This window comes from Ixodes scapularis, unplaced genomic scaffold (genome assembly GCF_016920785.2).
Source record: "Ixodes scapularis isolate PalLabHiFi unplaced genomic scaffold, ASM1692078v2 PGA_scaffold5__190_contigs__length_132052651, whole genome shotgun sequence".
Classification (NCBI taxonomy): domain Eukaryota; kingdom Metazoa; phylum Arthropoda; class Arachnida; order Ixodida; family Ixodidae; genus Ixodes; species Ixodes scapularis.
This window is the reverse complement of record NW_024609880.1, coordinates 67,342,918-67,415,006: the sequence shown is the minus strand read 5'-3', so window position 1 is coordinate 67,415,006 and position 72,089 is coordinate 67,342,918. Positions and strand designations below refer to the sequence as shown.

The window sequence follows — 72,089 nt, the reverse complement described above, 5'->3', positions numbered from 1 at the left end:
CACAAGTGGAGGAAGCTTCGAAACTCCGTGTGGGGTTTTGCGGTACGATTTCACGACTTAACTAAGACTATAATTGTGCGTTAGATATTTATTTGTTTTTCTACGACGTACGTGGGAACATTTATTGTGTCTTTATACAAATATATTTTCATTTCGGCCACAATTTTCTAGCAACACGTTTCATGAATTCGTATTAGTTTAAGTTTCATCGTACTACCAGTATGTTGAAGCAATATTGCGGGTACTGGTTTTTAATGAAAACTGCCCGTACAAAATGCAAACGTATCATCATCTGGCGTTCCTCAAGGTTCTATTTGAGGACCCCTGCTCATTAACAATTTGGCCAATGATGTCTCTCTTTGTGTAAACATTCAGAATTGCTTCCGTTCAGCGATGATATTAACAACCTCAAACAGGTCAAATTGCATGATGATTGCGAGCTCCTGCTGGAGGACGTACTCATCGTGGTGTGATCAACAAAAATTGCGTCTAAATTGTAAAAAAAAAAAAAAGAAAAACTTGCGATTTTATTATTACGCAAGGAACCTGAGCTTATTTTTTTTTTTTCTGTATAAACTAAACACTCAATCAGTGCGACGCGAATGATTCGTCCGTGACTTAGGAGTTTATATTGATTCATCTGTTAGTTTGATTAATCATGTGTCATATTTGGTTAGTCCTTGTTTGCGACTTTTAGGTTTGTTTTCACGTAGAATCCGTCATTTCAAAGAACCGCCATGATGTTTCGTTAGGCTTTACACCTCTGTTCTGTGTTCGAAACTGGAGTTCGGCTCCGTAGTCTGGGACTGTCTGGAACTAACCAGCTCTGAGAGCTCAAAACGTGTCCAGAGAAAGTTGGCTCGCATTATGTACGACCGTCATTACTGCCACCGGTTCTCCTTTAGCTACAAGTTAATGTTGCTTAGGTTGAGCGTGCAAACACTCGTAGCTCGCCGGAGTTTTCCAGATTATGTATTTCTGTATAAGACTCTACATGGCAGAATACGTTGCTCTAGACTGGTTTCCCTGCTTTCTCTGCATGTCCCTCGCGTGAACTGTCGTCACCGTAACAGATTCTACAAGCAAGACATGCCTACATGTTTCCCCATTTTACAAATTCAGAGACATTTTAATGCACCGAGTGCTGTGCTTGACATTGTCGGGAGTAAGCGGTATTTTGAAAGTACCCTAGCCATACGCATTTACTAACACCAGTGTTCTCTTTTCTTTTAAGTATGTGCTCGGTTATTTTGCATGTGTGTCATTTCTTATGAAAATGCATGCGTGTTCATGTGTGTCATACATTGGTAAATTACTCTAAAAACATAATTTAATTACAATTACAATTACCTTCCTTTAAAGGTAGTTTAACTAGAAGACTTTGACGAGCGTGTTGGGACAGATGTAACAGTAAGAAAGCAAAAAACAAACAGGGGGACAAAAACATGTACATGTCTGTTTTTGTCCCTTTGTTTGTTTTTTGCTTTCTTACTGTTACAGTTTAACTACAATTACAATTACTACTACGTGAAAAATAATTAATTACAATTACAAATTACTTTTCAAAAGTAATGAAATTACTTTACAATCACTTGATTCTGAAAGCGACCCGACTTGGGCCATATAACTTCAAACGAGTTGTATCGAATGCAACGTATTTGTTCATTCCTTGCCCCAATGTTCGAGGAGGCTTAAGCATCGCTGCATAATTGTCACGTATACTACTTTCCTTTGATGAATTTTGTTAAATTCATGATAGAAATTTACAGTTTGGGGCAATGAAGTACTACGTTCTTATATTTTTAACAAATAATAATAAATTAGTTCCTATGCTGGAAGACGCCAGACGGCTAACACAAGAAATTGAGTTTACAGATTTTTGTTAGCTCGGCAAATAAAAATGCGACAATTAGTCATATATGAATATTTTACAAGTATTCATCCACACGCGTTAATACAACTGCATTCAGATACAAACATCATGGTATTGTAAATTATTTACATTGAGTTGAAATTATAATGGCTCAGAAATCTATAATAACCGAATCCAGGCTTTCGAATCATTGGTGACATATTCACAGGTGCGAGGTCAGTCTCCGAAATGCTTATGCAAATAATATCCGAAGTAAAACCAACAGGAAATAAACTTGAAAATAATACAAAGATACAAATATGCGACAGTACTGGGAAAACGTATAAAACTCGGAGAAAAAAACATAAAAAAGCATAGACAATCAAAATTTCTAAGCTCGGCTAAAAGCCGAAGCTCAATATTTTTTTCTTTCAATATTTTAGCATGTTTACGCTATCGTTTTCCGCTCGCTACGCAGACGGCGCCACATGGCGCCGTTGAGGTAGACTAGGATTGTCTCTCAGCCCGCAGTATAAGCAACAAAACAACAAACAACGCAATGGTACCGTAGTTACTCGAGTAATAGCCGCACTATTTATGAACCGTCTACTTTCCCACAGAACACATATACAGCCAATCATTGCGTTGCGCATAAATAACAGCGAATATCCAGATCTAGAGCACGATTATCCATACTAATGCAATCTTAACTGATCGTATCTTCGCATGAAAACACTACCTCTGTCTTGTAAACAGCTAGGATCATATTCTCGATCACAGTGGTTGGCAATCTGCATGCCCCGCTGAAAAGCGAACCCTCAGGTTTTCGTCATAAACAGTGCGGCTATTACTTGAGTAAATACGGTATTTTTGTTGTGCGTGCATGTGCATGCGTGTCTATGTGTGCGAGTGTGTCACTCAGCACTCGCACAAGGCCGCTTGTGCGAGTGCTGAGGCTTTCAGAGAGGTTCCGTCGGCTCAACAGTCTTGTAAAATGTAATTGTAATGGTGCCTGAAATTTTGCACTTACTGACACTAGAAAGTAATTAAATTAAAATTACAATTCCTTTTAGCCCCAAAGTAATTACAATTACAAATTACCAAGAAAAGTAATTAAATTACAGTAATCCAATTACTGTAATTGAATTAATACCGAAGTATGAATATGTGTGTACCAATACTAAGATCTCGGCTGTTTCTGGACACAAGATAAATAAAAAAAACGCGTCTTTTGTAAGGCGCTTATGATTACATCCCCTATTTCTGCACATGAAGCGCGTGTAGCCTGTATTGTCCTCTCTTTCTTTTTTTTTTTTAATTATTACAGTCATTAAGAGTTTAAGAAATACAGGGCGTGACTTGTGCTCAGGCTTCTAGCTTTCTACTTCTTTCTTCGTCGTTCTTATTCGCTAATGCAACAATCTCATAGGCTGCGGAGCGATGAGAATGATGATGATGATGGCGATGGGGATATGCTGATAACTCTCCATACCCTGCTTTTCTTAAGTTGTCACTCCCCAGAGTCACCAACTAACACGCCCAACTATCTAAAAATCGTGTTTAAAAAGTTTACGATATATGCGTTTCTGTAAGTGAACCAAACAATAAATCAAACTATATATGCTCGTTTTTCCCCCCTTTCGTTTTTAGCATCGAGAAATGAAATTGTGTTTGTTATAGATATATCTCGCATAATACCGGCGATCTGAAATTGCACGAGATGGAAATTCTACTGTTCAGCAGAGAAGCTATAACCATCTTTTCCGCGTACCACCCAGTAAAATATTCTGAAACACTATTGGATCGACGCACTCGTTGCCGGGTTTTGTGTCCTGCAAACAAGCCCAGTTCAGTTTCCCAGCCCGGCTTCAATCCCCAAACAAAGGAGTTGAGCCTCTAGCTTACCTCTTTTTTTCTTCCCCAACTATCACACCGAGATGGGATCTGTCCACGATCCGTCCGCATAGTGTGTACGCACGGAATGAGACACAGGGGAGGGGGGGGGGGGCTTTGCGTTGCTTCGTGCTCTTTGCGTGTTATTTGTTAAATTGAATTTAGAACCAAGACAGCTCGAAATTCAATATCTGCCGGATAAATCTCTTGCCTAACCACAATCGAAGGTTTTAAAAAATCAAAGATGTTAATATCGAAATATATATATATATGATTGAGGTAGCTACCTTCCCGAGACCTGGGAGTTGTTTAAAAAATAAAACATTGGGATAAAAAAAGAGTGAGTTTCACAAAAGATGGTTAACGGAATCACAAGTTCACAACACGGATAGTTTTGAAGTCACTGGTACCCGGATTTTGACTTAGAAATATAGAAAAAAGACGCTGACCGTAATTCGAATACTAGAGAGTTTTAATATATCGTGTTTTTTTTTTCAGGCCATGCTCCTTGTAGCGGGAGCTTGCGCTGCCGCTTCGATGCATGCTCTGAAGCGCGCCCGTAGCGCTATAGCCGGCCCTTGAGCACGGTCTACTAAAACTCCCTACTATTTTCACATACACATTTTATTTGTTAATTTATTTGTATTTATAATTTGTTCGATTGTTTGTTCCTTTTAATTACTCGCTTACTGGTGCTATAAATTATTTCTTGGGACTCCATATATATTTACAATGTGGCACAATATGGGTACATACTGGTATTAAACATTGTTAAAATACGCTGAACACACCACTTAATATTTTATCCAGAAGAGAAGAACAACGAACATGACATGTATCAATGAGGCACGTGCTCATGGCACAAGAACCAAACCCAAACCTCGTATAATAAACGCATCGTAAAATTCCCTGGAGAGTTTCATTTTTTTTCTTATATCGAACGACGATAGTGATACTAGCCAGAGATGGATTGCAAATAAACTGGGGTGTGTGTATGTTTATACATCCTAGAACTTCGTCTGCCTCAACTGGCGACTTGTCTGCCAGATGTAGATGATAAATTCAGCCAGTGAGTACAAACCGCTAGCCTGGGGATTTTTAAAGGGGCGGTGCAACGATATTCAATTGAAATGTTTTTCACTTTACACGAGCTTATTGGCACTAGTGGGACTCAAGGATACTCGCCCGCAACGCCACCGGCCAAGAAACTCCTTTGTTCCGGTGTAATTTCAAGGACTAAAGCGATCATTTTCATTCAATCTCTCCTTTGCAAAATTTGATGACGTAATGTGAGGATCGCAGTACACCCCAATGACGATATTTGAATGCGGTTCATACATTGAACCCGAGAATTGCGTGGGCACTCCATTTGGGCCCGTGATAATTACTAGCGCGAGAAGCATTCGGGTAGTGGCCCGTGTCCAATCGTTGCAACGACGACAATAGACCCTTTCCGAAATTCAGTGCCATCTGGTGGTTTGGAAAGCAGTTTAGGTTTTGCCATATCAATGGCGGAAATGAACTTGTATCGGCACCGTCACTTTCGCAAGTCAACAGCACGCGAGGAATTGTTCAGTGAGTTCTTTCTCGATCACATTCAGTTCGACGGTGACCAAGAACCTGCATTCAGAACAAAGCTCCAGCCATCTCAGATGCCTCGAGAAAATTCTATACACCAACGTGCCTTAAAGCAGATTGCGCGCCGCACACAGATTGACTGAATCTGAGTTATTAGAAATAAACGCTTACGTAGCTCTTGGGTTCCATTCCTACGTCGCACAGTACTGACCCCCCGAATGTACAGGCCTCGCAATATCCGCTTAGAAGCATCTTCAACGTCTTCTTCCATCAGTCACTAGAAGGCCGCCATTAGTATGGCAGATGCTGTTCCACTGATGATGATAGTGATCAAAGTAGCCAGACTGAATTTTGGAAAGGGTCTATAGCCGAGCCATAACAACGTATGGAAGTCCGCGCGTGTCCTGTGCTTTGCCAACCCCAGCGCGTGGCTATGATCAACATTCGCGGCATATAATCGGCCCAAATCCCGTGGCCGCTTTTTCTGGCTGCGAGTTGAGGGGGTGAACGCTGCCCGTGTTTCTTTAATTTTTTTTCTGGGACTTCCCATGCGTGGGGTGAAAAACGAACGCGTGTTTCATAGGTCATTAACGTCAGGGATCCGTTCTAAGCGGTATTTGCGCAAAGTACAAAAAATGTTGCATCGCCCTTTTAACGTGAATCCCACAGTAGGGGTACACGACCGCACGCTGGAACGATGCTCATCCTGATTGAAACGGGCAAGGGGGGGGGGGGGGGGGGGGGGGGGGGGGATTGAACTTAGGATGTCTGGGCTCTGCAGCGCGAGCTTTCGCTCCACGTGCTCCAAACTGGTGTGCGCTAGCCCATTCGGCCAACGATTATTTTATTTTAAGCAAATGTTAATTTACAGGTTAAAAAAATAAGTAGAAATAGCGAAAAAAATGAGGTATATACATATGTTAGAGAAAAAAAAGAACGTTTTATAATGTACACATTGCATTCAGTGACCCAAACGCAAAGTAAATAAGTTAAAAGTTACAACAATGTTAAAGAGACCAATAACCTCAGCTCTAGATGTATATTACGCTCGAAGATCTTACAAATATATTAGAGTGAGGCACGTGTGACGGCGACGGATAGTCTTCCAGAAACATTAAAATTTAGTGCTACCTTCTGACCTTTCACCAGAGTGTCTCTCAGATATTTTTTCTATTTCGACTGGTTCAAACTTTTCATAGTCCAGACTAATTTGTTAGCAAAGTGTTGCTACGCAGGTTTAGGGTTCAGTGTGCACTCTGTCATGTCTACTCTTGACCGCCATAGCGCATGCAAGCCTAAAACAACGAGTATCTCCATCGGGTCAGTCAGCGTCCTTTTGTCGTGCAGCTGTAGGAATTTCAAAGTACACCAACTAATCTGCAAATCCAGATCCATGGAAGACTGTAGTTTGGCCCAAAATATTTCGGCATTGGAATAAAAAATGAACACATGCTCGGGCGTTCCTTCTTTGCCACATAAATCACAATTGTGTGAACACGGTGAGAAGAACCCCTCGGCCTGGCTGCCACACATTGACGGGAAGCACTTCCGTGTAGAACTTACAAAAGAAGTCTTGCAATCCATCCCCCCAGATGGATTGCAAGAACAAGCATGACAGTGTAGTGGTAGATGACCCCCCCCCCCCTCTTTGCGTTGATCTAAGAGACAGGTTATGCTCTCGTAGTTTATTATTAATACAGCCATCCATACTGTCCTACATACATTCTACCACATGCTATTGGGATGCTGTACACTCCGCACGAGGAACAGAGCACAAAAGGGGTAGTGTGCTTTCTTTTTTTTTTTTTTTTTTACATTGCTCTCCGGATATTTTGTGCAAATTTAAGTGCACCTTGGAACAAATGTGTGCCATTTTTAAGGGGCTGAAGGAACAACTGGAACTTCATATCATTGGGCCACTTCTTTTAAGTTACGTTATACCTTGTGCAAGTGAAAAACCAGTGCCACCCGTTATTTTTGTTTTCTTAACAATGCGCTTACTATTTACTCCTCCTTTCTACTTTTTTAAGCAAGGATCGCACGACCTCATTTAAGAATTGTTGTTAACCCAGGTCATACGATCCTTAATCACCCCCATTCTACAGGGTGTCACAAAAGAAAATTTACAGTCTTTTTTACCGCAAAAATAAACTAGGCATCGCCGAACGCTCATTCTCCACCCAAAGGTAGAGCTAGAGGTCACAACCAGATGCCAAAGTTTCAGCCCGATCCAATAACTTAATCAAAAGTTATAAGTGATTTTCTGAAAATTTCAATGAGAAATCGGCGGCCGACGGAGGTTTCGAACACATGGGGCTCTATGGCACCAGAAACCGAAAATGGGCAAAAATGGGCTCCATTTTCCCATTGAAATTTTCAGAAAATCACTTATAACTTTTGATTAAGTTATGGATTAGGGCTGAAACTTTGGCATCTGGTTGTGACCTCCAGCTCTACCTTTGGACGGAAAATGAGCGTTCTGCGATGCCTAGTTTATTTTTGCGGTAAAAAAGACCTTGTAAATTTTCTTTTGTGACACCTTGTACAGTACGTACCTCTCTTGTACCCGGATTAACTGAGTGGACGAAATAGAAAGGCATTTGATAAGCGCTAGCCGAGAAAGGATGTGTTTCTTTCTCCTTCTTTTTTTTTTTAATTGTGCATTTTTAAACAAAAACTACGAGCATAAAATTCGAGCACCGAAAATACGAGACTGCATACTACACTCAGACAGTATTGGAGGCGAAGGGAACAAATCATTACAAAAACAAAATATCGTTTTCCAATCCGCTCTTTTATTTATTCGAACACCCTCCCGATATGTTTCATTTTGTTTTCCGCAGGCCAGGCTCCTTTAACCTACGTCTTGCTTCGCGCCACGAGCACGTCAATTCTCCAAATTCGACTTGGCCACAAATGTGCTCCCGGGAAAGCGGCGCGTTTGAACGCGACGCCCCGAATCGCCCTTTTCCCCGGTTCCCGAAACGGACCTCGTTCCTGTACTCGACCCGAATCCTCAATATTTTACAAGCTTCTCCGCTCCGACACGGGCACTTCACGATGTTCCCATTTCGATGCACGTCCTGCCCCTAAGTGTGCTGCAGTACTATAGACGCTATTTGGAGCAGCTGGGCATGGGCGCCGCCATAACCAACCTTCCGTTTTTGTTTCCTCTTATTCCCTTCACTTCCCTTCATGGTTGCCACAGCAGGACAGGCTGTTTCGATTTTAGATTCCACCGTGTCCTTCTCTCTAGCATTGGCCTTTGTAGTGGCTCGTCAACACTATAAAGGCATCTCGGTAAAACAGTGAATGGTCCGCAATGACGGCTGTTATCTACCGCGTATGCAAAGCGTCTTACCGAACGTTTATATAACAACCCGTTTATCCGCCAAGCCAGTTATAGAATCCCGATGGATAACTTTAAAAAACCAAAAAAAAGAAACACAATAATAAACGTCCACGCCAACGTACTGTGATAGTTGTTTCGCTACTATCCGGCGAAGAAAATGCTTTCCGGTCGAATGGAGAATTTCGTAAGGGACTGATCAATATTTACGCGATGTTGCCGCTTCGTTTCGAACGAGCTCTTTCCCGGTCACGTTCACGAACGAACCGAGGGAAACTTTGGACACAGCGTGTGCTTACACTATATACACCAAAAAGACTGCTTCTTACAAACAGGCCCGCGTTTGCGCACATCGGGTGTGGGCATTGCGTCCAGATTCGACTGAGGCGAAGCCTCCGCGCATGCGCAGTCCGACAGCAGCGGCACTGCGGTGGCGCTGCTGTCAAACAAAGAAGCTTTTTTTTTTTTTTTTTTGTCGATAGTTACTGACGGGTTAAAGAGATACAGGGTGTGGCGAGCCCAGTTCACCTTATCGTCGATTCACGGTCAATAAGATGACGGCATCAACTTATATCCGAAACCCGATCACGAAGCGAGGAACTCGATCATAAATAATAGATGGGCCACGCCCCTTGAGCTGTCAGTCACCATACGCTCTGAGATGTGTGCGGTGCGTCTACTTTTACAAGCAAAAGCATTTGGGAGATCCCCACGCTCAATGTCACGGCGCAGATTTTTTTTTTTTTTTGGTCTAAATTTACTTTTAATTTCGGACATTCGCCGAGTTTCCCTTTCCGAAGATTGCAGCGATTAGCTCTTCCGGGTGACTTGCGAGAAAGTAGATCCACCAGATTTTTCGGAGTGTACAGCGCGTTGCGTATATGCAACACGTTGGAGAAAACTAGAAAGGTTGAGAAGCGTTGAGAGAGAAGTATTGAGTAAAATAAAGATACACTTTCCGGGAACAAACGAGCCAATGCGGACGTCAGGAAGTGCCAAGAACATGCTATTTAGCTAAAAACTGGAGCGTATTTGTACTTGACGAAAAACACGTAAATTGTCTCTATTGGGCCTCCAGATCAAGAATATCGAAATTATTTTTCAATTTGGCACACGGAGGCTGCAGAACATCACTTTCCAAGTACCGCTGAACTCCCTCCTTCCCGGAGCGTGATGTCATATTCGGAGTTTTCGGAATCTCCGCTCTCGCACATCTTTAGAGCCAATCAAAGCTACGCACGCGCACTCTTGCTCCTTTCAAAAAGGTCAAAAAAAGACGTCACGACTGGTGTCAGTTCGGGGGAATATACACATATGAAAAAACAGTGAGTGCGCAGGAAAGCTGGTGGATGTTGATCATGATGTAGAAAACCCGAGACTGTGCTAAAAGCAGGAAGACGGTGTCGAAGAAGAAACACAGGAGAAAGAACGTCTCAAGCTCAGCTACTGCGTTTATTTCCTTAATGCCTTATATACCCACAACCTAGCCACCGACCACCGACGTCACAAGGTGAACCTTTGTTATCTATACAATCCTACCCACACTGGTCTTCACGTGAACCGTAAACGGTGACCTCAATCCCAAACTGAAAGCTTAGGACCTTGAACAAAACAAAAACACACGGACCCACTTCCTTTCCAGCCGGAGTCTGGAGGCTTGTCGCAGTTTTCGTGAATATGTATTTTTGTATAAAACTGTGCCTAGTAGATTACGTTGCCCTAGGCTTGTTTCGCTGCTTTCTATACATATCACTCGAGCAAACTGTCGACACCACAACACGTTTTACGTGCGAGGCATATGTTCATTTTCCCTAATTTTACGAATTCAGAGCAATTTTAATGTACTGAGCGCGGTGCTTGACGTTTTCGGGAGTGAGTGGGATTTTAAGAGCGCAGTAACCATTCACATTTACTAACATCAGTATTTGGGTTTTATATGTGTTCTGCCATTGTGTGTACGTGTTTTGTTTTGTTTTTCTTTTAAAAGTGTATGTTGTGCGTGAGTGTACCAGTACTAGGGCCTCGGCTGTTTCTGGACATAAGACAAATAAATAAAATAAACACTAGCGTCGTTTGAACCTCTAGAGTACATTATAATAACTCCATGATTTTGCCAAGCTTGCAATAAACCTTTCGCTAAATTACCCAAGCATGAAAGAGAATGTTGGGAACGTAGGAACACATGCTGCACGTGCTCGCCTTCCCTATAGAAAAGATTCGAAGTAAATAACCAAAATAAAGCGTCCGTGGAAAGCGCGTGCGAAGTGCCATTTGTTAAAGATTTTGTGCTTTCGAACAATTATTATAGCTGAAGACGCCAGCACGCGCAGCGCGTGTATCCACGTTCCCGGCAATATTTTTGGTGCTTGAGTAATTAGGCAAAAAGGTCAATTGCACGGGCTTGCCCGCACAAGCAGAGACATGGCGGCGGCCAGTCGCCCCGCTTGCAAAAGGGAGTATGCACTAGCGGCCATAGCTGTGTGCGCGACTGCTCAGTGCTGAGCACGTGCTGACGGCGAGCTTCCACTGTTCTTTTGCAACGTGCATTCCACACCATCAACATTGCCGGTCTCAGAAACCTACTAATGTGAGCTCGTTCTGAGCATGCTCTCTAAACAAAGAACACCTCTTCCACAAAGGCGCAGCCATCTTGAATGTCGTCACTTCTGGTATGCGGTAAAACATCGTTGTGATCTCTCCACGCCGCTGAAAGGTGTTCACGAAAAATGCGTGATTGTCACACAATCTTGTTCTGCCTCACCTATATTTTCTCGCATATTCCAGGTTGGAATATTTTAATCTCTTTCGTCCCGCAAACCAGCTACGGAAACTACGTGTCCGAGAACGAAAGGAAACGAAAAACGTCTTTCAAGCTTGAAACTGCACGCGCTGCCCACACAAAGGACACGTGCTTGGCGGCGGAAAGATCTGGGTGTGACGTAACGACTGGTCGGAGGTTTTTCGCGCTTTCTCGCGAAAAGCCTCGAGAACCTCTTCCGTTCCCCTTTAAATGAAATTTACTAATTAACTTTTCTAATTAGTGAGAAAAAAAAAACATATGGTTTCGATGAGGACCTCGGTAAGAATTGTTGAAAAACACTAAATCAAATCATTTTAGAAAGATATAAGGCAAGGGAGGCATTTTACGGTGTTGCAACTCATTTCAATGTGGGGGCAGCCAAAACCGGAAAGGCCGGGGGCCAACGTAAAGCTGGGAAAGGGGGGAGGGGGGGGGGGCTAAAAGATTTAAAAGAGAAGAGACCTTGGTGCTTTATGCTTTTTGTAAACTCACAGTTTTGCCAGTGACATCTTTAAATTTGATTTGTTTAGATGACTACTTTGGGCCCTGACCTGATGGGATAATAAGAATTAAAATGACACCGCGCCCCGCCAGCGTGCTGGCATTTTTTAATGTCACAAGAGAGCAAGTACACTGTCGTTCCCGTTGCTCAATTTTCTCAGGAAGTAACGAACCTCAACATGTCTCTAAAAAAACAATCAGTTAATTTGACAGTTCTTGTTTTCCCGACGATTTTGATTCCAATACCCTGGACCAATACTTCTCTCGTTTTAATCGTGATACCCGAGCTTGTATCCTTATTTCTGGCAGTTGCTCCGGCTGATCGAGAGTTCGCGCAGCCGAGATGCATCCTCCAACGAAGAGGTCACGCTTGCAGCCTTGTAGCGGAATTGTTGTACATATCAAAAAGCGGGGAAACAAAAAAATAAATAACGAAGAAAAGGGCAAGTGAGCACAGATAACTATAAACTATATGAATACATTAAAACAGCAGAGCTACTTTTTGACCGAAAAATAATAGACGAGATGAGATCACTAAGGCGCTCGCGTGCCATTTCCATACGCTCGAGACATGGGAAACGGGACTCGTTGCCGGTTGCATGTGGGCCATATCCCAGCGAGTCGCGGGCCGAATGCGGCCCGCGAGCCCCGTGTTTGAGACCCCTGGTCTCTAGGTTTCGGTTTCCAATCGGAGCACATCTTCGCGCCGGCGGTCCCCCTCCTGTGGCCGATACACGCAACACTGCGCCATACTTCTCTCCATTGTACGAGGGAGGCGAGGCAATTACTTCGCGCCTCGGCTACCAGGGAGCGGGACCGCTGGCGCAAAAGTGCGCTCCGATAAGAAATGGAAACCTAAAAACATATCCAAATTGCGCGTTCTTTTTTTTTTTTTTTTTTTTGGAACGTTATAAAATGCTGCTTTTTTCTTATATATTTTCTTAAAATTAGTTGATTTAGTGGTTTTCAATGATGCTTAGAAAGTTTCACGTTTGAACTATATGTTTACTTTCACTAATTAAAAAGTTAATTAGTGTTCGTTACTTAGCTAATTAGTATGCTTGTTTGTTTTTGCAATCCTTGACGTCCACCGTGGCTGGCATTTGCTCCCGGAAACAGTTTCTCTTTCCTCAACCACCACCACACTTAGTGGTGGTGGTTGAGGTTAAAATATACTGGTTATTTTAGCCTTAGCTAAAATAACCAGTATATTAAAAAAAAAATTTAAAAAAATACGCAAGAGCACGGATGGCTTATAATTCCCGCGCTGTAAGAAATATGTTGGTTTGTTTATTGTAAAAACAAAAATAACGTTAAACAAAACGTAACTACGAATCCTTCCCTGAATATCGTCATTTCTCGGTATAAAAACTTCCTTTTTAAACGTTTTTCTTTTTTCTTCTCTTTTTTAAAGGTTTGAAGTTGCGTTTTGTGGACCGCCGTGGCCAGCGCGATAATTCTGTTGGCGTGCACATTCTATTTCACGGCTCAGGAGACGGGGCATTCAAAGCGTTTCGCTTTCAGCGAGCAGCATCTAGCAACAACGCGTGTGCAAGTAAATCTCGGACGGCACGCTACAAGAGAGTAAAAACAAATGAAAACGCCCAATGTCGTCGTCGTGGCGCAAACTCTTTTGTTGGGAAAACTCCATCTGCTCCTCTTATAGCCGCGCGGATACAATTCAGTTTCCGAGAGGAAATAAAAAGCATCACGCGGGTGCACGCAAAAGGCACATCCTTTCCGGCGATACTATATAAAAAAATGCGTACAATATACTTACTTTAGAATAACATGATGGGGGAAGGGACTTAAGTTTGGCCAAACGTATTTTGGGTGTCTTGTACCTTGAGGTGTATTCCTGCATTTGATAGCCCCCTTTTCATCCCCGCATGTTTTTGTTTGTTTCTTTACTGTTTTTCACATTGTTTTTGTTCTTCACTTTATAATATTCTTCTGCGGTAGGACTCATATGTGTAGTTTTTAACGAATGTAAATCCCAGTTCGTATCTGCGACATAAGATGCCTCACATGAAAAAATGGTGAGACTCTTGTTTTTTTTGTTTTTTTTTTTAATGCAACGCCACAATTTTTTTTTTTTTTTGAGGGGGGGGGGGGGGTTTCAAAACATAGGGAGGACCCACTATCCTAAAACGCTCTATTATATTAAAAGCATGCTTGAAAACATGTGTTTACTAGTTAGGCTGTTCGCTAATTTTATATGATGCATATAAACAATTAGGGATAAAGAAAAATTACATGTTTGACAGCTTGGTTGGAATTGGATTAATAGATGAACTCTTTCTTTCTCTGATATTTATTAACATAGTTGAGAGCTTGACTTTACATATTAGCGTTCACTGATGCGTGTGTATATTATAGAACAATAAGTGATAACAATGATTCATACGGTCAACAGCTTGATTTGAATCAAGGATTAGGAAATGGTGTGTACAATGGCAAATGAAAGTGAGTGCTTGAAAATGTAAACACGAGAGATTTTCTAGGAAAATTTTAAAGCCACGTTTGAACACTTGCGCTAGACAACTGTGCATAAGAACTCATTAGCAGCATTCACTAATTGGATGGTATTCCTTTGTGGATTTGCCGTTGAATTTATAACTAATAAATCCAACAGAATGATGGCCGTTTTTTTGTTTCTAACTTCAAAGTTAACTTCAAAAATAATTCGTTACAGTCACAGTTACATTCAAATAAAAGTAGCGGAGTTACCGTTACAGTTACTGAAACAAAAAAGTAATTCGTTACGCTCGTATCTATGTCTAAAATGTAACAACATTCCTTTTAAGTAACGTATCCGTAAAAAAAAAAAAATTAAAAGTGCCTCTCCCCCAAACTGGCGTAACCAGGGGAGGGGCTTACAGGGCTTAACCCCCCCCCCTCCTTTCCCTTTTCCCGAAAAGAATTCCAGGCAACGCCAACGCTCCTGCATCTTTATTGCAAAAAATGCACTTAAAGTACAAATTATTTAAAAGTTCTAAGAATAGCTAGATTGTACTTGCTTGATGGTGTCTTAATGCGGGAAAAACTGAAAAGTAGCGACAAAAGTAACATCGTTACTCTTGTCGTTACTTCAGAAAAAGTTATCAAACTACAGTTACAGACGTCATCTAGAGAGCCAGAGCGTTCTCGTTACAAGTTACCAAAAAGTAATAAGATTACAGTAACGCGTTTCTATCCTAGACTGCTTCAAATATTATAACCAAGAACTAAAAAGTGCTCTGTAATTTACCCGTATACAATGGACACAGCAATGTGCTTGTATTATCTGCAGCCCTCTTACAAGCTCACTGACGAGCTAGGATCAATACAAGACTGGAGGGCTGGACTTGTTTGAAATAGCCTCACCCGCGCGTCAGAGCGTTGCAAGAACGAAAGACAAGCTAAATTGGTAACAACACTAAGCGTGAACCTAATAAGCTATGCCGTGCGTTTTTTTAAGTTGTCACCGACCATAGCTACAAGATGGAAAACCCTGCGAGTAAAATGTTTCTACGCACTACTACCGGACAACAATCCAGAACTAAGAATGTATGACGGCACCGCGCACTTTTGATCCCAGATAGGATCAGCCAATCGAAGTTGAGACTGCATCGTATACTGTCACCAAGTTGTGCTCGTACGCGCGTTCATTGAAGCTTCGGATTATGTTTTTCACTTCTTCCGCGGGTTCGCGAGTGTCTTACGGCCGATGCTGGTTGTCTCGACGGCGTGGCTCGTGGTTTTTGCGGGAGTCCGGAGGCCCCAAATAGGTGCGAGCGTGAACGCTGTAAAAGCCGGTTCTCACATGCAGCGAAGCGCTGATGTAGTGCTACTCACGTGTCGTCGGCTACTTATCGCCTGCCATGAGCAACAGTTTTGACGGTGCGATACAAAGCAGGGGAACGCTGCCGTGAGCACGCGTTTAGCACGAGATCAGAGCTATGCTTGCAGCTCCTCTTCGGAGGTGGTTTTTCCCGTGTAGGTATAATAGACCCGTTGCTCTCGGGCAGGGGGCGCGAGCGCGTCCGCAAGACGCGACCATGTTATGCTGGCAGCACTATCCAGGCAGCGCTGTAACGTTCGATTTTACACGTGCTACGTTCGAATGCAAGCATCAGTCAGCATCTGTAGACGCGCGATAACAAAACGTTTTAAAAATAAAAAATAAAAAATAAAAAAGCCTTATGCAGCTCGGAGCCTCAGCTTTATTATTATATTACGTTCTTTCATAGCTTCTGTGAGCTTGCATGTTTCACTTTACGTGATAGCGAAGCTGAAGCTACTTGCACAAACATGTTCCCCTGAACAATGCTTGCACTGCACGAGCGCGCGTGCTTGGAAGGGACACTGAAAGCTCGGAGCTCGCTCTTGTAGCCTCTGCTGCGCTGGCACTTAAAATGGAACGGAGTAGAAAAAAACTTTAGTGAGGAAGCGTGATGACGAGCACGTTCGAACCGCGAGCCAAACATTCTATTTTGCTCGCCTGGAGCGCTGCTCAAAACTTGAGAGCTACGGGTGCTCTTGTGAGCGCGGTTACGCTTCGAATGTCGTTTTTATCGCTTATAGTTGCTGTTGCGAACTTCGTTCAAATGTGTTTTGCCTTGAGTGTGCTGTTGTTTTGGGGATCTTCGTGTTTGTTTTGGGCTGCGAGCCTTTTGATTTGTGCTACAACAATCTTCTGGGACTGGTTGCGTAGATGGTCCCCAAAATGCCGCTAAACTCAATATAAGCAGCCGCCAGAAGACTGCAGAAATCTTAGCTCCCGGATACCAACCCCCGATCGTCACCCTGCCTCTGTAGGCCGGCCTGCACGCCAGACCCCCTTCGGCTGTGGAGTCTTCCGCCCACTAACTTGAAAACTTGGGACCTCTTGTACGGCTCTGGAGGAGTTTGGCTCGCTCGCCTTTTTGTGGGCTCCTGTTCGTCGCGTTCGGCCGCGGTCTGGGCACCCGCTGGAGTTGTAGTCGTGGAGGATGTCAGAATAAGTCACCAGAGACTATGAGCCCATTTTATTATTGGGTCTCGTGTAATGTTACAAAAGAGTTTCTCCGATATTCGCTAAATAAGAAGTTATCTTCAAAAAAACGATGTATCCCTTCAAGTAACACCAACGAGAAGCTTTTCTTCGTGACAGTACTATCACTCATCCTGGTTTGTTCGTACCACCAAAGATTGGATTTCTCTTACCATACGTCCGCGTCGCATCCACTTCGTCCATTTTTCTCTCCTTTATGTACTCCTCTCCCTACTATAAGCCTCCAGTGGGGGCGGCAGGGTCGTGCCCAAAGAAATAAATAAGCAACGCTGCGTGATACTCGCCAATACTTTCTGCTGTTTTTACGAGAAAAGATACCAGCCTCTTTTGACGTCTCAGAACGCACAAACAGAAGATATCCACCAAACAACCGAAATCTGGCTAAAATTTCTTCTTTTTTTTTTTATTTTTTTTTCAATGCACACACCACTTTGTGCAAGGGGCGCGTTACCAATTCTAAAAATACAAAATGTTTCCAGCCGATTCTAGTCAAAATTAGAAAAGCATCCAGTAAGCAAACGTACATTGCTCGTAAAGTAATATATACTCCTGACCCACCACAAAGACTTATGGGCAATGAAACTATTTTTCTCCTTGGCTAAATGCCTACTCAGAATTACTCCCTAGCATTAATTAACGAATAAACTTGCCTTCGTTTTTCTTTACAAGCAATGACAGTCGGCAAATAAATTCGAGAAATATGAGCATCGTTCATCCTTTAACCCAGAGCTAGAACCCACGTGGCCTGATGCTTATGTTATGCCGACAACGTTAATTATAGCCACGCGCTGAGGTTGGCGAAGTAGAAAATCGCGTGCTGGAGCTCCATGCATTATTAGAGCTCGGCTATTATCGTCACCGGAGTGGTTGGCCACGAGCCACTGCCCGAGTGTCCGCCGAGGCATTGATCGTTACGAGCCGAAGTCGAGTGCTCACGCAATTCCCGTGTCCAATCCATGAGCCGCGCTCGACTGTCGTGCAGGCGAGTGGTTTCGATCCCACAATTACGTCATCAAGCTTTGCGAAGGCAAGATTTGAACGAAATAGTTCCCTTTTATTCTCGCTATTTCACCACGACAAAGAAACGTCCGAATCAGTGGCGGTCTGTGTGAGTATACTTGAGCCAGACTAGGACCGGTACACCTCTGCAAAGTCATGAACATTCCAACTCGATATCGTTTCATGACCCCTTTTAAAGGGGCACTAAAGTGGCTTTTGAGATCGTCTATTTATGGTCATATTTCAATCTACAGGCTCTACGCGTTCTAAAATCCCCAAAATTAGGTTGGTACGCGCCGTTCGTTGTTGTTGTTTTGCGATTCGGCGCAGAATCTTAAGGCCCGTTCACACTCTTGCGACCGAGTACGACTGAGAGAGGCGAGATCTCTTACAACTTCTTAAATGTTTCTAGAATGAGGGAACACACTGACATTGTGGCGCCATCTATGCGGTGACCCTAGAACTGCATTTCACAGAAGCGAAGGTTTTGCGGGATTTCCGAGGTCAAATGTGCGTAATACCCATAGAAAGGCTCGTTTATAACATTGACAAAAGCTTTTTGAGCCAAAAAAGAAAGGATATTGCGCGAGAAATAAAAAAAATATGCCGGACCGCCGAGTTTACACTGCTTCCCAATAGATGGCGCCAGTGTGTTCTCTGGTTTAAGAAGTTTTAAGGAACCCAGGTTTAAGAGGTCGCAAGCAGTCGCAAGAGTGTGAACGGGCCTTTAACGTGCGACAATCTATCGCCGAGCGATCGCTTCCTTCACGGCAAGGGGGCCGACCAATGGCGGACAGATTTTCGATTGTGTGTGACTCGCGCCATCACTCGCGATTGGCTGTCGCACGTCCGATGATGCCCTCTGGTTTCTCCGTTGAATCGCAGAAAAACAGCCGTGTTGCGACCGTATATCCCGTTTTTAATATAAAATCGGACGTCTATCAATCTAATATTGGAATATTTTATTGCCCCTTTAAACGTACACGTCAGCGCCGACGCCCATGAGAAAAGGAACTCGTACGCACCCTCTCCAACCCCCCCCCCCTTTTTTTTTTCCTCACCGCTCACGTAATTTTTTTTTTTTTTTGACGTTGTGAACAAGAAAGAAGTTAGACTTTATACCGCACTGTGCAGCGCTAAAGACCTGGAGTGGAACGACGGAATTCCGACGCCGGCTTTGATTGAACAAAATAAAAAAAAAAATTAAAAAAATCAAACGTCCAGAAACAACTTGAACCGAGAATTCTCCTCTCGCAAGCGTCGAAAACTCGTTCGCCTGAGGAATTTTCACCGACTGGTGCGGAAGGACTCCATTTGCGATGGGCCCCTAGAAAGATCTAGGGAGCCTTCGAAAGATCTAGTATAGGCCCCGCTAGCGCGTAATTTTCACTTCAAGCAGAACGGACTCCGATCCATTTAAAATACGAAAAAGGAAAACAGAAAAAAGCTACCGTTGAATAAAGAAACACTTTCTCTTTCCTGGCACAGAGTTCGATATATTCAACTCATCCAAACATTCGTGTCCTGGATATTCTTGAACACGTAAGAAGAGAGAACGCGGAAGCCCGGATCAGTAATCCTTTCGAAATTCTGAATCGGAAGCGTTAAGCAAGGCTGTTCATTCAGATAATCCTGTCACTTTCGGATTCAACCGAAGCGAGGCATGACCGAACGCTGTGAGCTCCGGCATCGTCAACCGCGAGGCTCCTTTCGTAAACCGCACAGCTAAAGGGCATTAGCTCACGGAGCGCGCAATCTCTAAACGTTCTCGGCGGCACAGTCTTTCTATAATATATATAAAAAAAAACACTGGAGAGTGTAGCACCCGGTCCTTACCGTTTTACGTACTTTCAAAATTGGACCGCTGCCATAAAAACTATACTAGTGCGATCGTTGCCACGAAATGTGGTCGTTACAGCGAAATGGGAATAAAGGATCCTATTGTCTCTCAAGTACAGGAACCAGCATAATGTGCAGTGAATCTGGGGCAAGCCCACCGTCCACAAGCACAATATCGGATTTCTGGAGTAAACATAATCCTTTCAGCGCTCTCCTCTCCAAAGCTGCGAGGGTCAAGGTAAAAAGTGGAGGGGACACAGGAAAGGAGGAGGTGGTAAAAACTTGAAAGCGCAAAGTGTGTGTCGGCCTTTTTAACTCTAGCACGCCCAGCTATGAATGGCTCTGTACTCTAGTCATCGTAGACTGCGTTCCGGGCTTCTTGCTTCGAATCTAGCTCTTCACCACGCTCTTCTCTAATACCGAACAAGAGGCAGTCGCCCTACGAAGAATTAACTCGAACCTCTGCTTATGCGCACAATCTTATGTTATTCGATTCGACGCGACAACATAAGGATGAAACAGGTCCCGCGTGTTCAACAGTAAAAACAATTCGCTGTTGCCTCGGAAGTCGAAATGCGAAAAGCCCTCGAATTGAGGCTCAGCCACATTGAGCATTTCTTCGATGTCCTCCCAGCTCAACACGGGAACTTTTGGAAGTCGTGCGGCTCGTGCCCACCCAAATGCTAGGGAAGCCTGAGATTCAGAATCATCATCGTGGTTTTTCGCCCAATGGTAGCTAGTATAATACTGCACTGCCGAAATTTCCCATCGATAGCGGACACAACGGACGTCCTTTTAAGATGAAATGGAGAGCTTAAGAAAAGGGGAGGGGGCGCGACGGTGCTCCGAGCGACTTGAGCTGCCCAGACGTTCTGCGCATGTGCAGTGCGGCGCATCAAGCTGTTTCGAGATAGCCCCAAGCATTGATGTCCCCTATTCTAAAACTGCCGAATAACTTGGAAGAGGGGAGAACCAGCATGGAGCACAAGGATCGAGAGCTCGCAGTGCAGATCCCAGGGATCCTGCTTTCGATGCCCACATCCCGGCCCGTTTTGATCTGAATGAGCATCATACCGTCGTGCGACTGTGTGTCGCCGCTGGCTGATGCACGTTCAAGACCCCAGGCTATAGCAGCCGTATTGCACGGGCTAAATTTCACATTTCAGCAGAGTCGCCAAACACCCCATTAGGGCTAATTAACTTCCTGCTGTATAAACATACACGCAACATTATTATTATTATTATTATTATTATTATTATTATTATTATTATTATTATTATTATTATTATTATTATTATTATCGTGCACAATTACTTGACACGCATTCATGCTACGAGCGCCCAAACGACAGCTGGTGACAGCTGCTCGAGAATAACTATACGTGTTTCTCACGGGTTCAATAAATTAAAACAGCTTTCTCGTAAAAAAAAAAAAAAAAAAAAAAAAAAAAAAAAATTGAGCAATGATTTTTTTTTTTTTACGAGAAATAATTTACACACAGTTTACAATTCTAAGACACGTTAATAACCAATAGGGCTCCATACAATCCCTCAAAAATTATCCGGTGTACATAAAATACAAGAACTCTTGCGTAAAATACTGCTACCGATCATGGAACCAAAAGCCGCTGTTTGTGGTACCACGCCGCTTGGCGGCGACGCGACTACATTCAAACATCACGTTGCAACAACATTTACAGTACCTTCTTGTCTGTCTCCTTTTACTAGCTCATTTTCTTTCCCCAGTTTAGATCGGCATCATTGCGCGACTGCGCTCAAACCCTTATTACCGTTCCCATCAACGTCTCTCACTCCCTTCTCCTTCTGCCTTCGCTGCAGTCTTTCCCCTAAGATGGGGGATCATATTTCAGTATTAAACCTCTTTCCCCATTTTCATACGTTACATCCTCCCCCGCCCTGTCTAAAGCTGCAAACGGCTTCGACAAACAAACAAAGACAGAAAGAGAACAAGGTGTCGTCCACGTGCCAATCGCATAATCCTTGAAACCTGAGATTAGAGTCGGTCCGCAGGACTAGCTTCTCCCAACAACTCAGTAACTCTCCTTTCCTCCCTTTCTTTCCCATTCCTTCTAGGGCCGGTTCGGTTTCTTCTCGGCGGACTTGCAGCGCCAAGAATAGCAGCCGTAATCAAGAAGTGCGGCCACGGAGAAGAAATGCTTTTGCTAATGCGATCTAACGCCGCATGAACGCAAATCAGAGAGTGCGCGTAATGTAGGGCCTCTTTTCTGTCTTTTTTTCTTGTTGTTGTTGTACTCGTACGTTTCGTAGATACATAAATATAGTATATCATGCATTCAAAACTCGCTGTTTTCGTTTTTCAAACTGGCTGTGCTGATCATTACGAAGAAACAAAAATTAAAGACATATAAACGAAACATTGCTCTTAGACCTTTCTTTGTGTGTGTCAACGTGTGTGTGTTTATGTGTGTGTGTTTGCGTGCATGCGTGCGTGCGTGCGTGCGTGCGTGCGTGCGTGTGTTTGTGTGTGTGTCTGCGTGTGTGTGCGCGCGCGCGCGTGTGTGTGTTATTATTGTGACTCCATCGTCAGAAAAAAAACCTCCATGCATTTTTACTGAAGCACCAAGTTAAAAAATCAGCAAGGCAAAATGAAAGGCCAACACGAAAACAATTATAAGATACTATTAATATAGCGTGAAATGAAAACATTAAAGCAGTCTCGTAAACGTATGATCATAATAAAAGAAATATGCATATTCCGATTAACACACGTACATTCAAACTTGATGTAACCCAATAGCAGACGAGTCATGGCGTCACTGTAATATACATACATACAAACCACTAAAAAAAAGAAACAACGAGCGAACGCGGCTGGACCCTGTAAACCAATAAACAAATTTCGACGTGTTTGCTGTTGCTGTTTGTTTGTTCGTTTTATTGTCACAGGATCGCATAGACGGCACGGGCAGAATAAACAGTATTTATTTGGAGTTTCCAAAAACATGACAACAAATAGGGTGGGCTGCTACTAGACTTTCACGGAAACGCACTTCCTATTAGCGCCGAGATGTTTCGGTGGCGCCCTCTTATGGTTTCCCTCCGTGACGTCACGACTGGGATTTGCCTCGCCGTGACGTCACCAGTTGTTATTCTGGCTACTCACCATCGGTTGCGACGACGAGTTCGATGATGTGTTTAAAAAGCACAGGAAAAGCTAGGAACCATCGCAATCCGAAACTAACACCGTCAAAGTTGACAATCTGACAGTGCTCGTATGCCCATGGTTTTGCCAATCGTGGAAAGCTGACCACAGCGACGCTTTTGGTCGCGCACATCGCTAATAGTTCGCGTGCAAACATGTGTAAATAAGGTATATGCAAAAAGTTATGAAGGGGCAAAACATTTCCAGATGGGGACCGTCAAGGTTCAGTGATGCGCCTGATGGTCATAGCACAAAATGTGGCTTTGTCGAAGTAATCTGCTTTCAAAATAACGTTCTATTTAAATAGTTCCATTAGTTCAGCACCTTCTACATAAGCCGACTAATATCAACCGAAAATTGAGGTCATACGTGCAATAGCAACATACGAGTTCACAAGCGCAGCTCCCGAAAAGGGTACCCATTATTTTTCTTCTGTTTTGCTCGAGATTAATATTTCTATCCAGCTTGACGGAAAGAAATTCCTGGAATTTTACATCAGGCAAAAGAAAGTGGCGCAATTACAATCTGCACTTCCGGAAAGAGATATTGGCGACTCCAACGAAATCGACGGCGCCTATCGATAAGAACAGAAAGCTGTGGCGGCAGGTCCGATCTCCAGCCTTCTCGAGCAAATCAGATATTCCCAGCGCCTCGCGGTAAAAAAACGCGAAGCTGTGAAAGTGGGTTTAAAAGCACGCGATGGAAATCGCCAATATTAGGAATGCTAGAACTCAACTCGCACCATTATTATGAGTAGTCCCTCAAGGGCTCGAAAGGATGGAAAGCGATAACCTGAATAAATCGCACGATTGATCGCTACGCAAAGGTTACCGTTTATGTATTCGTTGTTGTTATTGTTTTTAGAAAAACTAAACTCAGAATACTTTCGTTGCTCGACTATTCACCAGAAAACGAATTAACGAAGCATTTATACTTACAAGTGAAGACGTTTGAGAAAACGTTTAGGGAGATGTGTCTGAAGCCATGGGTGTGGCCACGGCCTTAAACGTTTTAAGTCTGGTCTAAAAACCGAACACCGGTAACTCTGAATCGAACCTGTATGTGTATAGCTCCTTCGTTTTCGGGTTTTAGATTTTTCAAAAATCGGCGAACGCCAATATAACTGAGAAGCGCGAGATCTGTTCGAAATGTTTCGAATATTCTTGTACACCAACTTGTCTCGTTCAAGACGCTAAAATCGTACAGCCGAAGGCCCTCGCTAAATGTTCAACTTTGATGTCCGTGATGTCTTATACTTTCTAGTGCTGGTGACATTGGCAAGCTCGGCAGGCTTGCAAAGGCGGAGCGACAGCAAATCGCTTGGGACGCAAGCAGCGGTTCATGTTTGCAAGCAGTAAAAGGGTCGATACTATGTGGAGAGCAAGTCACCTGCTTTTTGCGCAGGAATTGCGGTGACGTCAGAATGGCGCTGAGTTCTGGTTGGCTTAGATTGAAAGATAGTGGGTAGACCTGAAGGCATCTAGAGTCAGTTACAGGTTAAGAAAAGTTTTCGAGGGAAAGGAAGGATGGGGAAGTAGACTAACCTTCCTTTTTCTGAAAATTTTTTCTTAACCTCTAACTGACTTTATAGATGCCTTGTGGGCTACCCATTATTTTTTTTTTCGATCAGCCAATAACAGCTCAGCATTCTGAGATCATCGCAAACCCTGTGCAAGAAACATACGAACTCGCTCTCCGCATTAACTTCTCAGTGGCTAAAAAGAAAAACACACACACACACAAAAAAAAACGTCAAGCGTGCGCTTACTTTTTTTTTTTTTTTTGCGAGAGCGAGCGGACGAACATGACGTTTTTTTGTCTTTAGGCGGTAGTTTCCACGCGCTTTTTAGCGTTCAAGAAGTTCCAGAAAATTTGAGCTTTCCCTGAAAAACGATTTTTACACCAACGCGCAGTTTAGAAACAAGTCCGCGTCTGCCCACTGCAGGCGTCTGCACTGCGCGTGCGCAGAAACGAAATCAGCGCAAGATGAGGAGTCCGCGCATGCGATCGTGTCAACAGCAGCTCGCATTCATGCATAAATTACAGGGATAGATCACTGAGCTTTAGCCAACGTTACTAGATTATCTAAGTCAGTGGTTTTCAAATGGGGGTCCGCGGACCTTTTGGGGTCCGCAAAGGCATTCTAGAGGTCCGCGAAGCCCAGCCTCATCAGTCAAGCTCGGCAATAAAAGTTGCATTTTTTCAGGTCGAGAAGAAATGTTTAGGTTTTCGGACGAGTTTTCTCGTGTGTCTGTCAATAAGAGAGGTCTACTTCATATTAGCCTTTAGTTATGTACATTTATCAAATCATTAATATATGTAACCTGTACCTTTCCTCTCCTGTCACCACGAACGGGGCTCTCCATCATCTCAGCCGATCCACAAGGGGTACGCGAAACATCGATTGTTGACAGCCATCGATCTAAGTTATGTAAATTCCTTTGCATCTATTAGGATTTCAAATCAATCGAACGTGCCTGAAAATGCATTCCACGCAAAACGCTTCACAAACGCGACTTTAATTTCTCTGCAGCCGATTGATTTCAGCGTCGTACTCGTCGGAGACCGCCAGAGTTTTGCTAAGTCCGATCGATGTTCAACGGTACAGCCCGCCAAACCAACCTTGAAAACTTACCCGTCCACATAGAGCGCACAAATGTAGTCATGCCAAAAACTAAAAATATATCAAGAGCTTGAGCGACTCACCGGGAATTAACCCTAGTTGGGCCTCCGCACCGCTGTTAAGCGTACTTCTCCACTGAGCACCGACGCACGACAGAGAAGCCTACTCATCCTCTCCCCCTATTATTTTTTTCGCATTTTTGGTTGATAATTGAATTTCGAGCTCGCATTTACCGACTTTAATTTTGCAGTGGGAACCGCCGAAAGCGTGCTGACAAAGTATACCTAGAGGCGCGCTTCGTAGCGTCAGTTGTAGCCACCGAGAGGACGAAAACGACGGGGAGGAGTTTCGGTTGTCCCGGTTCCCAGCGCGAGCTCCTTTCAACCTTCGATAATAACGCCTCAGCGTCTCGTCGTGAGCTTCGAGCGTGCACGCGCAGCCAAAGCACGACGGAAGGCAACGGACGCATGCTGGAGGCCGGGCGTTCAAAAGAGACGCCGTGCCGCTCTCGCCCTATTAGTGATCACAATCGGCGTAATAAACAAGCACCGTGGTAACAACGCGGCTCTATCCTCTACACCACCTCTTCCCAAAGGTTTTCTTCTTGTTTTGTGGTTGTCGTCTTTGAATCGCGGGTCTGGTATAAGAGTAGAACTGCGCTAAATTACTCTGTTTGAACGAATACTTGCGCAAGGGGAACGGGTTCCAAAGCCCAGCGTTCGCGAACCACGACGCTGGCATAAGGAGCGCAGGGATTGCGTCAGGAGCCACGTCGCAAATGAGGACGCAGCCCGAAATTCCCCGACCAAGTTTAGTATAAGTTTAATGCGTCTCATATTCAATGGATTAGAGAGCTCATATGACGTATTTAGGTATAGTTCTATATTCGCGAAATTTAACCCGTCAAACGGGGGTACTGCATAAATTAGATTATAATAGTTGTATCGTTTGCTTTTCTTTCTTTCTTTTTTTTTTCTTTTTTTTTTTATTGTGGCGAGTTAAATGTTAGGAGGCCTGAACTATAGCCCGAGCTGACAGTTGTGAACAAAAAAAAAAAAAAAAAAAGTGGGACATGAGATAAAAGAGCGGGATGAAATTGCGAATGTGAAAAGGAATAAATGAGTAGCCTTCGAAATAACTTGTCCTGTTGGAGTGACGTTAACTGGGGGACTCTCTGTGAAAAGAAATTTCTGGAGCAAATTGGTTAGGTGGGCTAGTTACTTCATAGTCTTTAAAAAGTAATGGCGGCGAAAGCACAGACAAGGGCGAAGATGTGAACGAACACAAGGCACCATTTCTGGTGGCTCCCATTGTATATTCAGAGCACTTCTATGCACCCAACACCTTGTCACTGGAAAAACGGTGCGTTCAAATGCGTGCAAACGAAACACCAATTTCGGTTGTACTGTGTACTACTCACAAACTCAGGATGAGACAGATTTCGTACTGTTCCACGTTAAACATATATCTGTATTGCATTATGCTTGCCAAATATATATCTTTATTAACGTTTACATATCAGTCATATCGTCAATGTAGCACACTAGTGATAATGCGTATTTTGGTCGAGTGATGGATGTTGAGGTGTCTCAAGCATTGGTCATTCGTACGCCATGTTATGTCGTTCTTAAAACAGACGTGTCAGGCTGGAAATCTTGGATTTTTCTTTGCCTCACAACAGTGTGACAGTGCTCGTATTAACCTGATGACGTTTCGAAACGTAACGCTTATTTTGTTCAATAAAATCGTCGCAATTTCTTAGACTTCCTTTTTTTTTTTTTCTGTAAACCCGAACGTGGGGATAACAAATGTCACTTCCAAAATAATCAAGCACTTTTTTTTTTCTTTTTTGCAAAGAAAAATGCATTTTGGGGTGCATTCTTTATAATATAACGTCCGAGTTTTATGTTTGCACACATTTATTGGAAAACTTCTAGTAACTACATATACTATATTTACTTTGGCACCCGAAGTATCCAGCAGTCGGAATAGCAGCCACCTCATATAAAATCTGCAGCATTCTAAAGTTAAAAGGAATACAAAAATAACGAAATCTTTCTATATACATATATATGTATATGTAGAAACTATTACAAAACATGACTCAAGAAATTTCCGGGTATCAGGAACACTAGCTTCTGTTTTTTGCAGGTTTCAGTTATAATTAGCGAGTCTTAAAGGGGCACTAAAGCGGATTAAAAGGTTGTCTTTTTATGGTGAAATTTTTTTTTAAAGGTCTGTAGATTGAGTTTGCGCCATTTAAAGGCAATTTCGAGATCAACTTTAGTGCCCCTTCAAAAGTTTCGCGCGGGCGAACAGGAACTAACACGTCCTTCCGCGAAACATTCGGCGGGGGTGTCTGCGTCGGGATCAACAGGTTGAGGCGCTCACCTTCAAAGCGTCGTCTGCGGGTCCCGTGCGCTCACCTGCGAGACGCAATCGAGCCAAAGGTGCGCGACCTCGCCAGGCACGGACGGACAGGCAGAGAGTTCCCTTTCTCACGACGCAAGCATCCGAAAGGGTGGCGCAAAGGTGGCACCGAGTATCGCTACACCTGACGAGTCGTCCATCGTGCACCGCACACAACTTTGCGCTCAGCCGTCGCTATCCATTGCGGACGGAGAAACTTTGCGCAGCTACACCGAAAACGAAAACGGACCGCTCCGATATCCAACAGCGGCATCGAGTAAGCGAGAGCGCTCAGGTTGGGGGACCCGGGGGAGGTTCGGGCGCAAAAAATCACGTGGTGCACTCCAAGTTTTCTCAGGTATCCGGTAGATGGCGATAGATGCGCAAAAATTTCGCTAGTGTGCCAAGCTTTGTGAGTGCTCCCAACTGTTCGATCGGGCTAACGTGTTTTAGGGAGGCGAAAGCGGCAATCCAAGCACGTAGCCAGGCGGGGGGGGGGGGATGGGGCATGGGACCCGGGTTGCCTCCCCACCCCCCGAAAACTTCCATTCTGCTAGGACCTCCTCTCCCCCCTCCCCCTCATACAACATTTTGTCATAAAGCCTGCCCCCCCCCCCCCCCCCCCTGCCCGGAACAAAATCCTTGCTACGTGCCTGGGGAAATCGTCTGCAAGTGTACCTGCAGATTCGTCTTTCCGCCCGCTGTCCTCCTCGCCAAGGAACGATGCGCGCATCCGCATATGCACCTAATTTATTTTGGGCTGGCGGCATCTTACATTAAATTTCAAAAGCTCTCTATGGTTTAAGTTGCTTTCTCTTTTATATCTAGGCTCTCTACACTGCGCTTTTCACGCCTTCTGACGGCGTAGATGCACACCTCTGCCTGCAACCAACATGGCCGCTGTCCTGTGGTCCGTTCGGCATCGATGGTCGATTTTGACGGCATTTTTGTAGACTAAACACGGCGAAAACACGTTGATGGTGCCCTAAACACGAATGCAGCGACCCTAGCCGTGAGTACATAATTTTATTTTGTTTATTCATTATTTGTATGCTCATTCGCCCGCGTCACTTGCGTGTGCACAGGAATGCCCCCGAGCTAGATTCCTATCAATGAAAAACTCCCATATTTCCGTGATTTCTTGGTTGGCGGTAAATGGCGAGCTCCAAGGGACATTATACAAGGTAATTGCTTGAGCCCGCTGTTATACTCGCGTCCGCTTACGACGGACACCGGGCCGGCTCCGACGCGACAGATCGACTGTTTTGAGGAAGCTGCTAGCCGTCGCTGGTTGGTTTCGAAATGCAATCGTGCGCAAAACACGCCTCTACAGCACCTTTTCGCTACCGTATTCAACCTATTAATGCTCGTTTCTTCTCATATGATAGCGATTTCTGTATTTCCAATTTCGTTCTCCCGCTCGGTGAATGTTTTAGTTTGACGGTGAATGTGTGACGACGTCAGAAGAGTGGTCGATGAGTCAACCACGTTTGAATTACAGCCCCGAAGACGCGATGCGCGAAACTCGTGCCAAAAGACTGACCAACGCGCTGTCCTGGCGAGCGTGGATCCTTATGCACGATAACAACCCTATTGTTTTCTGCCAGAGTGGTCATAGTAATTATCGGAACGTAACTCTTTTCTTTGTTCGTTTCCTTTTCGAGCTCGCTGTCTCGCGCGGAGGGGACTTCCGTGCCGATGTCACTCCCACTTTTTCTGCGAGCCGAACGAAACCAAAACGCGCGTTGTTTTTCGTAACATTATGATTGGAGGAAGCGCACAATGCGCATGGAACCAGGTAGGAACTTAGACGATTACTTCCGTGTATCATGTTTAGCCTCCCGGCTAAACGAGAAAATAGATGTCAGCAATATTTGTTTTTTGCTCTAATCGGACGAAACCTTAATGATGTGACACAGGTTAATGCGGAGAGATAGTCGTCTGCTTTTTACGCAGGAGTTCCGGTGACGTCACAATGACGCCGATCTCTGATTGGCTTTAATTGAAAGGATAGTGAATAGACCTCAATGGTCATGTTTTGTGGTCTACCCAGTATTTTTTTTCAATCAGCCAATGAGAGCTCAGTGTTCTGACATCATCACAACCCCTGTGCAAACAGCAGACAAACTTGTGCTCTGCATACCGCATTCGCGTCTTTAAATAGTTATAATACTGAGTTTCCTGTTCCTACACGGCATTTCCACTCAATCTCTTTTTAGTATTGTTCCCTTTCTTATTCTTATTTTAGTGTAATTAATTTATTGCCGTTTACCTTGACCCTTGCTGTCTTGCAGAATGTCTTTTTGTTTACTTGTTTCACTTTATAATTAGGGTTTTGTTTTTTCGGTAATTACACATGAACCCCAAAAATTAACCCTTGAGCCGGTGTTTTTTTGCTTAACAAGTTCTCGTCACCACAATTCAATTTATTTTCCACCTCTGTAGCTTTGTCCAGTGCTGTGGAAGATGTGTGCATGAGTGTGGGATCTTAAAAGAATCAGGTGCTTGTGCAGATGCGTGCCTGTGCTTTTTATTGCACTACAGATGGCTTATACAGACAATTGTGCTGTTCTTAGGGTAATGTTGTGTAATTCTTAGACCAACTTCAGACGGAGCAACTTTTCTCAATGTCTTTTTACATGTGCTGAAACTTAACGTGCTAAGTTTTGCCATTGCTATCATTAAAACTGCAAGTTTTTTGCGCTATTTAGAGACAAATGTAAATGTTAGTAATGTGTCTTCAAGCCTTTAAATCACATTCTGAATGCTAACTAATCTCCCTAAAGCCATTTAGCCGCAAGAATGATCCATAACAAAGCAGAACCAGGTCACATGCCCTCTTGAACTATCATTATCACCACCACAGCCGGTCGTGAGAATATTGCATCCCTGATTGGCATCTGCCGCTTTAAATGTTTTCGAGTTTGTCGTTGGTTTCAGTCGGAACCAATGCGCCAAGAAAGTGAGGGAGAGGAGGAGACGAGAGCACGTGGGGGACGTCAGAATGCTGAGCTCTGATTGAAAAGATTAGGGGGTAGACCTAAAGCTAGATGCCTTTGTCTCCACCGCACTCATTGGAACGCGTTTGAATGCAAAAGCCAAACGTCAGACACCAGTGTTCCACATTCTATCATGTTCGAAGACTGCAGAGGAGACAAAAGCAGCTCTTGTCTCAGCTGCTTTCTCATTCAAACGCGTTCAAATGCGAAAGCTAATGTGGAACTCTGGCTTTCTGCATTCTAATGCATTCGACGAGTGCATTGGAGCTAGAGGCAGCTAGCTTTAGGTCTACCCACAAATCTTTCTAATCGTAGCTCGTCATTCTAACGTCTCCGCTCACTGTCGCATCCTCCTCTTCCTCACTTTCTTGGCGCATCCCCCACCTCTCTTTTCACAGGGTGAGCATAAGAACAGCTTCTCAGCAACCCCGGAATTGCAGGAAAATTTCTCCGTCTGAAGTGGGACCTTATGCCTAACGTGTGCATTGTTTGCCTGTGTCTAGCGCACACAAGAATGACTTTGGTCTTTCAATGCCTTCTAGATGTCGCTGGCAGCTGTAGCCTGGGTCGGGCTGGCCGTAGTTTTGTTCTGGTCAACATTTGGCTTCTGGGCTTGTCTCCTCCTTCCCCTCTGCATTTTCATAACTCTCTTAGGGTAAGCTGTAGTAGTTCTGTTCTTTTGTTTCTTCTTTGTGCCTTCTCAAAAGGGAGCACAACCCTGTGCTCAACATACATAGGTTAGGTGTAGAAACTTACCACTATACTCTGTTTCACCTTATGATGGAGCACGGATGACGATACGAGCTATCGAAGCCAGTCCAGTGCCATGTGAGTGTCACGTGACCTTCAGGAAGGTGCAGCGAGACGCAGGGGACGTAGTCATGTGACATGTTCACAGTGCCGGTTTGGCTGGGATGGCTTGTATCATCCATTACAGTTCATCAATAGGAGAACTGGAGTATAGAGTCCCTGACAGTGCATGAAAAAACCAGCCATATCATATCTTGATCTTACTGTTGCACAGCATTCCTTCGTGCTTAGATCACTTGTTGTATAAGTTACTTCTATTCTATTGTTTATTTAAAAAAAAAAAAAAGAGAGTACCGTAAAATCTTGAGAGATAGCCTACCTAACATCAAGAGCAAATTAGCTGAAAAAATGGAGTGGGCTAACTTTCGGTGTACAATCGAGAAAAGTTTGAAAAAATTGCTATTTTTAGGTCGTGTCCCTTCCAAGCTTGTGAGGGCGGCGAGGGGCAACAAAGCTAAGATGACTGTACTTCCCAGTCAGCAATGTTCACTTATATTCCGCCATAGCGAACTAGCTGCATTTACGCTGTGGTCATCATTGATCCCAACACTACTATTACTAGGAGTGGGCTATCTTTCGGTGTTTAAAGAAACTTACCGTAAAATACCGAAGAAGCGCCCACCCCCATTTTATTGAAAAACGTTTAAAACCAACTATGGGCGCTTTTTAGGTCCATGCGCCAAGATCAAGATGGCAGCCGATGAAGAGCCTCATAGAGCCGTGGAAACAGAGAAAGCAACCAGCCTGGCTCTTTTATTTCGGTTGTACAGATGATTGGTAGACGTCATTATTCACTCGTTATCTCTAAATCCGTCAAAAGACTCTTCGGAATTACTGCAAAAGGCAAGGTCTACGCACTCATCGCTGACACCTTCGGGATTGGAGCAAGCTGCTGGTGCTCCAATGCCCGCAAGTCCGTTGTGCAGGTAGCCATCCTCGCTACCGTCCAGCGCGGCACTGATGCCGCACGCCTTGAAAGATCAGGCGATCATGTCTTCGGGCACGGCTGCCCAGGCCCTTGACACGAAGTTGAGGACGTCCTACCTCAAAGGCTTCCAGAGGTTCCCTTTTGGTGTCTTGTCCCCCTTCCGCATGAACTCCGCCCATGACGTACGAAGCGAGTCCTTAAACGGCTTGTTCCAATACACGTCCGCAGGCTGTAGAATTCAAGTGCAGCCTCCTGGAATGTGCACGATGTCCGTAGCGGAGGCTTCTGCAGTGTTCATGACCACCCTCGTCTTGTGTATCGGCGCTTGGTCGGTCACTAGCAAGCGGCGAACGTCGTCGATGTGGGGCCCCAAGCACGGCTGAGCCATTCCAGACATATGTCGATTGTCATCAACCATTTTCGGACGACGTTAAGCGAACGGTCGCTGCAAAAACGGAAACAGGACAAAAGTACAGTTACGCAACTGACGGAGTCAAACAATGTGCAGCCGTGCCGTGCCTACTGCTATTACTTCGGTTGGTCGTGTTCCAGAAGTTACTAATCAGACCCTTGATAACAGTTTTGAGTCGTGGCAAGCCGGAAAACTCGGATCCAATCGAGCACATTGAACACGGCCTGCCTGCTCAGGGCGCCGAGGGCATATTCGTCTGTCGGACCCACGCCTCACGAGTTACGTCATAGCATTAGTGCAGTCACCCTCAGTTACTCTGGCAGAAGTTCTGTGTCTGCCAGAGCGCAGTTCTGCGTCTGCGCTTGGCGGTCGCGATTCGGCGTTTACAAACTTTCGTCTCTCGTGACTCTCGGCATGCTTTCCTCTTTTGTCAGGAAGTGCGTCAACAGCGTACTGGTCTTAACAAAGCGAAGCAGAACACGGTTACGGTGGTCGCAAATTTGAATATCATGAGCGTCAAACTTTACAAACTTGTTGCTCTTGCCATGCTTTCGTCTTTCGAAGGAAATGCGCCAAACTTACTTGGTATGCGGAGCGCCATGAACACACGGGCAGGGATCCTCCCTGTGGGTTCCTTGAGTACGACAAATGCCGGAAGTTTTGCCCCCGACGCGCGAGCTGCCGGTGCGATGGTGAAGCCCCGACGGGCGCAGCCGGTGTTGGCGATCCGGATGCTGTTTTCACCAGCAACATTATTGGTGCAGGTCGCTGGGAATTGTCCGTTCTGACCATGGTCTGGTCCATATTGCAGATGTTGAATGGCGTGTAGTCGTGCCGTGCTCGCAAAGTAGCAATTGTAGAGCGGAATGCAGTGACAGCTTCGCCGCAGTCGGCAGGGGCCTTCTGGCTGTCGTTGGTCGCCGTACGCATAGCCACCGCAAATCGCTGCTTCCATCGCTTGATATACTGTGATGACGCTTTGAAGTTGCCAAGATTTAGACTCTCGGCTATCCTTAGTGCCTCGTCTGCCAGGAGCCGGTTGCTGACGGCCCGGCCGGCATCTCGTTCCCTTCGAAAGTATTCAAACAGTTTGTCGTCCACCTCCTCACTGAAGACGGGCACCCCATTCGTGAATTTCTTCATCTTCTGCTTTCCGTAGTTAAGTTGCTTCAGGGTTTCGTACTTAGAGTCCCACTCACGGATTCGCTTCCTGTCGATTTTGAAATGACGAGAGGTGCCGCTGACATTGCCTCCAGACGCCCTATGCAAGTTGACGACTTTGATCTTTTTGGAGACTGTGTAGGAGTGCATCCTGTGCTGGTTGCTTGCCAACTTAGTGACCAACGGCAATCGGGAAGCACGAAGCATTTATCAAGGTGTATTTTACAAAATGCTGGGACGAACTGGCTGTAATCTACACTCCTATTGGTCCTGTCGTTGCTACCCCCGGATTGTGCAGACCACACAATGCTGCAGTAATGTGAAGGACAAAGTGCCCGGAGCTACCTCGGTAGCCCAATTCTACGGTAATTGGTCTCCGGGCCGAGTCCACCGCAGCAACCTTCGGCAGGGTGCCTGCTGCGGTGGCTGCCGGGAACGCCGGCGCTTCCGAGGATATGGGCGCTTGATTTGTACTTGCCCAAATTTTTGAGTTTCGAAAATGTTAATAGTGGGTGCTTGTATGGGTATGTGTGCTTCTTCTGTATTTTACGGTAGCAAATCAAGCCAAAAATAGGGGCGGGCTATCTTTTGGGGGTGGGGCATCTCGGGATTTTACGGTATACTTTATTTTGAATTAATCAGTATTTAATGGAGGCTTATTGCAGGGCAGGTGCCTAACTAAGATTACGGTTGCACATCAAAAGCTCCCTAGGTCGTCTGAATTAGGCATCAGTCCTTTACTTGGGCATGGCAAATGCCTTTCATTCATTTGCACATGAACGAGAGAAATTTGCTTTATTTACTCTGAATTAAGCGGTAATTATTTCTGACTCAGCACATCATGGAGATAATTTATTTCACAAAATTAAGTACAGACAAATAACATCTTAAGGACAGCCAGTCCTTTTCAGTAGTGTCCTTAACATAAAAATGAGGCTAGTCTACGAGCTTGAACCTATAGCTGTTCTCTCTGCCTTTCTTTAGGTGTCTACCTTGGTTTTGTAGGATCTGCGTGATGGACTGCATTTTTGCAGTAAGGAGAACTTGTATTGCCAGGTCCTCTTTTTCGAAAACTTAAATACTTTTCTTGTAAACACCAACTAAAAGAAACGTTTTGAAGTCTTGTTTGTTCCCCTTGATGCCTCTATTAGAAAACATGTCAGATCGAAGCTGAAATTCCCGATGTTGCATATTGTTTCCGTATATTTATATGGATTATATTCTCCTGGGAACTTATGTGCTGCATGCCTGGGAACTAAATTGGAACTCAGCATTTTGGCAGTGTTTCAGTAGGCTGCAGATTCTCTAGAGATTGTTTGTACACAATTTATAAAAAGTTTGGGCAGTGTTTATTTACTTTCATAATATTGGTGCTTTCTTTTGTCTTTATGAGCATGAAACCTCATAATAGGCAATTGCTGTAGAAAAATATCTGCTGACAAATATAGAAATCGCTCTTCCTTCATTAACTGCAGCCTGTCCTTATGTGCCTTACATAAAACTGTCAGTGAATTAAGTTCTGTTGGAAGAACAGTTGTACAGATAATTAAGTATTCATAGGCAGTTTTCACTCAGGCTGAGAGGCAGCTAGCTGTTCCTTTAAATTAGCAAGTATAGCAGAGCCAGCATTTCTGTGTTTTGAAAAGGTTTCTCAGTTTCCTTACCGACGCTCATATTTATCTGCATTTCTGGACTAATACCGAAAAGTCAGTGGCCACGCTATTGCCGATTAGCTGTGGTCACTAACAATGACTTTTGGCTGAAAGTTGATTTATTCTTGATGGTCACTTAATTTGGCTAAAGCATAGAGAGTGCTCAAGTTTCTTCTGCATGTTTTGGTCCTTTTAATTAGGTATTAATATGTACCATAGGTATGTTATTTAAGGTCGTCTAAATTTTCCAGAAGGTAATGGTCATAATCTCTAATGTGCAGTAGGATACACATGCAATCACTGATTCCCAATTATTCCATAAGACATCAATGCTGACATGCAGCTCAGAACTAATGCCATGTTTATACCTAGGCATGAAAACCTCAGGTTTCATGTTGCCTTAGTTCTCACGATTATGGGGGATCAGCGTTTGCACTTTTTGCAGTGTAGTATATGTTTTATCTATACTTTGGGGTTATGAATATCTTGCCCACCGTAATATCCTGTGATATAGCCCAGCTGAAAAGGAGAAAAAATTGGGTGAGAATAAGGAGTGGGCTAACTTTTGGTTTGCAATCAAGAAAAGTTTAAAAAATGCTATTTTTAGGTTGTGTGTCTCTGTCAAACTTGTCTTCACGGCGAGGGGCAATGAAGCAAAAATGACTGTACTTCCTAGTCAGCAATGCTCGCTTATATACCGCCAAAGCTAACTAGGCGCATTTATGCCAAGGTCATCATTGATCCGATTGCTACGATTACTAGGCTATCTTTCGGTGTTTAAAAGTAAGTAGCAAATCAAGCCAAAAAAATAGTGGTGGATTACCTTTCAGGATTTTACGGTAGTTAAATTTTTCGATGAGGCATATTTCACTAACAAAACTGACCATGTTGGAATGCGTGCGTTGCTCAAACTGAGTGTGACTTCCAGAATTATGCTAAGGTGGACTGTTGTGACCTGTTGTCAACTAATCCGTTGTGTTTTTCTCTTCTAGCGTAATATTTATGGGCTACTTGATGGAGTACCAGGAGCAGCTAAAACCTCCATCCGAGCCTCCTACATCACACATTCCAGAAGTTCATTCTTTTAAGGGATTACCACAGGTAGGACGTGTCTGCATTCATGTGTCTGCTGACTTACTTGTTTGCTCATACTGTAAAACCTCGTTATAACAAAGTTGAAGGAGCGGTCATAATTATTTCGTTATAACCGTTAGTTTGTTATAGCCACTGTGCATTACTTCCTCCTATTAGCAAGCAAGGGGAATTATGATTGCTTTGTTATATCCATTAGTTTGTTATATCCCATTTTGTTATAACGAGGTTTTACTGTACAGAGAATGCCATCCCAGATTTTAGCCGGATTGGTAAAAAAAATGTTTTTGCTGCCAGTTTTGAATGAAGTGGTGTGAAGTCACTCGTTGATTTTGGTTTTATTGTTAATTGGGATGATTGAAGGGCTGGGTTTCTTACTTAGTAGACGAGTAATGTTTGAAACTTCTGCCGTTCTCTAGATCACAGCAACAATTCTAAAACCTCCCAAGAAGCCACGCTACGCTCGTTACTTGACTGGCCACCCCGCTATAGACGACCCCCTGTCTGAGGTAGGAGTGTTTTACTTCTGCAAGTCTTTTTTTTTTTATTGATTTGCTAATGCCTATTATAAGAAGATGTGAGGTATCCCTTTTGATGTAAAATATTTCACCGGTGTGCGAGACCGAGCTAACACATTTGAAATGGCCTTCCTCAAGTGAATGAGGTATATGACCTATTTATTGTCATATGGAAATGCACTGGTACTTGGAATAACTTTTAATAAGCTAAGAAATAGGCATTCTTTTGCTTTTTTTTTAAACATATGTACAAAGCCTACGTGAATGAGGAAGTTGTAGAGCTAAAAAAAGTGTTCATCTTTACGATAGTAGGAAAAGTTTTCCAAGTGGTGTTGATTCTTGTTTGAATTCTACATATTGCAGGAGCAAGCCAACGTAAATGTAAACTAAGTATGTTATTTGCCTTACCACCCCTGACTGGGTGGTCAAAATTTTGGGGAAACAAATTGAGGCATGTGTGGTTGTGCTCTTTGGAACTCAGTACCAATTTCCTCTTTGGAACTCCATACCAAGATGTTCAGAACACAGTATTGCAATAACAAGATTCACATATTAATAAGTGCTTATTTCTGCAGTTTACTCATTCTTTTGGAAATGTCACCCTTGGGCTTTATGTATTGATGTTGCCTTCCCTGCAAAATTTTAACCCTGTGAAATGATTAAGGTGTCTATTTAAGCTCAGGAGAGCCACAAAGGACAAGTCGCCTGTGTATTGTGTTAACTGTTCAGTGTGGTAGGAGAGTCTTGTCAGTCTACTCGTTTATATCATGCCCACAATTCTCCAAGTGCAGCAAGTGCAAGCTCATGCTTTTCTGGAGTTTTGTTGTCACATAACCGTGCATGAAGTACTACCTCTGTAGCTCTTTCTTCTAGAGCTGCCAACCCATAGCCTCGGGATTTGTGCGTCGCTTTGAGGAGGACAAAATGCTAGCTCAGTGTTCCAAAACTTAAAGGGACACTGACAGGGTATTTATGCTCGCCGAGGTTTTTAGTTGTACGTGACATATGAGAGCTCAACTACCCAGAACAGAATTTGCGGCTCGAAATTCGGTTTCTTTCCGCCCGAAAACCGCCGATCAAGAACTGGCCGGTTCGAGTCTCGCTCACTCTCTTTTCTGCGGTCACGGGCCGTTTTCTAAGGTGTCGATGCGACCACCAAATTTAATCAAAGTCGTGGGTCACTGAAAGCACACTCAGTATTAAAAATAGAAAAAAATATGAAACCCAATTTTTGTGGCTTCTAAAAAGCTGCAAATACATTGATTGAAAAAAAAAAGTTCCACAGACAACCGGAAGCATTCTGTGCGTTCTTCGTTTTGCGTGACTCGCGGGGACGACGATGGTAGCGGACGGCGGGCGTGGGACCTCTATTTCAGAACTGTCGTTCGCGGTACCGGCGAATTCTGTCTACCTTTAAAAGATAAATTTGGGACTGATCAAAAGAATTGGTATTCATCCCGTACGACACGCCCGACCACCAAGCCGATTTGCACGAAGACGTCGCCGAGCCGTCGCTCCCTTCTCGTGGCTGAAGACATCGCTCGCGCAAACGTCAAGCACGACGTGTCTACTTCCACTTGAATATGCACGCGTACGATTTCTTTACTAGGTGCGGATGTCGCCAATGCGTGGTGCTTCCTGACTTCGACCCGGGAGTGCTTTTGCTAGAGGAAAATCGGCAGCAAACTTTCCAACTTACAGTTTACCGGCTAAATTATTGCTAAGGAAAGAGATCCACCAGCAGAGAATTGCCCCAGTAGCTCAGTGGGAAAGACGTCTGCTACACACGCGGTAGAACCAAGTTTAATCCCCCGTAAAACTTTTTTTTTTTTTTTTTTTTTCAAGCATTTTTTGATGTTTACATATCTTTTTTTTTTTTACAATTATCACTGAAGAAACAAACGAAACAATAACAAACAAATGTTGTGGACGACACTTCGCTGAATTAAATGGTATGGGATTTCCTTTTTGACACCTGCGAACTCAATGTAATCACTTTCCACAAAATGCAAGGAGGATATAAATCAGGTAGCGTCCGCTTTTTGAGGTGCCAATTGTAGCCAGCCATTGGTCTCGATCCCGTTGATCTTTCGGAAACTCTGTCGCACAAATGCCCCCTTTTTTTTTTTTTTTCGGACGCAGGACATGTGAGCCAGCTTTTCACGCAACATTGTGGGTGTATTCTTTTCGGAGCCGATCATGAAAATTCACCACGGGCACTTACTACTCATCCTCCAACTCCTCAATGTACAAAACAACTCATCTTGCAGTACAGAACAACGAGCGGAACAAACATAACGGCAAAAGAATCGCACGGCGAGCAGTTCCCGCACGCCGCATCGCACGCCGCATGTCGTGTCGTCTGCTACAAAGAGAAGAAAAAAAAAACAGAAAAAAAAAACGCACGGTCGGGTGTAGCCACGTGACTTCCGCCACTCACTCTCTTCTCTCCACTTCTCCGACCTCCGTCGGGTTTCGGTTTCGGTTTCGAGCAGTTGCGTCTTTTGGCTTTATTAAAAAAATACGCTACTCTGTGGCAAAATATTAATTGGGTAGTCCTCCGACACCATAATGAAGCGTCTGGCAAAAAATATAAAAAAAATTTTGGGGGGTGTCAGTGTCCCTTTAAGTGTGTAAATGGTCTAATTTGAAAAAAGGGTTCTTCTTACTTTCTGTAGAAATGCCCTGTGACACGACGGGCTGCAAAGCATGGTTTCCCTCCCTCTTTCTCATTTGCACACCGTCAATGTGCTTCCTACCTCTAGGAGGGCAGTAACTGCATGTAGTGTTACATTCTTCATTGTGTCACACCTTAGAGGTCTAAGAGTCCTTGATGAAGCAGCAGATTATTTTTTTAATCGGTCATTTTTTTCCTATTTTAGTTTGGAATTTCAGAGCTGTAATGAAATTAGATTAGCCTGTTTAATGTGTCCAAATTGTAGCATCGGTCTTTTTTTATTTTTTATTGGAGTGGTCTTTTGACACAACTTCTCTTGGATAGCAGTTCTTAAAAAATAATGTTTCCTCTTGTCCTCATCCAGGTGTTGAACTATGTCCTGCGTGATTACGTCTACACCTGGTACCTTGGCCTTTCGACCGACGAAGCCTTCACTGATCACATTAGAGATCTAGTTCATCAAGTCATAATTAACTTTTCATCAAGGTATGTCTCATTTTTCCTGTAGTACCTTGCACTTTCACTTGGACATGACTCTTCAAGCCTATCTGAAGTAGGGTCATAATACATATTGAAATCGGCATCTGGAAAGAATAAGACATTGAACAAAACTTGAACATACCATAGTCACTGACAGAATGAGAAAGGCAGGGTGCCCCTTTTCGACGCTCGGCCTCCTGCACACATTTGTTGCCTTTTGAGGCACTTTGACTGCATATTCACGCTTGATGCTCTCGAGATGCCTATGTATTATCGAAGGTATGAAGCTCACACTGGAGGACTTCCCTGCCATTCTTGTCCTGTCAGTAACTACAATATAACCTTTCTTGTCCATGGAGGAAGCGGGGTGCTTTTATATTGAGCTATTTGTGTTCTATTCTTTGTGTCTAATTGGGTTGGGGATCTAAACATTTAATCATAGTTTTGGGGCAGCTTTGGGCAATTTTTAAATTTCCTAAATTAGTAAGAGCTGTAAACATTTACGCTACTCTATTCATTCCTCTATTATGTTGCTCACCAAGTGTGTCCTAAGTCTTGCTTTCCTATACCTAGATGAGCAAAGCATGTCATATCCTCTTATGCTGAGAAATGAAAAGGCCTTCCCTTTCTAAACATGTTAAAAACAACTCATTTATGGCTGTACGTGGTTGAAATAAATAGTGATTTTTTAAGCGGAATTCAGTTTGCCTGTTCTGTCACCATCTTTACCTGTTTTTTTGTATTTCTTCTATTTCTTTTTGTCATTAATTTGTCACCAAATTTGATGAAGTTACTCTGCTGGAGGCATTTTATTCCGATGAATATTACCTGCCAATTCTGTTGTTAGTCAGACAGTATGTCTTGTTCCTTTTCTGAACCAGGGCCAATGGAGTGGACTGGGTTCAGTACCTCACCATTCAACTAGTCGACGACTTTGCATCTCATTTGCGGTTGTTTCGTCAAGCCCAGACAAAGTTGAAGTTAAAAAAGAACAATGGTAGGAAACCTCCCTTAACCATTCATAGGTGATCCTCATGAAGCTGGGTTCATGACGACAGCGACTCTTAACTAAAAAATTGTTAAATGCGTGTCTATTTTTCTTTTTTCTTTTTTTTTTTCTTTTTTTTTTTTTTGAAGCTGCAGATGGCAATGCCAAGGCCCCTGACCTTCTGAGTTTGTTCTTCAATCTGGAGACTACCATGGAGCAAAAGTTACTGTGTCGTGATCTAGTCTGCATCTCAAAGGAGCGAGAAATGGGTATGGACTGTTCTCCCACCTGTCTTAAATTTTATAGAGAGAGAGAGAAAAAAAAAATCCAAATAAATTTTAAATTTGCCTGTTGCTGCTGTAAATGCACACTTGTCTGAGACAATGAAGTCTCAATAGAGGGCATAGCAGCCAATGTTTAGCCTCTCGCTTGACAAAGATTGACCTGTTCTCACACATCTGTTGATTGTATTAGTATGGCAGGGCTGAGGAACTTCGGGCATGTGGAATAATGGTGTGGACAACTTTATTACTCTTCCAGTGTGTTGAAATGCTTGCCATGCTCTGCACTTTTTTTTTTTTTATGATGCGACCCCTGTTTCAGAGTACCTCCAGCATCTGGGGGAAGTGCTGCTGTACCTTTTGCTACCGCCCGACGATTTTCACAACAAAGTTATGAGAGTCTTCCTGAGGGTGCGTAGGGCTATGCTATGACATTCTAGCCAGCGCTGTCAAACTGGCATCTTCTCCGCGGCCTCCGTCGAAAGGGAAGCGCGAGCGACACCCATGCCTGACATCTCATTTCAGGAGCTCCTTGTGAACACCGTGCTTCTCCCTGTGATAAACCTTGTCTCCGACCCTGACTACATTAACCAGACAATAGTTTGGATGGTAAGTTATTCCATGATTTGGCTAATCTTTTGTTTCAGCTTTTCTAACTTTGCTGTGTCATGACTCTTGGGCACACTTTGCCTACCGAGTGCTACGAGGTGATGCAGTTAAATCATTTTTAAATGCACTTTAAAAAAAAATCCTTCGTTTGTTTTGTAATGTTTACATTTCAAGTGTGCATAAATCTCACCCTTTTTAATTTCGGGCCGCCTCTGTTTCCTATTTCCTCACTTCATGTAACATTTGAATGCAGGTGTTTTTCGAACTAGGCTTGGAGACCTTTACCATGTGCTTCACACTTAATATCATGTTTACTCAGATATATTTTATTAGGCCTGAACTACTACTTTTCTGCAGACCATGCATCTATACTTAATTTCACTTCAAGAACTGGCTCCTCGCAGAGCATTATTAATTACCCTTTTATGTTGAGAATTAAGATATGTGTAAGAGCATTTTAAATTAGATATGCGTTATCTTATGAAGACTTACACGTTTTAAGTGCCAAAATCATTGCTTCTTCCTTCGACAACCAAATCTTCTATGAACTAACTTTGAGCAGCTTTTCGTTGAGGTGAAAACGAGTAAAGCCATAATGACACAGAAAGCATTTGTTTGAAAAGTGCTCTTTGGGCTGATTCTTGGGCCGATAATATCATGTGGGGATATTATCTGTGTACATTTGCAAAAATTGTTCTGTTGATTGAAATAACTAACATGTGTTGCATAGAAAAAACAAAAAAATCTGGGCATTGTCTACAAGTAGCTGCGTAAAGCTTCTGTTCAGGAAACTGTGGTAGCTGCTGTAGTTCATTCATTCATTTTTATTTTATTTCAATTAAGATCATTGTATCTCATATCAATACACAATCAGCGTCTGTTTCGAGTACAACCGTCTGCGCTATGATGGCCTACAACGAAATGTTACTGAGAGTCGTTACGGCAACTGAGCTGTGTACAATGCTTTGTCGTGTAACGCAGAGCAATGCAGTTCATGCAAATGCCCGAACTAACCTTAAAAAAACCCTAAAATATAGAAAAAGAAAAGATTTTTTTAATGGCAGAGAGTAAGTTTATTATATTTTTCTTATAACTTCTGCACAAAAAAAAAAAAAAATAGTGCACAATTTTTACGTTTTTAGACAGGATGTAGGTGGAGGTCATGGCCCGTTCTAAGCCCTGCACACAGACCATTGACCCCGCACATTGCTACTGGATTGGATTGGCTCTCGGCCAAACATGCTCAGTAGCCTAGCCTCCTTTTCACACCATTTGGCGCGTCTAGCCTGGCGTCTGACTCCGCCTGCTTGTCGTCCGAGCAGACGCGCGGTAGTCTCCGGCATCGTGTGCTATTCCACTACTGTCTGTCATTGTCTGCAACGCCCAGACACGGGCATGAAAGCTGCAAGTTGGCATCTGTTTTCGCCTTCATTTGGTCTGCTATTCCTGCCCCTTCTAGAAATATCTGCAATGCTCTCAAGATGCGTCCATGAAAGCGGCTTTCTAACGTTCCATCATGCACTAGCCATGGTCTAATACAAGTGTCTGTCAATGTCTTTTCATGTACAGTAAAAAGCGACTGAGAGGACTAAAAAAAGCTCGAGGTACACCTAGGCACTTCTTATGAGTTGTGAATGCGAAAGCACGCACGCCGCTCTTCACTCTCTTCTTTAATTTGCGGCGTACAACAAGCTAACCTTGGGCATGAAACGGTGGAGCCGCTGTCTTGCGGACACGCAGCGCCATCGGGTGAGGAATAATTGAAACTGTTGTGCGCCTTGCAGCGCGAGGAAGGAACAGACAGCAACGTAGTTCCTACTAGAACGAACCCCTTGGTTTATTCCATTCGCCATACAACCGATAAGAGGCCAGCAAATGCGGTGATCGCTGATAACGCAACAGTGTGATAACACAGTCAGGATGACACCACACAAACTGACGCGCAGCGGCCAAAAGGAGCCTCGTCGACGCACCCCGGCCAATGGGACTGAAATGTAAAAGATACTGGTGGCTAGCTTTATGCGTGGTTTCATTAAGGTGCCATTTTGCATGGTTTCGAAGCTGATGACGTTGGCTTGGTCCATGAGACAGTTAATACTTTTGCATTAAAAAAGCAGCAAAATATGAAGTACACAGTCCTTCCAGTTTTTCTGTTCTTGTTATTTTTTTTTATTTTTTTGTATAGCATCCACGAGCAAGGTGGGTGAGTGTCATAACTAGGGTTCCTTCTTTTATGATTTTACTTTTTTGCTAAAACTTTGGTGTTTATCTATGTTTATTTTTGTTTGATTCCCCATCCTCCAAAATTCTGAGTTTAATTTCGCAGTGTTATCCGTTAAAAATGAATAAATATTATCTGTATGCTAGATAAAAAATAAATCACACTTATATCTTAATATTTCCTCAGCTAGATATGGCGTCGGTGCCATTGTCATCGGCAATACTAATTTGTCCCATGACAAAAGTTACACACAAGTGTTGCTTCAATAAACTCGGACACCTTGAAATCAATTAACCCTGGAGGTAGTCACAGGGAAGCTCGTATTCATCCCATCCTATTCCATCAACCCACCATGCTGCCACGCGAGGTGGAGTGGTAAAGTATGTAGTAAAGAAGTTTCAACTGCCCCTCTTCCCCATTTTATGCAATATTTGTGGTCCATAGTTTTCACTCTTACACAAACGCGACCTCTCCTTCCTCTAAAGCACAAATAGCATGGCCCAAACTGGAAACCAAAACAGTGGCTCTTGTCGTGACCCAAAAGTACAATGACATGTTGTCCCTTGTGAACCTTGACGAGATAAGCGGTAAGACCGCTTTTGATAGTGGTCCGAGATTTAAAAGATAACTGTGGTCACACTTTCCCATGGCCATCGACACTAATCAAACTTAATTGTAAATACTGTCTTTTTTTTGTCTTTCTTTTTTGGGGTGTGGGTGTGGGTGGGGGGGGGGGAGGGGAGGGAGGGAGGGAGGGAGGGAGGGAGGGAGGGAGGGAGGGAGGGAGGGAGGGAGGGAGGGAGGGAGGGAGGGAGGGAGGGAAGGAAGGAAGGAAGGAAGGAAGGGAGGGAGGGAGGGAGGGAGGGAGGCAGGGAGGAGGAGGAGGGGTGGTGGGAAGCCTTGGGACATCAAAATTCTGAGTTTATCGAATAGATAGGAGTTAACAAAAATTTTACTGGCAAGTGTTTTTCCGAGTTTTTCAGATTTATCCAAAAACACGGAAGCCTAGTCATGACGCACAATTAAAACACGACCTAAAATATATTTGCTCTGGCAGGCCAGGTGCACTGCAAAACTTGAGAGCTACTTTCCTTTTGATGCGGAAAGACGGGAACAACCCTGGACAAACTTGATGCAAGCCGAACGGCCGATTGCCTCCAGCCAAATGGCTCACGAATTCTTGCCTGTGCAGGCATCTTCTCGGCATTGAAACCATGGTTACAATCACAATAGTTACACAATTCACGCTTTTTTGGGAACTAACATTTTTATTCAACATGAACACGTACAAATGAACAAATCAAGCCAGATCAACAACAAGCGACGTGGCACGTCAGGCTTAGGCCAGTCCCACTACGAAAATAAGCACCCTCACAGCGCTTCCAAAGGCGCATACTTGCGACAGTTGTTTGTTGCAAACTATGTCGGTTTAGGAGACCTTCCTCGAAACACCTCGGTGAGCACAAATCGACTCGCACTCATAAAAATAAATGGGCTCGACCAGCTACACTTGTTGAGCACTCCGTAAACGTCGGCAGCCATGTTCGTTATCATTTCACATCAGTGCGGAAAAGGCAATCTTGGGGTAATTTTGAAAACAATAATGACTCTATCTAGATTTTTTTTTCTCATACATAAAAAAATTGTCATTTAAAATACTATCACGGCATGGAGATTCAATTTTACAACCAACTCTTCACATGTCAATCATCTCTCCAACCAATGAGAGCCGAGAAAAGGTGCTTAGTTACCTAAGCACCTGGTAGGGCCTAGAGCAGTGCTACCCCCACCTACATTGCATCTAACAACGTAAATATTGCTAAAAACAAATTCTTTTTTTGTGGAAAAATTTCCAGAAATGTTTGTGTCCCATCTAGGCCCTTTAAAAAAAACATTAAAAAAACTTTTTTTTTAATTTTTTTATTTTGGTGAAGTGAAACTAATACTCAGTCTTCTGTCTTAGCACCCCACGACAATCCCTAACCACAACAAAGTAGTTTTCAACCTCTACCCAGTGAGGAAACTATGTCTCTACACCTTTGTTGCAGCACCACTCACCCTGTCCCTTGCCACCAATTGAAAACATTCACTCTCAATGGAGGAGGTGCATAGTTCATAGTGTATTGTGACAAAACTGCAGTACCCTTCAGGTCGTTCATTGTACATAATGGTAATGACTGCAACATCAGTGCCGAAGTGGTTGAATCTTAACCAGTTTACTATGACTTCTCGTCTGTGCAGTGCCGCAACAACATGCCCACAAGCGACGACTTTCTCACAGTCCTGAGGTGTACAGATAACTTGAACGAGCTCGAGGCCGTTCAGGAGATTGTGGCGCAAGAAATTGCTGTGCAGCGGTCACGAGACTCTGGCGGCGATGACGGTAGGATGTTACTGTCTATTTGCAGCAAATGATGATTTCTGAAGTTTATTTTGGTGACTGTAGCATGTAGGAGAGATATCCCAGACTGGTACATTGATGAAAGTCTAATTCACACGAATGCATATTTCTCGTGTCAATGGATTTAAAAGTTAGCTAATAAAACCAGTGTTTCCTGTGACAACAAATGTCGACATTCTCTCATTTCTTCTCTCTGTGTTTCGTGTGAACTTACAGTATTTACCGTTTACGTGAAACTTTACCTTCCGCATTTTCGCAAAGAAACACTGTTGGAAAATTCTGGGAAATATTATTAAGGCATTGACCTACCTTGAAGGTTGAAACATCATTCTTGTGAAAGTGTTATAGATGTCTTTGGTGTTTCACCTTCTGAATAGCAATTTATTACAATGTGAATTTTGTTTTTGCTCCAAAGATACTGTGATCAAGAAGCAACTGAACAGTCTGCTCTACCTGAAGAAAGTGGTGGAGAACCGACTGCAACGGCTAAACGACGGAAGCCTGGATACTGACTCCACCGGGCTGCCATCTGTGAGTGACTGCACTCCTCCTTTGACCATACATTTTTTTTGTTTATTTATTTATTTATTTGTAAGTACTGCCAATCCCAAGGAGGAAAACTACACAAGGGAAAAAGCGCGAAAGTACATACTACAGTCTCCGACCGATTTTTCGGACTTCTCAGGGACCGAAAAAACGTCCGAATAATAGAGCAGTCCGAAAAATCAGCAGATTAAAGAATTTGCCTTTATTACGTCTAAGCTTCCTTTAAAAAGCCGTAAATAGTGCCTTGCTTCAGGTTACCCCTGCGCGCCTTGTTTTAGGTTACGCCTCCGTCTGCATTCGGCCACTTTTTGTTAGCTTGAGAATCGCTGCCTTCTTTTCTAGTGTTACGGTCGAGTTCTTTCTGTGCTTCTTAGCAACAGATCGGAGTGGCGGAAGAACAGGTGGGGCAACGACGTCCAAGCCAGCGTAGTCCGAAAACACGATTCGCCGAGTCGAGATGGGAGGTGCAAGTCCATGACTGCAATGGCGAAGGAAAAAAAGCAAAATGGAAACAACAATAATGATGATAATGACGAGCAGCTAGAGAAAAAAAAAAAAAGCCGTATAGCGTCACCTAGCAGTAGGACTTAGCAGTATTTGAGTAGCGCTGCCAAACCAAGTCAACCCATGTGCAACCAAAATCCAAAATGGCCGCTTTTCGGTGGTGTTTCCCGCTGATCGCTCGTGATGATTTTGTCCGAAAAATCAAACCTTCGGACTTCAAGCTGTCCGAAACATTGGTCGTGAATATGCACTAAGTATTTCTATCGGGTAGGTCATGGTTCCTCCCTTACGTCCAAAATATTGAACAATTTCGAATTATCGGCGTCCGAAAAATCATTTGACGACTGTCGTTCATAACTCACACCCTTGTTCAGAGTGCTCATGGGAATGTGGCAAGCATAAAATAAGCTGCATTTGATACAAGACGTCCTAACTTAAAATACTCGCATTGTCGAATGGCAGAAGATATTGTTAGAAAAAGTGTACCTGTAATGTGCGTGATATTGTCAATTCCATGTTCTTTACAGAAAGTAATTTTTGTTGTACCAGAACGAACTTGCCCGCCTCACTCCTTGTCAAACCACTGACGTGTGGGGTTTATTTTACTTTACGGCGATAGTTGCTATGGGCTCTTCCCAACACTGGAAATGACGTCCATTGTTGATGTTGTAGTTGTCGATGTGGGGCATCTGTCGTCGATGTTGCCAATTCCTTGAAAAAGACTGCCCATCGCCCGCGGAAATCAAACCTGGGTCCATTGCGTGCGAAGTGGAGGCGTTACCACTGAACTACGCCACAGCATTAAGAACCCGCTCTATACTTATGTAGTATGTTATGCCCACAGCACATGCTCTCTGGAAAAGAAAAAAAAAGCCAATAACAGAATGTTTGTTTGTAGCACTGTCAGTGCCAAGAGCTCGTGCCAGGAAATGCGCTTTCACGAGTTCCAGAACAAAAAAGAAACAAAAGCGTTTGGAACAAAATGATCAGATGTCCAGTTCATTCCGAACACGTTTGTGCACCCACCCCACGGTGCGTCGCCAATGTCCACCGACTTCGCCGTGACTTGTCGCACCTGTTGCTGTGCCTGTATTGTGGATTAACACTGAACTGGTCAATATTTGTCCCATACAAAGGGGCTGTTTAATCTTGCATGTTTTATATGTAATTAAGACATGTTTCTTTCTTGCATTGTCCATGTACAGCAATTTGACCTGAAGAAATTGTCTGCACCTGGGGTGGAGCTTTTTCAGCTGCCTTTTGATGTTGTACTTGCCAACAACATTGCACTTTCTTACTTCATTGGTGAGTTTCTCATTTCTTAGCTGTTTCTTACCCTTCTGGCCCATTGGGAAGTATAATATTATATAAAAATATTCCCATGACACCATAGCTACCCATCTTTTTTTTATGCTGTAGAAAAGTGGTGGAGTACCAGCAAGATGAACATCACCATTTCGATAAATTGACTTTATAGTGGGGTGGTGCTTTCTTCTTCTGGCTATAGTCTCCGACACTTTAAGAAACACCAGGCACGGCACGTCTCAAGCACCTTAGCAAGTATTGTCGCTTCTTGGCTAACAAGTTTGCTGCATCAGCTAATAAGAATGCCAAAGAAGTAATCAAAAGGCTAGAAGCATGAGTATAGTGAGTCATGTCCTGCATCTCCTGTCAGCAGTTTTGAAACTCAGTTTTAAAACCATGATTAAATTGGCCTCATCAGGATGTATGAAAATAAGTACAATGTCTACGGGCATTTAGAATTTCCCATTAAAGTCTAAGCTCATCACAACAGACCTGGTTACAACAGACATTTGGATATAACATACCGATTTGTGAAGTTCAGTTGGTTTTCCTCTACATAACATTGATTCAACTTCATATCTGCATATAACATACTCCTTTTAAAACAGACCAAAATTTTGGTCAAAATCAAGGTCTGTTATAATGAGCTTGGACTGTATTATTTTCAATTTTCTTCTGTGTAATATACACCACTGTTGGACAAAATCTGTTTGATCTGTGTTGCCACTTGGGACTGGAACCTCCTGGATTGCATTGTTAAACAAGTCAAAGATAAAAAATGTGTGCAGAATTATATCAGTGCCGGCTTTGTAATGCATTGGGTATGGTGCACATTTATGATACGTATTCCGAAAGCTCTTGTTGGGGTTTTCGCTCTCTCTTACGGTCATTTCTGAAAAAGCTTCTCTGTAAGTGGCTATGTGTACTAATTTTATAGCGCCTGTCCTGTTTACTTCTTGTCCTTGTTTCTGTTGCGCTATTTTATATGTTTTACTAATTTTATGTCCTCTATTTTAAGTGAGTGGCCTGCTTAGAAACGGGTCTAGGAGAACTCGTCACAAGCAAACTTGTCATAGCCAACTCGTCATAGCAGAACTGGTCACAGCAGACATCTCTTGCACGGGGAACTCGTAACGGCGGAGAACTTGTTAAAGCGGAGAACTGTACCTTTGTTAATTTCATTCAAATTTGTTTGTCACAGAATGCGCCTCCAAGGCTTCAATTGCATAATATATAATATGTTGTGTTCATTTTTCTACTTGATACAAATTTTAACAAGAGAAACGAATTAGGTGGTATTGGGCTTGGGGCTCTTCGTTCAAGCAAACAAGGTCTGCATGGTTGGCGAGTATACCAATTTGACTGCACCCTTCTGTGCACATAGTGTGCACAAAGCAGCAGTAATTTTTAACATTATGAAAACTATAAAAATATAAATAAAGACTTTGTACAGCAGCATAGTTGCTCCACGGTGTTTTCTGGGAGAACACATTTGTTCCTATATGTATGTATACTTCAAGCCAGCGTTCTCCCAACTGTGCACACTTTGGTTTCTCTGATTTCAACCAGTAAACAAAAGAGAGAAAAAAAACAAAAAACATTCTTTTAATTGAAAGAATAAAAACACGAAGGTTTACGCAAAGGAGTGTTCGGGTGTGCACCTGACTTCGCTGACACCAAGATAAAGGGATCACGAAATCATCAAGTCATTCCTCATTGAGATAGCAAAAACGAATGTTTCATTGGCATCCTTACAAAAGTCTGCCCTCTAAAAGGAACTCTCAAGATGGCTTACAATGGAAAAGAGGGGGTAAGAGACAGGTACTCCCTTGTGGGATGGTAGACTGCTTAGCGAACAAGATAAAATAAGAAGCAAGAAATGTGACAAACGATCTGGAAACATTTGACCACTTTTCCTATGATGAGAAGGTCAATGCGACCACTCTCCCTACAACGAGATCACCTAGCATGAGATGCCCTCTTTTACCAGTTCACTAATGACCAGTTTTCTTGTGACGAGTGGACGTGTTCCCCTTAGAAGCAGTCCGGCCACGGATCAAACTGTACTGACTACCGTCTGAAGATGTTTAGTTTTTTTTTGTTTTCTTTCCTTGCAGACTTCATGACGAGCATTGGAGCCCAAAAGTACATCTCTTTCTATCTTCACGCCGAGGTGAGTTGCAAGACCACTAAGTTCATCATGCGAACTCATTGCCTCGTGATACACAGACACCTAATATATTGTGAAAATCAGATTGCTGGTTTTAACAGGGATGGTGGGTATTTTGTAATTATTTAGTTAACCTAGAAAACCCCTCGAAATGTCTCAGATTTTAAGCAGAATGATGCTTAAAATTCCTGACAAAATCCTTTTTATGGATACAGTTTGGAGGAATGGGCTTAGAATATGTGGAGACTACATTTTGGGTTCCTTGATTGATAGTTCTACCACAATAAGTGGGTAACTGACTTGCACATGTCACAATGAAAACTACAATCATTGATAGTACAGTCCTGTCTCGTTAATATGGATACCCCGCTACATGGACACCACTTTTGGGGACAGACTGAGAAATTATGTGCATTTTTGTCTCGTTATTATGGCCAACTCACGTTATGGACGATTTTTGTGGGGGTGGAGGTGTCCATATTAACGAAACATCACTGTACATACTATATGCGCAAGTTGTTTATGAGCCCACAGGACGTCACGGTCTACGGCGTTGCACTGTTTTTGGCATTTTTAATTGCTACACACTTTTATTTTATCCAATTCAATGAGTGAATTCTGGTCAAATATAGTCACAGAATTAAGAAAGCCTCAGGTGTAGGCTATAAATTTGTTACAGCATATACCCGGGGGGTAATGTTTGACAATCCATGGCATGTCGTTGCTTGGCATAACAACACAGAGGCATGACTAACTCTCAGGCATTCTTCATCTTCAAGGGGTACAAAGTGGCTGCTGAACAACTTCTGAGCGAGGCTCATTCGACAGAAGACAGAACCACTAACCTTGAGTCCCTGAGAGAGGCAGCGGGCAACATTTACGACATGTACATATCAGAAAAGGCAAGTGGTGTTCGGCAGCTTCTTGATTTGGCGACATCCCATGAAGTCTCTCTAAACGTGGATTCCTAACCCTGTTAAAACTTCCAGGCATCATCCAGAATAAATGTTGACGACGCTATGGCAAAGAAGCTTCTGCGCAAACTAAGGGTCGAGACTCCAGACGAGTTCTGGTTCGATGACATTCAACAGCAGGTGATGTTGCAACTTCTCTTTTCCTCATTTCAAAATGTGACTTTGAACTATGAAAGCTCCGCTTACGCTAAGCATGTCACAGCCAGACCTTGTGTCCCCTTGTGTAAGCCTTCGAGGAGAAGGAAGTGGCATAAAAAGGCAATTCAAGGAACAGAACCTAAGTTTTGGCACAAGTGCAGCTTTCCCCTTTCATAGTGAAATATAAGAACCACTACTTAATTAAGCACAAATTAGAAACCTTCACTATGACTACACTGCTATGCACCAACCTACAAGTTGCGACCCTGTCTCATTCGATTTAATGCAGCCCACGGAAATCTAAAGCCCGCTGCCCTTATGCTAGTGCTACACCTTCTTCACCAATACAAGGTTGCTGTTGGCAAAACAAATAAGGCTGCTACATAATTGATTAATGTATGCTTGCTATGCTTTTATACAGTTTCTTGCATTATTTAATTCATACATACAAAGCTTCTCCTTCGAAAAGTTGGTACACATAGTATGCGCTCGTCCTTGTCAGATAAGCTCTTTCTCATGGCCGGGTTTTATTTTCTGACCAGGTGCAGCTTTTGTCAAACCCTTTTCCTTTGCCACCTCTTCTCTTTAATGAAAGGTTGCACAGATCATGCAAGAGAAGCCGCACTTCCCTAGCTTCATGAAAAGTCCTGCATACATCAAGTTGTTGGCTGACCTCGATCTCCTGAAGGATTTTGGTTCGAAGTCAGATGAGGAAGGTAAGAAACCCTTTTCTTTTCTTTTTTTTGTACAATTGTTACTGTAAGTACTGCAAGCTAACAAAGTAACTCTGGAATACCAATCCAAGGTTCGGTGTTTTCACTTGTGAACATAACTGTTTCAGACTCATTCAGCGGAGCAAAGTCGGCTGGCAGTGGTGTAAGCATTGCATTGACCTTTTCGTGATTGGAATATAAAAGTCGGACATTATGCAGCATTTTCACGGGTGCATGAGTGCACTACAACTGGATATTCATTTCAGGACGACTGCAGCAGTCTGTATTCCTTGGACCAGGAAGAAGAGCCAATCGAATTCCTCAACAAGGACCTGCCCACAGTGCCTCCAGAACCAATTGAGAATGTCAAAGCATCTGAGGCCTTTCTTACTGCAAATATCTACAACACAGGTCTATCAAGTTTTCTGCATCCATTATTTATGACCTGTCTTCATCTCGAGTGTGGCGAAACATTTTTTATCCGACGCTGGAGATCAAAAGCGAGGCTGGAAGGAGAAAACTCGTAAACTTTGTCTCTTAGTTTAGGGTGTGCTACAGAGCTTTAACATTCTCCCCAATTCTTAAAAATAAATGGTTTTTTGAATGATTACTGTCATCCTCTAATTGTAATTTGAGCCAGTATGCTTTTTTTTTCTGCTCAGGCATAGTGAGAGAAGGGAGCACGTCTTTTGCCCTGTACGCCATTTCTGTCTGTCGCCGCGAGCCCCTAACGCCCGAAGAACGGTGGTGCGTCTTCAGGAGGTACAGCGACTTTGACGACTTTCACATCCTCATCCTCGAAAAGGTACCTTTACTTACTTTTTCTGTGTCGTTTGTCGTCGGGAGAACATGCATTCCACGGTTCTCACGGCGATGTGAAACTCTATACTGCACATTATTTGATTTTACGAGACAGTGCCAGACGATAAGACAGAGAGATCCATTGTACAGTGTAAACCGCACATAACGTATGTTGCGGGAGTCGCGAAAATCCGCACTATAAGCGGTACCGTGCTATAACCAAAACATCAATTTTTCAGGCCAAAATACATGCCATCAGACAACTTACCTTTGTAAAAGAATTTATTTTATGTTAGATGAAAAATAAAGCTTAGTTTGAGGAAAGTCTTTATTTCACCAGACTTTCAAAATGTGTGTCACACATTTTGAAAGAAATGAGCGGCTTTTGCCTGACGCAGCCTTTTAACGGCGTCGCGGGTTGCGGACGGACGTTGCGAGCGTTAAGGATTGCTAACCCTAATCACTTTTCTCCGGTGATGAAAACGCGTGAACATTTGCATCCTTCATACAATACGCGCCAGTAATACCTTCAACTTGAGCACGCACATGAAATGCGCCAAATAAGAAATCCGGGCGATGTTCGAGGACACAAATTCTTAGAAAGCACCACTGTAGTCGAAGTAAACAAACACGACGACACGGGCATTTCTGCCGTCTTGAGAGCGCCGCCACGACATCGCCGCACGAGTAGGTGGATCTTCCCTTCTAGTGCGTGCTGGGTTGTCATAGCGACACACAACGAAAATTCACAGTCAAGGATAGCGCTTTTACGCGTAACGATTAGCTTCCACCACGCCGCCTATGACGACGATCACAACCGACGCCATGTTTGCGGATAGAAGCAGCCGGCCCGCGACCATCATGCAACGCGCGCGAACACTTCTCCTCGACCTGCGATTGGTCTGTCATTGCGGTTGTTTTCCAACACAGCGGAGGGACGCACGCACGTGAACGACACGTGCGTGCGTCCCTCCGTCGCTATGGCAACTGAAGCCTCTCTCTTCTCTTCTCCCCGCTTCTTCGAGCAACCTCCTTGCCCCACGAGTGCCGCTTGTGGCTAGCGCCGTCAGCGCCGTTATCTAGTGTCGCACAGGGAAGCGTGCTCGCTGCTCCGGTCGTCGGCGCGGTCAGCGGGCTGTTTCAGAAACCGCACTATAACCGGTATTTCCCTTCGCGCGCCTGCATTTTAAGCGATATGTAATTACATGGAGTTCTATGGGAGGTGAACCGGTGGTTTAAAAAAACCGCATTATACCCGGTCCTGCACTATAAGCGGTTACGTTGTAAGTGGTCTATACCAGGGGTGGCCAAGCTGCGGCTCTTCGCGTGTCAAACTGCGGCTCGCGGCTCCCTCCCTCCCCTACCCCCCCCCCCCCCCCCCCCCTTCCTGCCACCCTCCCGGTCACACGAGCACTTCCCCCAAAGGAGAAATGGAACGCGTTTTAAATCGAAAGACAGGTTGCGCGTTGGTAGTCTTGTGCTACTGCTACCTTAAGTATAGTTGGACTGCTTTTGACTCAGCTAGATTGAAAGTAATTCGAGTTTCGTCAATTTCTCTAGACAACCCCCCCCCTCCCCGCGGCTCTTGTAAGTCTCGAGATTTTGTTTGCGGCTCTCAGGTCGGGTCAGCCTGGCCACCCCTGGTCTATACTGTACAACTCCACGGGTGAGGCTTGGTCACACATAGGTGCTTTGAGTACGGTCGACTGCAGTGCAGTTGCTCGTAACCGCTTAGTACGACGAGATCGCACGCTGGCGACACACGTCGGGTAACCCGGGACACCTCTCTGTGGTATTTGCGAGATCAAATCTATGGGCAGTCTGTGAGAAGTGATCTCTCATGACGTCATCAGAACCATCTTGAGCACTCGGTGAAAGGACATTGTGTGAAACACAAGCAGATCGGAAGAGTTTCGAGGCTATCCGACAGCACGTCTTCGCCTTCTTCAAACTTTGCTTCATACTCAGAAACATGCATTTCTTGTGTCCACCATGCGTGCTCACACAACTAGCGTTCTGCCCGCCCTAGTTTCCAAAGTTGTCCAAGCTGCCATTCCCGGGCAAGAAGACATTCAACAACCTGAGCCGCCAGTTCCTGGAGCAGAGGCGGTCCCAGCTGAACGAGTTCCTTCAGCGCATCCTGCACGTCGACGTGCTCTCGGTCAACCGGGGCCTGCGCGAGATGATGCTGCACTTCCTCGAGCCCGGACTTTACGAGAAGGAGAAGAAGCAGTTCGCCAGGACGGTGAGCGCGCCACTCGCATTGGCAACACAACTTTGTCCGCCAGTTGGGGAAGCCTTACATTAATATTTTAAAGCAGAATGCTTCAATGGACTGGTTTCTAAGACTAGGGCATCACTCAAAGCTGTTACGAAAACACGACCACAAGTCGAGATATCTTTGCAGAAAGAGCACTCCATCCCTTACCAGGGATCCACCCCCGAACCTCCCTTGCACCAGTAGAGTGGCCCGGACGTGCATTGTTACAGCTGCCACACACTCGTGTTGCTGCAAAGCATTTGTCGCTACAATGCTGGGAAAGGTCATGTGATGTCACATAACTACCCTGTGTTATGTGATCAGATAAGCTATTGTTACGTGATCACATGATCCAACAAAGCTACATGATAATGTTGCTGGCCCTCGCATGTCACGGTCACTTGAGCACTTTATGTGACTTCACGTGACATGGTCGCATAAGCGCATCAAGGAGTTAGAAGGGAATTCTAAAGTGTTTATATCCCGTGAATCTGAATATTATGTTAGTATTCCCCGAAGATGTAACTAAACATGAGAAACTCGAAAAACCTCCGACCAGTCGTTACGACATACCCAGACCTTTCGGCCGCCAAGCTCCTGTCACTCTTGTGGGCAGCGCGTGCATTTGCAAGTTTGCCAAGTATATTTCCCTGCGATGACATCAGTCGTGACGTCTTTTTTTTACCTCTTGAAAATAGCAAGAGTGCACCCACATATTTTTGACAGGCGCTCAAGATGTGCGGGAGCGAAGATTCCCAAAACTCTGAATATGACGTCACGCTCCGGGAAGATGGGGCTTCAGGGGTGCTTTGAAAATTATTTTCTGCAGCCTCCGTGCACCAAATTGAAAAATAATCTCAATTTTGTAGTCCTGGAGGCCAAATGAAGATGATTTAGGTGTTTTTGCTCAAATACAGAACCACTTCACTTTTCCTTTAATGAGGAAAACAAGATGATTCTAGTCAAGAGGTGTGGCAGAACCCATTAGTTTTAAATAAACATTTTCTCATGTGATCTTTAAGGAGTAACAATTTTTTATTTTATCTTGATTCCTTACATTAAGCTGAGACTCAGAATGCATTTTGTGTGGCTTAGCCTCTCAAACATATCTGCTCCAAGATGCTTAGACACACACAGCACATTCTGCATCTCTCATCTCTACAGAAAGAATCAAGGTAAATTTGCTATCGCACCTCCGCAACATCTGTTTCTCCAGGTGGCGGTAATCGCACCAAGGTTGTTCGTAAGCAGGATGGGGTAAGAGGGAGAGGGTGAGAGGAATGGGTAAGGAGAGCTTAGATGGCAGATTTGCTGTAGCTTTCTGGGAGGTGACTCGATTTCATGGAGCTGAGCCTGTACAAGAACGAGAAGTTGCAGTTGGCAAGGATGACGAGCTCTTGTTTGTCTACAACTGGTGCTCTGTGAATTGGTTTTCTCGCGTGCCAGTAGTGTAAAGGTCACATCTCTCTTGAACAAACTGTTATCATGTGAGGTTGAAAAAACAGGCATTAAGGTAATGGCTTGTTTTAATTTTATTTTAATTACAGATACAACTGCCTTCTCATGGGAGTCCTCGTAGTACCAGGCTTTCAAAGCAGAGACAATAGAACAGTTGGTGTTTTCTGTAGCAGCGTTTCAAATTTATAGTATATATATATATATAGGAAGCGAGCAAGCCGGCCGTGTCGCGGCGGTCGCCTATTGTTCGCCGCGACCTGGCCAACCTGGTGGTAGCCGCCGCAGGAGCATCGGGCAGCAATGGCGACGAACAGCACGGCGGACAGCGTCTTCGTCGTGATTACGACGGAATTTAAGGCAGTTACGAGTTCGGAAAGTTCCTTCGGAAGCCGGTGCCACCGGCTCAGAATCATCGCGAAGTAATAGCAACGAACAGCACAGAGGACAGTGGGCGACTACGAATCCGGAAAGCTTCTTCGGTAGCCGGTGCAGAATCATCGGGGGGAAGCAGTGGCGATTAGCAGCACAGCGGACAGTGTTCCCGGGGTGATTACGACGGGGTTTAAGGCGGTTACGAATCCAGAAAGCTTCTTCCGTGGTGCCAATATGACGAAGAGAAAACTTTTTCATGAATCTGGCCGCGTGTATGACGTGAAGGAGGTCCGTTTCGACGGACAAGTGGATGTCACGGAGCGCCGTACTCTGCAAACAAAATTAAGCGCGCCCGCCAAAAAATTTAGTTGGCGTTGAGGGGACTGCGGTAATTATGTACGTTTATTTCTGAATCAGCTTGACAATAACTGAGCAATTTTTTTTTCGGGCCGTTCCGCGATTTCTTTACTATCTTCCTGTAGGCTGGTGGAAACATCCCAGGTAGGCTTAGGAGGGCGACCGCATTCCGCTTCTCGATTCCGGTGAAGTATTTGCTGCATAGAGTTTGCCGTCGGTGTCGATGCTGTTCTATCGTCGCTAGAAGAGAAAAGAAGGTAACTGTATTATACGTCAGCAGCTTAAACAAAGCACGAACTGGAAGGTAAGAAACACCACTAACCTGTATGGACGCACAAGTCATACCCAGGTCGCGCAGTACTCCGCCTCGTACGGCTTCGAAGGGACGATGTAGTACTACGTGCCGTGCGCGATCTTCGACGTACTGTTTCAGCCGACCAGGCAGCACTTGTTGCGGCTTTCTTGGTGGGGAATAGTCATCTCAGAAATTACAGCGCTAACCCACTACAACGCACAACCAACGCAGCGACTGGCAGAAGATGCCCGATGCAACGGACCCGTTTGCCGCTAGGGGCGCCCTGGTCGGTGCTTGAATTAGATCCGCACGATTCCTATACATATATATATATATATATATATAACACGGGCACTTCACACCATCGTACGTGGTCTCCAAGAAGGATATGAACGAATATGTGCAGATGAATGAACCGTACTTAATCCAATGAATCAAAGAATCAAAGTTTCCAGGAACTTTGATTCTTTGATTCATTGGATTAAGTACGGTTCATTCATCTGCACATATTCGTTCATATATATATATATATATATATATATATATATATATATATATATATATATATGTTTGTGTGTTTGTGTAAGTTTATATTTTAGAGACTATAAGTCAGCAAATGGGATCAGACTGAAATGTTCACCTAGTAAATAAAACATGAAAATCTCAAGGGAGGGAAGCATCTCGTTGAAGCTTAAGTCACTCAACACACAGTGTGCTACACTTGAGAAATGTCGAAGAGAATTGGGTCTTTCGCTATTAGTTTTGACACTCGGTACTCACTTCTAGACTAACTTGGATTTCAAATATCAGAACTTACCAGTTCTATGTAGCCAAACATCATTTGAATTTGTAGCTCGGTCATAACCAGCTTTTAAAGTTTTGACAATCATTCAAAAACCATTCTGCAGTTCCTTTAAAATAAATTGTTGTGTGTGTATGTTTACACAGCCTAGAACTTAGTCTGTTTCAATGGGTGACTTGTCTCCCCAGCTGTAGATGAGCAATTTAGCCAGTGCGGTACAACCGCTAGCCTGGCGTCTTCAACGTGCACCACGCAGCAGTGATACATGACTGCACACCGGTACGATGCTCATCTAGATCGAAACGGGCAGGGGTGGGGATTGAGCCAAGGATACCTCGGTTCTGCAGCGCGAGCTTTCGCTCCACGTGCGTGTGTGTGTGCTAGCCCACTCAGCCACCGATACCCCCTCAGTTTCTTTCAAAATTGCTCAGCCCAGTTCTAAAAACCTGCCTGTCCGTGACCTACCGACCGCATTCTGTGCAGGTGGGCTCTCTAGTCAACCCGCTCAAGTCATCCGTGCGCAGCATGGGAAACATGGTGAAGAACGCACCGGAAAACCTGTTCGACGGCCTCCGGGACGGCATCATCAAGGTGCTCCGAAGCCGGCCAAACGCGTCCCCCGTCGACGCATTCCTCGAGGGCAGTGGCAAAGTGGGGGCTGGGATCGACATTGAGGTCAGTCAACAAGTTCTAATCTGGGACATGGGTTCTCAAACTGGGTTCCCAGGAACTTTCCCCAAAGTACCCTAATGGGTTCTCCGAGCAGCCAAATTTTCCTAGCCGTTTCTGTCCCCAAGTAAAATGTTTCTCCAGTTCAAGCACTATTTCAGCAGATCTGAGCCATCCATTGACACATAACTACCCATGTGCCAAATATTCTCTAGTTTGCACAGCATTGTTCACAAGGTCTGCATTGTTGCTTCAGTGTCAGTTCCAGGGGTAGCTCATCGCCTTTGAGTCAAGCCAGGTTGGGGACCATCGAGACTCAAAAGTCTGAGAACTTCCGGTCTAAGAATAATGGGTAGTTGGCAGGGGCCTTCAACTTTTTTCGAGGGTCTACCCTGTCAGAGTCTGACCAGACACTAATGGCGGCCACACGCGGCTCCTGTACGCCGCGAAGACGGAACGTCTGTGACAGCTTGCAGCAGACGCCGGAGGATTTGTTTTCAGAACTTGGAGCATATGTATGTCGCCTTCGATTCACCATGATAGTTGAGGGGACGTGATTTAGGCAATCTTGTTTTCTAGTCGCCTTCATTAGAGTCAATATTTCGCAGCTTCTGTGACTACTGTTATACTTGGTGTCAACTATTTTTCACTGCGTCGTCGAGGCTAGCGTAGCTTCCACAGCACTGCAGCCTCGCACTGCTGAGCGATCGCCTCCACAGGACTTCCCCTTGCATTTGATCGCACAAGTGTCTTTGACGGCGTTGGAGCACTGCACAAACGTTGGCAATGTAGCACAAAAGAGTTGACATTTAGTATAGTTTATTCCACTGTTCAGAAAAATAACGGATCAGCTGCTGATATAAACGATCCATTGGCGCAGCTTGTCACCTCAGCAAGCGAGGGAAGCATGCACAATGTAAACTGTGTTGAGAATGGCAGCTGCTAGAAGTTTGTTGTGGAAGAGTGTATATACCTCGGGACAATTTTCTGTGGCAGTAGAACCACAGCTATGGACACTTGTGTGCTCGTGCAAGTTGAGCGCCAATTAAAACTCTGGATGCACATTCTTCTCGTCTCTGGAAGTGTCGCAGAGAGTTGGTCTCGAGTATAAATTAATGCGACGGAATTTCTAGTTTGAAATGAATTTGTCTTTTCATGTGTCTGCCCTTCAGACTCAAGACAACATCCCCCTGAGAATCATGCTCCTGCTGATGGATGAGGTGTTTGATCTCAAGAGCAAAAACCAGTGGCTAAGGAGGCGCATCGTGGTCATTCTTAGACAGATCATCAAAGCCACTTTTGGAGACACCATCAACAGGTCTGTCTCCTCGTGGATATGCATTCTGTTCTCCGACTTTTCCAGTTTTTTTCAACGACCGTTTGCTAAAGTTGTCATGCAACTTATCAACTTACATTCTTTTCCAGAAAAATAGTTGACTACGTCGAGTGGATGGCGTCTTCCGAGAAGATTGCAGAGTACATTACAGCACTAAAGTGAGCATGGATATTTGTCTTCGTTACACAACACATTTATTTTTGAGTCGAGAAGGCTTGTGCATATATTACAATGCTTCATAAAGCAAAGGTTACCAATGGTCGACACAGAGAAATCCTAATATTTTGCTGGAATTTCAGCGTACAGTAATTCCTTGTTAGAACAAAATTGCTTTCTTCGAATTATCGCTTTTATCGAAGTTCGGCGTGGTCCCGACCAAAATGCACGCATGTGTAACTGGATTATTCGAAGTGTATAGGCGGCCGACCACACTTATTACGAAGGAGGCAGCACCAAAAGCACGCAAGCCTACACGGAGGCACACGGGAGATTCTTGCATTCCCTCTCCTTTCTCCGCCGAGGCAAACGGCAAACTGGGAAAACGGAGTAAATGGCTGACAGAAGGCAGAGCGTGCTGAGCTGGCAGAGCACAGCTTCTGATGCCAATGCGCCAACGCGGCGACGCAGGCAGGTAACAGCATCAACGTTCCGACACTCCTTACGGTGCCCGCGGCCGACGCTGCCCGACTCTTGTCGGAATCGGGCCAAGAGAGCGATGGAACCCGGAGGAGACCATCCCTCCAAATGCGCCCGACACGCGCGCCCGTGGCATACTACACGCACTTGTGCATCGTATGGGAGATTGGGAGTGTTTACCGAAAGTTGCTTGAGGTTGAGAAAAGTGGCTGGCCTAAGTCCGAAATCGCCAAAGAATTCAACATTCCGGCATCATCTGTTCGACACTGTCTACCATTTTGCAGAAGAAGCAAGGCATAGTGGACAGGTTCGAAAAGTTTCTTATACAAGAGAAAGCGCACCCGTGATCCAAAGATGAATAATTGCCAACTGCTTCGAGCACGTCGGATTTTCTCTCGTGAGCATGCTTGCCGAGCCAGTGCACGATTTCCATAGCTGTAACGAGCTTTACAAGAGTGTGTGAAAACATCTTGGCAAAGCCACTGGGGATATTTTTTATTCATTCGCGCTTGTCGATGCGAGCGTTCCCGTAGTTGCTCCTACCACGGGTGCTGCGATCATAGACCTTGCGTGCAGCCAGGGTAAACACAAAGCAACGTAGGAGAGGCAGCTCGGGAAACGCCAACGACTGCGGAGACATGGAACATCTTACGGGCAGCTACGGCTGCTTCGAAACAAAGTAGAGTGCAGCGACGGTGACAGGGGCCTTGCAATGCCTGGAGCAGTTTAAAGAACTTATGCCCAAACAAAATTATCGGCAAACTCCAGTTAATTATATTTTGCTCAGTAAAGCTGCCGCAAGCTAATAACCAAGGATTGTTCAATTAAAAAAAATGGTCAGATTATTCTGCAGTGTTCCCGTCCACCTTCAAGGCTGCTGGCACTGCTTATTTTAACTCTATTGCTTTTATTTATTTACCGCTTGTGTCGAATTTTTTTGCCATCCCTTTGATTTTGTTATAACAAGGGATTACTGTACATAATGGTCACTTTCTTAGTGACAGAATTGCTTCAACACTGAGAACTGGAGCGCTGTCGCAACTGCGAGGGCAGTTAAATAGCTTTGCATTGGCGAATTGGGCAAGAACAGATTGTGAGCTGGTTCAAACAGTCAAACTGTTCTGCTATATCAGCAGAACAGCTTGACTGCTTGGCGATCAGAGGTCTGAAACACACGGCCCGCAGGCAACCGGCTACAAGTCCCGGTTCCCATGTCTCGAGTGCTAGAACTGGCATGCGCCATAGTGATCTAGATCATCTCAACAATTCATTGTTGTTCGAAAAGTAGCTCTGCTTTTTTAACATATTCACATGGTTTATACTTATGTGTGTTTATTTGCCCTTTGTTTAGCTTTATTTTTTGCCTCCCAGCTTTTTGTAATATACAACGATTCCGCCACTGCTGCAAGTGCAAACTATGCATTGAAGGATGGATCTCGGCTGCGCGAGCTCTCTATTAGCAGGAGTGGCTACTAAAGATAAAGCTATGAGCTTGGGATTGTAGCCTTCAAAAGCATATCACCATTAAAAGACAGGTATTTGTTCAGATTGTTGTAATAAAAATTGTGAGGAAAGCATGAACTGTCAAATTAACTGATTGTATTTTCTAGAGACATGTTGAGCTTGGTTAATTCCTGAGTGAATTGTGCAATGGGAACGATAGAGTACTAGCTCTTTTGTTCCATCAAAAATGCCAGCACATTGGAGGGGGCAAGCGGTGTCATTTTAATTCTCATTATCCCATCAGGTCAGGCCCCGGAGTAGTCATATAAACAAATAAAATTAAAAATGTCACTGCCAAAACTGTGGGTTTTGGCAGTGACAGTGACACAAGGTCCCTTGTTAAAATCTTCTGCCCCCCCCCCCCCCCCGCTCCCCCCCCTTCCCCTCTTGATGCTGCATTGGCCTTTGATCTCTCCGGTGTTGGCTATCTGGCCCCTACACTCAAAGGTGTTTGAGACCACTGTGCTATATAGTAGTGACGTGTTTAGATTAAGAATAGAGATGTGCGAAAATCAAAATCTTTGAAAGCGAATCAAATTGAATAATTTCGACTATGAATAGTAGTTTCGAATAAGAACATTTTTAAAACAAATATTTTCTATTTGATGCGAATTAAACTAGAATGCTCAATTTCTGTAGGAAGGACTGTAGTGAGTGTGGTCTGTGGCGTTTGTGCTCACCACGATGTGTGTGCTGTTGCGAATCGTAGCCCTTCTCTTTATCAAATGTATCGCAGCGTTTGCGCTACGACCACTTCACCTTTCATAATCCAGACATTATGGCAAGCAAAGGCTACAGTGTGCAAATAACCTTAGAGTGCTTCATACAAAAATAAAGGCATATAAGTTGACTTTATGGGTTTGCCAAGCTCGAAACCATGCCACGCAGTTCATAAACGAAACAGGGAATGCGACCGTGAATCAACACTAATAAGCGAGTTCTGCATTATTCATAGTTTTCGAATATTCGAAGAACTTGAATATTTCGAACAGCGAAAGTGTGAATCGAATCGAATGACAAGCATTATTGGCGAGGTATTTGAAGTTTCGAATATTCGCACACCCCTAATTAAGAAGTCTGCCTATGAAAAATAGACTAAGCGAATTGTATTGTTGTTCACTTCATAACTGCAAGACAAATAAACCATAACCTACCTGATGGCTGAACAAAGTGCAGCATTCATTTTCTCGTAGACCCCTGATTACATGCATTGCCCTCGATAGAAAAAAATATTTTAACTACAATATGGGCCTCTGTTTTCTTCTAGTCCTATTCTGTGTTGGTTTTGAGGTAGCCTGCACACTAAAGTAAAGTTCTAGTTTATGGTGAGTCACTGATCACACTTGCTCTAAATTGCTGCACGCCCATGAATTTCTTGAGTTCTCCAATTTCCAAGTTGGCGAACATTAGAAATGCAGAAATTGAGGGTATTGCATTAACCAGTTGAATGTCAGTAAAAAAAGACATCATTGAGTTGTTTTAACATGCCGAGTCTTCGCTTAGTCGTTGGCTTCCAAAGGGTGCCACACAAGGTGACGGTGTGTAACATGCAGGGACGCCCTGTGGCCCAATGGCTATCCGGCCGAGACGCAGCCCGAGAGAGACCTGAACACCATGATGCGAACGAGGGTGGCTGCCAAAACTATCATGTTGTGCAGTCTCACAGGTAATCTATGTCAGACATTGTTGTACTGAACATATTTCTTTCTTAATAACAACTTTGGTAAAACAGTTGTCTATTTAGCTCGTTGGATACATCTGTTTGTCCCCCTTTTTTTTTTCGGTTTGCCAGTCTCAAGTTTTGGTTGTCATAAATGGTCACCAGTTAGCTTGTTTTTTCTGTTTTTTTTTTATTACATCTGGATAGAATTTTCTGCGATTGTATTGAGTATAAATCAACTAAGCACCCTAAACAAATAATTTGATGTAGATTATTTTTGAGTATTAAATGGACTATAATTTCTACAGAATGTAGAATCTGGTTTAGAAAAAATACCTGCTCGAGAAGAACCTGTAATTCGTGATAATGAAAGTTGTACAAACCCAAAAAATTATTGCTGCTCTTCCACAGTGCACAGCGTGCATTGGGGGAGTTTTTTCTCGTCGTTTCCACACCAGCAACTTGAGGCTGGCCTCTGGTGTTGTTTTTGTAGAGGCCAAACCCTATCTTTGAGTGCAGTAGTGAGGACCTGAAGATGAGTTACAAGTGTGCATTTCGTACCTGTGGCAGCGTCAAAGCAGCCAGTTGAAACGTTTAAAACCTAATAAACTTGAAAAAAAAAAATTTTTATTATTTAATTTAGCAATTGACGAAGAGCCTACGAGGCTGGAAATGTTTTAACAAGCTGTTTTCATGCTGCCCCCTGTCCCTCAAATACCCAAGGGCAGCATTGTTTTTAATCAATTTCTCGCAAAAGCTTGCTTTTGTCGATCCAAGTGAACCATTTTTTGCACCGGTGTATGCTGCAGTGAGTGACCAGTACAGTACAATGGTGTTCATCATACAGCACTCTTTTACCGTGGTTTAGGCTATGTCACTATCGCTCGTGCAAAGCCTCAATGCCTTTTATCCTTCCATTTTTTTCTATCCTAGACGAACTAAAGCACATCATCGGAAGCGACACGACGCGGCGTGGCATGCTCTGCGTCTTCGAGATGTTTCAGCACGAAGAGCTGAACCGTAGGCTGACCTATGTCCTTCTGGAGGGCTTCCTGGCGACCCTGTTTCCCAGCAACCGGTTCCACGAGCTGTTCCGCACGATGCACGCCAAGTCGCCCACCATATCGACCGCTTCAGCGTCTTCCAACAATTCCGGCAAGGAGCCGCCAAGCTTTTCCGGAAGGCGCCCGGAGGTGCGGTGATCTACGTTCCATGGTGGATCGCGTGGCGTGGGACGTACACTGGAGATGTTGTAATTACGGCATCGTGTGCCCTGTACCGTCTTGTGTGACCCAAGCCGACCCAGAAGGTACCGTGTGTATGCCTGACAGTTAAAGGGTCCCTGAGGAGGTTTCTGAAATTGCCTAAATATGGCGATAACCCACTCTGGTGGCTCTAAGCACCTTAGGCACCCCTAAATCATGACGATATGCGACCAATTTCCCTACTGAAAAAGCAGTCAAAGATACCAACACATCGAGGCCATCTTGTGCAATGGGGGGAGCATGTTCTGAAACCAGGACCACTGTTGACCAATAGCAAGCGAAGGATCCGCGCGTCTTCGACCGGTGGATCCGCAGAGTGATATCTCGAATGCACGTGACTCGTGACCCGAACTCGGCGAGCTTTTTTTTGTTAGTCTTACTGTCGTAGCACACAAAGTCAATCATGTACCCTCAAAGCCATTGCTTCAGCGCACCATGGCTCTCACTGACCTGACGCCGATGAACCAACCTAACGAGCGCAGGCTGAAGAGCCGACCAGCAGACGACCAGACACGTCACTCCTGCAGAAGTGCACCGTTTTTTAAACGATTATTGCACTATCATATCCCCTCTCTGCAAATACTAACATTTGTCTCATACTCTAACGGTATTTGCTCTCATCATCTACAAAAGCGTACACATTTTATACTAACAGCTTTGGCAATCTCCATGAAATGTTGTGTTTTCATTGGTCACATGTCATCTTGGCTGCCGGACCGTGCTCCTCCCATTGTTTGTGATGACCTCGGTGTGTTGCAACCTTTATTGTTTTTTTTAATAGGGAAATCAGCCGTGCATGATTGTGATTTAGGAATTTCTAGGATGCTCAGAGCTCGCAGATAGTGTAATCGCCATATCTAGGTGATATCAGAAACCTCCTCTGGGCCACTTTAAGGCCATCTGGGAAGGTTGTCTTGTGTGATATCTTTGAAGGCAATGTTTGCCGCTCCTACGTCCTCTTGGTAAATGGCTTGCTGTTATTTTTATCTTGAGGATGGCATTTAAGATGCAGTTTAAATAAAACACCTTTTCAAGTAGACAACGCTAAAGTTTATACTCCGTGTGAGCAAATCAGGATTGAGGACAGACAAGCAGGGACCTGATGTAGGTAATTGTAATTTGCCTTCCAAATGTGACCGGATTTTCCTTGATGCGAGCCATGTTGCCCACAAACATGTGTGAGTATAGATTAAAAAAAAATGATATTGGTTAATTATGTTGAGATACCTGTGTGGTTCTAATCTCAGCAAACTTTAACGTATTGGTCTTTAGTTGTCACCTTGTCTTCTGGGCCTAGACTTGAGAATGGTTATAATTCTAAGTGAGATCTGTGAACACTTTGGTTGAGGAAAACGACCAGCATCTTAGAAATTCTCTCCCGACAGTACTTTTATCTCTGGGCGGTAGCACCTTAGGTGTGTGGTCCACAATGTGCTGCTAATTCTGTTTGCACTCTCAAAAAGTGTGTCTGGCAGTTGTAATGTCCAAACTCCAAGCCTCATTGAAATTTGGTAAAGAACAAACAATCATTACTCAAAATTGTGGCTCCATATTATGCTTGAATGAAACTTGTTCAGAAGTCTTGTTCCATCTCAGAATGCCGTCGACAAAGTAACGGGTCTTTGTGTGATTATGTTGGGCTCTGGTGCATTCATCTGGCAATGTGGGGGATGAGGATGGGGCTTGTCAGAGCCAGTACTGAATCCCCACCTGTCACATGCTGCACCCTTTGGTAAACACACACACACACAAAAAAAAATGTTTGCCTAAGAATAGCACGGGTTACAGACATGTTTTAGTTCACCAGACGTATTGACTATGTGAGAGCTTTAACTAAGGTTGTTGCACGGTATTATTCAAGATTTGCCTCATGTGATTAGGTTTCACAGTAGATTTATGTTTATGAAGTAAACTCTAATATAGTATTAATACTTTTCAGAGTTTGAGGTAAAGTTTGATTGCTCATAAAAGGTTCTTTTCACCATACCAAAGCCTATCTTTATTTTATTTATGATTAATAATATGATCAGCTGTAAACCAGTGAAATTCCTGTCTCCAACAGGTTTGCTTGCAGTTTTTCCAAGTGTTGTGTATATACATATATATATATATATAAAAAGCTCATTGCATGCTCTTTGGAGTGAAAGAGCATATAAAGTGCAATACCTTTTTTATCATTTTGCATTCTGCCGCACATTATCGCAACAGTGGTCACTCTTTAAGTGAAGCCAAAGTGCTTGTCTTTTGTCCTTGGAAGGAAGTCACTTTTGAAGCTTGGCATTTAGCCAATGATGTCCAGGGCAAGGCTATAACTCTTCAAATAAAAAAAATAAAAAAAAAAGATTAAATAGTGATTAGCAAGTCAGGTTCACTAGACTATTTGCTAATTAGTGCTATCCAAAGGATGTCTGCTTTCCGAGCAAGGCACCGTGGAGCAAGGGCAGTGCTCGTCCTTGTTGGAATGGCCACCCAAGCTGCATAATTGATGCAAAGATAACAAACTGACATGCTTTTTATCGAAACAGTATCGACCTGTATAGGGTCCCTTTTGTCGTTGCGCCGACCATTTTTGTGATAGCGTGCCTAGAGAAGTGATCCTGGTTTGTGCGAGTTTTTGTGCAGCCACAACTTGTACATAATGCTTCGTAACATTTTTTGTATTATGTGATGTGGAACTGTTGATTTCTTTTGTATAATTATCTTCTATGTAGCTTTTCACATTCCACTTTGCAGCCATGGCATTGCTAGCAAATGTACTTACATTTTTGTAAGGCCCTTTATCTATTAAAGGGGTACTCCGGCCGTTTTTTGAGCTACCTAAACAAATTGCACTTTCCGACTACCCGGACTTCAGTCGTCATGGTATGCTATTTATTTTCTCGAAATTCAAAATAGCAATTGAGAAAACCGTAAATGAAGATGCCGAAACTAGCATTCAAATTTTAGCGCGCTCTTCAGTTGTGTGACGTCACATATGGTACAGACTGCATCTAGTTTTAAACAGAGTATGTCGAGTGTTTTTTGCGTGCTTCTCAGTGAATCAGTTACCAAACATTCTTTTCCCACCCTCAGACGTCTTGTAATCAGTTGGGAACATGGCTTACTGGCCACTTTATACCATTGCGTTCGTCACACTTCAATGTTGCCAGTAGGGGTTCCCGGTTTAAGAAGCACGATGAAAACGAAATTCGAAAATTCAATAACTTCGCGAATTCTTTTTCTTTTCACACAATACTTGGGGAACTCGTAGAGCCATGTCTATCGGTCTGTTGAGCCAATTTTGAGGCAAATCAGCGACCATGAAAAAATCGCCGGAGTACCCTTTAAGTAACTGCAAATTGTAAAGAAGCTAGTAATGCTATTTCTTCAACTAGATATTTTTATTTGAAGGTTTTGTTTTGAAGATTATCGCCTAATAGTCCCAAATTGGCCACTTCTTTACATTAAAGCTAAGCTCTTTTTTTTTTCTCGATGAAATTGGTGTAGAATTATCTAGAGCATCGTCTTGGACACCACAGCCTCAACTGCAGATATATTTACTGTGTGCCTATATGTGGCTGTTCCATCCACACCTAGATCCCTTTGTGTGCATGCACCCTGTAAGATATGTTTCTAGTATTGTTGCCCTGCACCACTGGTGGTGTCGCATACGTAGGAACCAAGTTGAGATGTTTTTGTATGAATGGTGGAGGTGTGCGGCTCACATGTAAATATGGTGGCGAGAAAGGAGCAAGGCTGCAGCGACACCATAGGTAAGAACTAAAGACGAGAGAGCAAACTCACAACATGCCAGACACGAACCAACCTTTCAGGTTCCGTGCGCATTTTGGAACTAACGGGATCGGTCGAGAAAAGGAAACCCAGTTTTTGGGCTCGCGTATAAATAAACTTCGCATTGCAGAAGTCAAAGTGTGAAGCTAGTGGTGAGGATAAGAGCTAGAGTTTGAGAACATGGCGTTACCTGGATCAAAAGATGAGAGGGAAAGACGTAATTTCTCTGAGCCGACGTCCACCTAAGCCTAATTTCGTCAAGACGAAATAATGTGGGTGGCTGTTGCATTTATTTCAGTAAAATAATGTTGTTAGCAAGAAAGTTAACATTGTTTTCTTTCTTGATGACAAGTTTGTTTCGCTGAAATAAATGCCTCTGGCGCCCACAATATTATTTCTTGTTTTGACGAAATTAGGCTGGGGAGGACGTTGGCTCATAGAGGGGCTTCACCCTTCCCGTTCATCTTTTGATTCAGGTAAATATCATGTTCTCGAACTTTAGCACCGTATCCCCACCACTAGCTTCACATTCTGACAGGGTGTCAGCTTTCTGCAATGCATATTTTATTTATGCCGGACGAAAAACCTGGTTTCTTTTTGTCGATCAAACCCAGTAGATTGACTGGGCACAGCTTCTTCCGGAGTTTCCACATTTTGTTGGCCCTTTGGACTTTTTTTGTTATGTGATATATTTTGTTGTCTCGAAATATTGGCCCCTTTTGAGAGTCCAAGCCAGTAGTTTTTAATGAGAAACTGATTAAAAATACTTTTGTTGTATTGTATTCTGGTACGTAACGCACGTGGCATTTACGTGACAACCAAACTTCAAAATACGTCAAATTTAAACTTTTTTTTTTTTAGCCAATAAATTGGTTTCAAACCAGGAACGTGCATGTATTCTTTTACGAGTCTGGTGCAAAGAGGGCGAACAGAGTACTTGATCGAGGCAGAAGAAGCACTTAGTGTAAGAGAGGTTCTTTTAAAAATCGTATTAGTGCTGTCTTTTTTTTTTTTTTTTAAATCTTGTTCTTGTGTATTGGATTTACCTCGCATTGGACGTGAACTCGATCCTCTCGATGACTTTTAATGTACCACTATGAACTAGTGACTCTAGTATGAATCATACTACTGCCATGGATCGTCCAAGCGTCGTCTAGGAGACAACACACGCTCGTTCTGCTTAGAATGGTAATACAAGTCAAATCTAACGTTAATGCTGCCATATCTGCTTTTCGTTAATGCCACTCTTGGGCTCACCTTGAG

General features: G+C 43.8%; 1 protein-coding gene across 1 annotated transcript; it reads left to right on the top strand.

Moving 5' to 3' along the window:
* Positions 1–28,942: 28,942 nt before the first annotated feature.
* On the top strand, positions 28,943–69,015 carry LOC8028294 (sorting nexin-13). Its single transcript, XM_029985447.4, has 25 exons — positions 28,943–29,074; positions 31,604–31,716; positions 37,017–37,125; positions 37,536–37,625; positions 40,676–40,797; positions 41,673–41,788; positions 41,929–42,048; positions 42,383–42,471; positions 42,586–42,669; positions 47,132–47,273; positions 47,707–47,822; positions 49,547–49,646; positions 51,764–51,819; positions 52,596–52,718; positions 52,806–52,910; positions 53,524–53,644; positions 53,770–53,804; positions 53,908–54,052; positions 54,304–54,446; positions 56,472–56,687; positions 60,470–60,661; positions 61,828–61,973; positions 62,081–62,149; positions 65,684–65,796; positions 66,724–69,015. The coding sequence occupies exons 2-25, from the start codon at positions 31,604–31,606 to the stop codon at positions 66,990–66,992; spliced, it is 2,934 nt and encodes a 977-aa protein (XP_029841307.3). The 5' UTR covers positions 28,943–29,074; the 3' UTR covers positions 66,993–69,015.
* Positions 69,016–72,089: the final 3,074 nt, after the last annotated feature.

Excerpts from the sequence above, each read along its gene's own strand:
- LOC8028294 (XM_029985447.4), top strand. The coding sequence starts at position 31,604 with ATGTCGCTGGCAGCTGTAGCCTGGGTCGGGCTGGCCGTAGTTTTGTTC. Across the intron at positions 42,472-42,585 it reads TTATGAGAGTCTTCCTGAGG|GAGCTCCTTGTGAACACCGT; the intron begins GTGCGTAGGGCT and ends ATCTCATTTCAG. Across the intron at positions 54,053-54,303 it reads TGCAAATATCTACAACACAG|GCATAGTGAGAGAAGGGAGC; the intron begins GTCTATCAAGTT and ends TTTTCTGCTCAG.